Consider the following 72,089-nt stretch of genomic DNA (forward strand, 5'->3'; position numbering starts at 1 on the left):
AAGGATCCTGCATATACCTCTGTATGCTCTCCTCGTATTTCCGTAGCTGCTGTTGAAGTTTGGATGACTCCTCCGGTGACATCCCAGAAGGAACTGTTGCGTCAACATTACGTTGTGTCCCTTGACCGGTAGAACCTTGGTTTCCTCGTGAAGGTGGTTTTTTATATTTTTATTCTAGATTACTGAAACAGCTACCATGTTATCTTTAATCTAGTAAGGAACTGTAGATGTTGTTAAACGCCAACGCCTTACACGATAAGGATGAATATGTTCTAATCGAAAATACAAATTTTAAATATTTTTAGGTAAACAAAATTTATTTTTTTTTTAAAGTTGTTTTTTTAATTTTTTGGAAAAAAAAATATTTTCGAATTGTTATTTAAATTTTTTTTTAATTATTGTTTTTAAAAAAATTTTTTGTTTTTGAAAATTTTATAGGTGAAAAAAAAATTCCAGTTAAAAAATATTTTTTCCGATTTTGACCCATTGTAGGTCAAACGTACTATGGTCTTATATACGTCGTTGCAAAGGGCTTTGAAATATTTATCATTAAATATCCATTTTGTCTATATTAATAACTTAGTAATCCAGATATACATATGTAGGTCAAAAATCGAGGTTGTCCTGGTTTTTTCCTCATATCTGAGCCATTTGTTGATTTTAAATTGGAAACTTCTCGAAATCATGTCTGACAGAATTATTGAAGATTTGTATCCCGAAGATATCTGGGGTCTTCAGAAAATTGACTTCAACAGACAGACAGACGGAGATGGCTTAATCGACTCCGCTATTTATAAGGATCCAGAATATATATACTTTATAGGGAAATACTTTTGTGGAAATTACAAACGGAATGACAAACTTATATACATATACCCTTCTCAGGAAGGTGAATGTATAAAAACTAACAAATTGTATAAAAATAAAAAGTTTTCGGTTACAAGGTCGATTCCAACTGATTACAACATAAAGTATTGTTACGTTTTTACCCTTTAAAAACTGTGGTTTATTTCCTTTAAAATTTGTAACAACTCTTTATTTAAATGTATACAACAACAGTTTACCTATGAAGCACAATGTAAGACAGTTAATTTATCTTTACTTAACAATGCTTCAACTTATACTGACTGGTTGATGTTCTCACGACCACCTTATATACACTGCCATCCATGTAGAGTGCCGGAGTACGCAATTTGCATTTTATTGAAGGCAAAATGGACAGATTTGTTTTTCTCACAATTTAGAACCATTTTGAAACAAAATGTAAAGCAATGTGCGAAAAAGTTGGTATCGCAAACATCTTTTCCTTTTTTCAAGACAACAATCCCGAGCCCACATCATATAGAAACGTCTGCACAAATTCCAGACTTTAATGTAATTGAGCATCTTGGGAGGACTTAGCTAGGAGAGTGCATCAAATAAAAAGTCACACGTTAGTTCAGCTAGAAGAGTCCTTACTAGAAGCATGGAACTCAAAAGAGACGGAAGTGTGCCAAAACTTGGTAAAATCGATTACAGGCCATTCTAGACAACAAAGGATATGCAATTTACATTAGACAAAACCTTGTCCGATTATGCGTTGGAGCCACTATATGTACAATAGGGTGACCGGATCTCATATGGGGGAAAAATGTCGGAATCTTGTTCGTCTGGAACCCACAAAACGATTCCCCTTTCCAGATATTGAGATTTGAACTCGATTAAACGACGTTAACCCGTGCCGCTCGGGGCCCAAAGTTCGAAAAAATCCAATTTTTTTTCCGGTAATTCCCAAATAATAAAAGATTAAATTTGAACAAAACGCTTTTTATGTTTGAAAATTGAGTTCCAAAATACTTTTTAACAAAAAAATTATAATTCCGAGACACATTATGTAAAAACCCTTAAAATTCATAGAATACTCCCAAACTGGCTCCTACTAGTACCAGGTCACGTTTTTGGGGCTAAAGGCTGTTGTAACTCGGTTTGACTTAAAATAACAACAATTATGTATATAACATAAATTTTGAAAAACAATATTAGCTTTCTGTTGATATATTAAACGTGTTTCTATTCTTTACCGTCCTGGAGTTATGTCTCTGTATGTCAGCTTTTTGGCAAAAAATTTTGATTTTTTTGAACTTTGAGCGACGAGCACGGGTTAACGTCGTTTAATCGAGCTCGAATTTCGGCTATCTCAATATCTGGAAAGGGGAATCGTTTCTTGGGGTCCAGACGAATATCGATTTTTTACGGTCACTCTAATGTACATAACTTAAAAAACATAGCTTTGAATATATGTGATTTTGTTATTATATGAAACTTTGATTCAGGTTTTAAAATTGTTTGTAGAAAACCTGATATACATATAAAATTTTAAATTGATATTAAACAAAATTTGTTGTTGTTATTTTAGCAGCAGTGATTGCTGAGTTGACAGCCCTTGGGCGAGTGAACTCGGGTCATTCTGGTGCGTAGAACCGGCTGTCGTGGGAATGTAAAACAAAATTCGTGTTAAGTTTTAGTTTTGCTAATTATGGCAAAAAATCTCTCTCACTTCCAAAATAATGGAGATTTTATAATGTGGGATATTGCAGTACTTATACAAATTTTGAGTTATGGTCATCTTGTCGGAAATGAGCGATACATAATATATATTATGAAAGATACCCTGTGTGAAAAATTGTAAAAATCATCGAAACGGAACTCATTTGCCAAAAACTGAAGTCGTGAGTAGATAAATGCATGTTTTTTTGTTTGTATTGTGATCATCGTATTTGTTGTGAAGTTGTCATTGAAACTTATTACCAATTATGGAGACTGCCTAATAAAACTGCTTAAATAAATAAAAAAAAAACAAGAAATCCTAATATCACATATCCTTCATTTCCTCTCCCTTATTAATTTTACTTAATGTCTTATTTAGATAATCAGCTGCAATATTATAGTGCCTATTTTTCGAAGCAATAAATATTTTGTTTAATTTAAGTTAAAAGTATGATGGATTTGTGTAATTAAACAAATTAATTTTATAAACGTGATATGATTTTATTTCATTAGAGCATAAGCATTAAAAAATATGTAATTTCAATGTATTTTTAATTTTTCAGTTACTTATACAAATAAAAGACATCTTAAAACAAAATTTATTAAACTAGTTGTTGTTTTATTTAGCCCCCTTAAGCACATACAGTATTTTGAGCAGCCGTTGCTGTATTTTGTTTCCAAACGCGGAAATTAAACTTGTTTGTGTCCAAAGTAGAATAAATAAAAATAGGCATAGAATTAGTCATCATCCATAAGCTGCCATCTTCATCAATCTGAAAAGAGAAAAATAAAATAAATAACTGCGAACTTGATTAAGTTTGTATTTAGTTTTTAGTACCGTCAAATCGCTTGGATATATCATGGTTTGTTCATTTTGTGCCACCTGACCGTGATTAGCAGCTGTAAACGGCTTGCGTGTATTCCAGCAACCAACTCCATTGCGTTGAATTTCCGCGTAAAACACTACACCAGTACGAGGATCGTATTCGTGCATTGTCGACTGCTTTTGATCACCACGACTGCCAAGTAGACGAAAATCTTGACCATGACTTCCACGTTGGGCATTTCTTTCGTCTTGCAGAACTTCATTTTTAACAACGAACTCATTATTACTAGCCATAGCATGGAATAAAATGTTGCGTGTACCATCCCGTTCTTTTGGGCCTAAACTGACCGAAAAAATTCCATCGTTCCAGCTGAAAGACTGACCACCAATGTTTAAATCCCCAGCAATTGGATCAAAATTGAAATAATTATGCTTAAAGGACCACATTTTATTCAATTCGAAACTGCAAAAGAAAAATTGTAAAATGATTAGCCAATGCAACGTATGAACTGTTTCGGACACATTTTCGTTCAATTTTGTTCACATATAAACCTTGAGTATGCAAAACCGAAAACCTGTTAAACCAGTTTTTTCATTGTTGTAAACTCGATCGGTTTCGGTTTTCTTTAACTTATCAGTCCTGTCACAGAATCCCATTCCGATCGAAAGTGGAATTAATTCCGTTTTTTGCTTCTTCAGAAAAAGTAAAACTAAAATTACTTTCGGAATGAAAGAAATTTTAGTTTTCAAAGTGGAATTAATAGTTCTTTGTAATTACACTGTCCAACAGCATTTTTGGAACAGAATAGCGACCCTATAATTCTGAAAGGGCATTTTTTTATTTTTATTTATTTTATTGATTTCAATACATAAAAGCCTTCGTGGCCAATTATACTTGTATTGTTAGATTAATAATTTTTATAATAATAATCATTTTTGTAGAATAAACTTATAGTCCACCTGGTCTGTATTTTTTTTTTACAGTGGGTCAAAGTTTTAATTTTTTGATCGAAGGGAGCAGTATACTAACTGAAAAAAATGTTGTAAGTTAATGTCTAAGAGAATTCTTATTGTCAGAGTTATATTGGAATTTTAAGGGGATAATTTTTGTGGAAGATCTTAACCCTCTAGCTCCTCTCCTTAGGGGTCAATTTGACCCTTTTTTCGAGAAATCAAAAAAGGCCTTTCAAAAATGATATTTCAGGATTAAAATATTCGACGAAAGTTTTTGCCAAAAAAATTTCAGTGTGGGTCACCAAAGATACCAAAGCCCTTTACGCTTAATTATCAAAATATAAATTATTTTTTTAAAAAATCGCCAAAAATCTACTTATAATCCATATAAGCTGATATTTAAAATATAAATAGTTCTGGAGAAGATCTACAAAAAACGTTCATACATATGTATGTAGGTTATCACTTTTAGATCAAGAGTTATTTAGGTTTATTTATTTTTTTTAATTTTGTTCGATATTTTTTTAGTTTTTTAGATATGTCGGGCCTACGGTGGTTCGTAATTGTTTTTTAAATATCATCTTCACTTTTGCTTTATTTTTTTTTTATTTTATTCATTCAAGTAATACAAAGCCTTCAAGGCCAAAATTACATATTACTTAGCAATAATACCTAAGCATAGGAAAAAAAATTAACAAGGTGTTAAATATAAATAATACAAATAACTTATTAATCTGAATTTTCTTATATATAACGGTTCCCCAACCGTAATGTAAAAATTAAAAAGAATTTGAAAAAAGTAACAATAATTAAAGAAAAAAAACAAACAAAAGGCCCAAATCAATAGCAGCACTGAAAATTGTACTCAATGTAAGAAAAATAACTTAAATTAAAAATTAAGCTTTAATAAAAAAAACGCAGTCAAATTAAATTCAGAAATACAGAATTATTAAATATTTTTGGAATTAATAAATTACACGGAATCTGAAGAACCTAAAACGAAATCGATCGGAATTGTAACTACGGAATTGAAACCATTCCGAACAAAATGCGTGACTGGCCAGTATATACAAACCGGGGTTTTTAAGACGGTTAACCGGTTTTAATGAAATACATAAGTACATATATTTTCTTAAGTTATTTGAACATATTTTTGAAAATATGTTCTTGTAATACAAAAAATGGTTTTTTTGATGACCGACCAATGATGACAATCTATGAACTTTTTATTTTCTATGTATCGGATATGTATTTAAAAACACAAATAAACAAAACAAAAACATGTAAAGAAAATGTTTTTTTTAACTTGCCGGTTTTTTTGGATACTCTATATACCTTAATATTGTGCACAATTTATTTCGCGGGAATTTCTTCAGTTAAATATAAATGGTTATATTTTACCTGTACACATAAAGTTGATTGCTAACCAAGTCTGGTATATAGGCAAACGTTTTATCGCATCCTTTATCAGTATCGGGGGTTATACTAGCTAAACCTCGGCCTTCAGCTGCCACAGATGCTGGTATTTCGAAACGTCTAATCACTTTATCTGTACGCAAATCAATCACCCAAATTGTTGGTCTTTGAATTTGCATGAAATTATCTGGAGATTAACAAAAACAAAAATTATTAATAAGAACAAATATTTTACAACGAAACTTACTAGGATACTCCAACATGCCGGTATCAATAAACCACAAGCGACCACAGGTGTCTACACTGGTGCGATAGACCGAAACTAAATGGTCATTGTTGGACTGAAAATATATATCAAATGCTGAAATTGTAATTAACTACACTACTATACAAAATTTAATTTTTGAGAAGGGCTCCTTTTGAAAAACATCTTTTTTATGTAATTTTGGTACGCTGAACACAAATCTGTCCAACATTTTCAAATCGTGTGTGCAGTTTTCGAGATAATTTCACAGATTTCCCCTAAAAACGTATAATTTAACTGATTGTTTTATAAGCTGTTTATGGATTAGAAATCTATGGAAGATAATTTCCTAGTTGAGTACCATTTGTTATTTTAATATTTAAGGATGTTTGCAGGATTCTTTAAGGTATTGCAAAATTTAAATTTTTCTGTTTTTATCGCAACTAATATAACAAATTTATTTTCAAAACTACATAAACTAGACCATTTTTTTTATTATAAATATATAACAAATTGTGTATGTTTTATAAACCTTTTATAAATTTAAAAATTGTTTATGAATATCAGACCTGTCACACATTTTGTTCGGAATGGTTTTAATTCCGTAGTTACAATTCCGATCGATTTAGTTTTAGGTTCTTTAGATTCCGTGTAACTTATTAATTCAAAAAATATTAAATAATTCTGTATTTCTGATTTTATTTTTAACAGCGTTTTTTATATTAAAGCAAAATTTAGAAAAACAAATAATTCAAAGAAATATCAATTCCACATTGAAACTTGAAAGTGGTTTCATTCCGAAAGAAATTTTCGTTTTACAATTTCTGAAGAAGCAAAAAACGGAATTAATTAATTCCACTTTCGATCGGAATGGAATTCTGTGACAGGCCTGTATGGCGGTAAACATATATATCGATGGCTTAATATAAAAAAACGTAACTCGATTTTTTGTTACTTTACAGGAGAAGGAAAAAACTTAATAAAATCCATAAAATTTTAGACACAAAATAAGTTTTAATGCAATTTTTAATAAGAAGAGACATCATATTTTATTTCTCATTTAAAATTTATTTTTTATATTAATGAAGTTATTTATATTATTTTATATTAAGCCATCGATATGTATATGTCCAAACATTTTAAATGTGAATAAAATGTATAATGTTTAGAACCAAAGTTAACAAGTGCTATGATTTCATTTTTGGTAGAATTTAAATTATGTATACAATAGAGTTTAAATTGTTGTTATTGAAAATCAAATCCAAACAAATTAATATTTAAAACCAAAGTATAACTTTAAAACAATTTAATAAAACTCTGAGGTCTGGGTATCATTAAAAAGGCACCAACACATACATTTTTGTCAAAGAGGCTGACTACTTGTATATACTTTGGTTCTATTAGTGCGACTCATTGACAACAGTATCTAACTCTAAACATGTGTTAGTGAAAAAAGTACCTAATTCTAAATATGGTTAGTAGCAGACATACGATTTGTTGTATTTTTGTTTGACAAATCGGCGCCTCGTCTCTATGTATAATTTTCTATGGTATTAAGCATTAATAAATCGAAAATTTAATGTTAAAATCTTGTGTCTTTTGATTTCTTTATATCTCTCGCAAAACCGTAATTTCTGCAGTATTAAAAAAATATATATTAGCTGTGAATGCAATTAATTACATAATCCTGTAAACATCCTTAAATATTTAACTAAAAAATGGTACTTACTAGGGCATTCAATCGATTAACCGTTAATCGGTTAACCGATTAATTATGGTCGGTTAACCGATTAATTATGGTCGGTTAACTGTTCGAATAATTCAAAACTGACGATTTTCAAATAACAAATAAACCGATTAATTTGTGTCGATTAACCGATTAACTTTGCACTTTATATAGAAATATAGTTTTAAACACACAAATTTTATTTCTTAACTCCCTTTCTAGCAATAGTTTTTAAAAATATAGTACGAAAACTGACACTAAGGAATTTGGAAATGACCTTTTTTCTAGAATATTCTATGATGAACTTTGTCCTAATGAGTCGGAGGACGATGTGGTAATAGACGAAACTGAAGATATTACAGAAACGAGTCTTTTATCACAACTTAAAGAAACTATTAATGTATTCAAAATCTAAAAAATCCAAAAAGGACTCTCATGGTATGATGGGGGATTGTATATGCTTAGAAAAAAACTAAAAAAGAACTGAGAAATTGAATATACTATAATGTGTGAGACTAAAAAAAATCGTTAAAAAAGAAATAATTTAAATTATATTGTTTTTTAAAATATTTCAGACGATCTCCTAAAATCCATGAAAAACTCACATGTTTATTTATGGTTCTGTTGAAATGTTCGCTCATGTTCAGGAAAACGCAGCGTTTCCAAACCGTAAAAAGGCAAAACGCATTTCACCATGTTCTGAAACCCACGCGATTTGCTATTGGTTTCAGTATACACTAGCGGTTTTAAAACGCTTTTAAAATTTTTAGCGTTTTCGTTTGTCAGAACACCTGTTTGTCGTTTTCAAATCGAAAACGCAAATTTTCAGCGATATGCGCTTTTCAGAACATGGGCGGTTATTTTTTGTTTGTTCTTTTTATTAACAAAATGCTTATGTAAGTACACAAAATTCTTGTTTTTCTTTTCAATTTAAAATTAAAATGGAAATTATTCGGTTAATCGAATAATTTAAAATTAACCGATTATTAACCGATAACCATAAACAGTTTTTAACATTTTCATTTAAATTCCACGTTCTAGAGATAAAACTTCTAAAACAAACAGTTTTTAGTGAAAATATCTCGAAAACTTCACGTACAATTCATATAAAAAAACTAGCTTGACCCGGTGCGCTTGACCCGGTACCCGGTGTCGTACTAAAATAAAAAATGTGAAAGGATTTTATAAAAAAAACAAGTAAGAGTGCTATATTCGGCTGTGCCGAATCTTAAATACCCTTCACCAAATTATACTTCAAAATTTTAAATATTTTTAGGTAAACAAAATTTAATTTTTTTTCCAGTTGTTTTTTGCATTTTTTGGAAAAAAAATTTTTCGATTGTTATTTTAATTTTTTTTTTTAAATTTAAAATTTTTTTTTTTTAAATTTAAAATTTTTTTTTTTTAAATTTTAAAAAAAAAAATTATTTTTTTAATTTTAAATTTTTTTTTTTTTAAATTTAAAAATTTTTTTTTTTTTTTTTTTAAAAAAAAATTTTTTTTTTTTTAAATTTAAAAATTTTTTTTTTTTAAATTTTAAAATTTTTTTTTTTTTTTTTTTTTTAAAAAAAATCTTGTTCAAAATTGTTTTTCCCGATTTTGACCCATTGTAGGTCCAACATTCTATGGTCTTATATACGTCGTTGCAAATGTCTTTGAAATATCTATCATTAGATATCCATATTGTCTATATTAATGTTTTAGTAATCCAGATATAGGTAAAACAAGTAAGAGTGCTATATTCGGCTGTGCCGAATCTTATATACCCTTCACCAAATTATACTTCAAAATTTTAAATATTTTTAGGTAAACAAAATTTAATTTGTTTTCCAGTTGTTTTTTTAATTTTTTGAAAAAAATTTTTTTCGATTGTTATTTTAAATTTTTTTTTTTTAAATTTAAAAATTTTTTTTTTTAAATTTAAAAAAAATTTTTTTTTTAAATTTTAAATTTTTTTTTTTGTTTTTTAATTTTTTTTTTTTGGAAAAAAAAATTCGGACATGGCTTAATCGACTCCGCTATCTATAAGGATCCAGAATATATATACTTTATAGGGTCGGAAATGAAAAATGTAGAAATTACAAACGGAATGACAAACTTATATATACCCTTCTCACGAAGGTGAAGGGTATAAAAATAGGTCAAAAATCGAGGTTGTCTTGGTTTTTTCCTCATATCTCAGCCATTTGTGGACCGATTTTGCTGATTTTAAATAGCAAAATTCTCGAAAGCATGTCTGACAGAATTATTGAAGATTTGGATCCCGAAGATATCTGGGGTCTTCAGAAAACTGATTTCAACAGACAGACGGACAGACAGACAGACGGACATGGCTTAATCGACTCCGCTATCTATAAGGATCCAGAATATATATACTTTATAGGGTCGGAAATGAAAAATGTAGAAATTACAAACGGAATGACAAACTTATATATACCCTTCTCACGAAGGTGAAGGGTATAATAAATTAATATAATTAATGCCGGAAGTTCTTGAGTAGTGAAAAGGAGGCAGTGTTGTTAGTTCATCAAGTTTCTCCAAAAAATTTCTCTTATCTCTTTTACAAGGACTTTTTCTTTACAAAAAGTCTCCTGAAATCTCCATACATGGACCATTTAATTTTTATATAAAAATTTCACTCTAATATACATATGTATTTAAATTTATTCAAAATACCGTTAACTGATTAGTTTCAAAATCGGGATACGCTATTAGTTTTGGACTTTCTTGTGCCCCATCTTTGTTCAAGTCAATATAATTCAAGGTCGATGGTATGCCAACTCTTCGTCTTGGCATAGTTACAAATAAACGTCCTTTATAATGTGTAGCTCCCATGGGTACATTGTTATATGGTATATAGGACGCGTTATTATTAGCTTGACGTCTACTTCTCGCTCCATGATACTGACCCGGGAAATATATAATTCCTAAAAATAGTAAATTAAGTAAAAAATTATAGAATAACTAGAATGACAAATATTCTGCCAAAATTTTACAATAATCGATGTGTTTTACTGAACATTTTACCATCAAAAGATAGAGGGTTTTGAATACAGTCCCTCGATATGTTTTAATAACTTTAGAGTTTATTTTGTATGTAGGCCATGTAGAAATACACATAACTTTAGAATAATATAAATGATCTGAAAGCCTTATTGATCATTTATATTATTCTAAAGTACCACAATTCTGTAAATTTTATTGATAAATATTTATCGTTAATTAGTTGAGAATAAAGAGTTAGCCAGAAAAAACTTATACTTGTATTAAGTTAAATAAAACATAAACCGTTCAATATAAAATACCTACATTTATTCTAATATTGTGCAAATTCATTAAACATTACAAATATTGGCAAATTTTTTGTCCGGTTTTGTCCTCGTCCATCAGCCACATAAAATTCTTGACCCGGAAGTTGGGAAAAGTCTGCCAGCACATAAGTTTCATCATCCATCACACAACAGGTGTATTTTTTTTATAAAATTTACCTCAATTTTTTCGCTCGTTTTTTTGCTTCTAAATTCTTTATCGCATTGCGATCTGGAATTTTCTGAACTTTATACGACTTCAACTCAGCATTAGCTCTGCGCACAAAATAATGAGAGCATTTAACTTTACTAGCTGCTTTTCTGATAGAAGTGTTACGTGCTCTTCGAAAGAGTTGTTCGAATTCTTTTGCCTATCCAATATCTGTTAGACATTTTTCTTCCTGATCCAGGTTTTCTTTCAATTAATCACCCTTATCGTGGTTGGCGGATGTGTTTTACGCCTACGACTGTTTCGTACTAGATTAAAGAAACACGTTACATTTTATCTTTAATCTAGTACAAAACTGTCGTAGGCGTAAAACTCATACGCCAACCACTTTGACAGTTTAAAATTAATGATTTAGAAAAGATTATTGGTCTGTTCAATAACAAAAAAAAACTATTACGAATTATTACAAATTTTCACATAAAAGTTTTAAATTTGTATTGAAAAACTGGAAAATTTATAAACAATTTGTGATAATTCGTAATAGTTTTTTGTTATTGAACAGACCATATATCTCACAAATTTTAAAAGCTAACGTATCGGTAGCACTACGACAAATTAAAAGTTATGGTTAAGCCATAACGATAATTGTTTTATAACAAAATTATTAGAAGTAAGCTATTCATGAAAAGTACGCTCATTTGAGTAGTACCGATTTATTTGAGTTTAAATTCAATAAATTAATATGCTGTTTTTCTAGCGAACGAGTACTTTGAGTGGAAATTTAACATGTGTTTTGTTATTGTAACAAAAACAAAATACATGTAAAACGTCCACTCAAAGCACTCGTTCGCTATAGAAAAACAGCATATAACATTTTAGAAAATGTTTGACGCAAAATCTATTATTTTTTGGAAATATTTACTTTTTTGAGGAAGTATTATAAATTAAAGGAGGAAGTATTATAAAAATCTGTATAACCTAACTATAGGATCTATGTCAATTGGATTTATTATTTAGCCAATAAAATGCATTCAAATTCTTTTGAAATTCCGAAATGTTTGATGGTAGATAGATGCATGAATGAATTTTTAGTTAATCCTCAGCAAGGATGGCTTCCGATTTGAAACGGTTAAAAAGGTAACGGTAACGCCAATTTGGATTAATTCGGTATACATATTTTAGCAAGATACAAAATTGCGGTACAGGTGGTCGAATACATAAAAGAAATTGTATATTTATATGACTTTATGATGGCTAAAATAGGTTTTTAAACGTTTTTAATGATATTCGTACACATTTAAACAAACAATGCATTCGTGTTACAAAAAAAACTAATAAACTAACATACAATTAAAAATGTTTGTTAAATACACATGAATAAATTTGTATCAATTATGCCTTGTCGACAAGTTGTAGGTATATCTATTATGAATTGTCGGTCTGTACTTAAAGCTTAGTGAAGCGAAATGACCGCAAACAAGTTGAATGCACTTCAATTACAAAGTCCTTAATCAAATATGCAGTATGCATATTAAATGTGGAGACTGATCACGTTGCAACGCGTTGCAGAATAAAAAAACTTAACATAGTATAAACTGCAGCAGACGGAAGAACTCGTTTCGTACATGTTGATCCTAAAATAATTTGGCTAAGAACTAGGATAGTGTCAACTATATTTTCTAGCGCTAAAAATTTCACTTCAACTTTCATCTGTACAGGTCCATATTTTTATTAAATTCTCAACCTATACGTGGCCTGTACAAGAGTTGGCATTCAAAATGCTTTGTTTATTCATGCTTCAGATGGAAAAACGAAAATTTTTGTTACATTAAGAATTAATATAAGATCTCAAAAATAAAACCAATTCTTGAAATTTCCATATAAAAAAATTCTAGGACTTTTCATTCTTTTTAGTGTAGTGAAGCACTATATACCCAGCTTATGTTTATAGTGCAAAATTATGTTTTATAGGTGACAAAATAAAAAAGTTAAAGGCACAACGATTCCTTTCAACCACCTTTAAGGCAAAACAACGTTTGCCGGGTCAGCTAGTTGTTTATATTTAACATAGCCGTTTTTGATATAGATGGGTAATTTTTATTAAGGACGAATGCTGAGAAAACGGATAAGCTTTTCATCGCTTTCTAATCAACAACACAATAGTGTCAGAATATTTTCAAGAAGCAACATTTTTATAATTTACTAGTTGATCGCCCCGGCTTCGACCGGTAGCATTTACTAATGTTAGTTCTTGAAGTTTCTCCAACCCACATAAACCTGCCTGTTCTTATTTATTTGCAAATAAAATATCTAAATTTGTACTGCATACTTTAAGGAGCTTTCCGAGTTTTACCCGGAATTTTTAATTTTTTTTCTTTACAAACCATCTACTGAAAATTTCGAATCAGCCAAATCGCTCCAGCCGTTATCATATGATTCCATTACATACATGGACCATTTCATTTTTATATATATAGATAGAAGATGTATTTCACATTTATTTGCACAAATTAGTTACTGAAATACTCTTAGATATACTACAAACATTACGAATTAAAAGTGCAAATATTTGAGTTACCCAAAATGAAGTAAATATGTATGTACGTGTGAAGCATTTACATCTTGCAACTTTTTTTATTCTCATTTAATTATCTTTAACTAACTGCGAGAAAATATAGCTTTTCAAATTTATTAACTGTTTTTTAAAAGTAGGTATTAATTAAAAAGTTTAATCTCAGGAATATACGTTTTTCAGTGAAATGTGTATACTGAATAGGGTTCCTATGCGGGAAAAATTTCCCGGGAATATTTTTTTGTAAATTTTCGGGAATTTCTTTATATGTTTTCTTCTGAAAGTTACAATATTCAGATTCTTTGCGATGACCAAATTTGTTGCTAATTGAATTATTCTATTATATCCATATATTTTTTAAGTTCTACACCATTTTCAATTGTATTTCAGAATTTTCTAATTGTATTTCAGAAATTTCTAACTGTATTTCAGAATTTTCCAATTGTATTTCAGAAATTTCAATTTAGTATTAAAAAAGACAATTTATTCGAAAAAAAATTTACTGGTTTTTGGTTTAATTTAGTAGTAAAAAATTCCCGGGAATTCGCGGGATTGAAAAGATTTTTTAATTTCCTCCCGGAAAAGGAAAAACTCCGGGAAATTAGGAACCCTAATACTGAACCTTATAGAGTGTGAAATTATTAGCTTACAGCGGAAATTACGGGAAATTTCAAAATGAAAAGTTTTCTTATAAAATTGTAGTGTGAGAATAGATACGTTTTAAGTAGAATTAAGTAGATTAGAAAAATAATATGAATTTTTGAATTTATTATGTTTTAAGTCTTTGTTATTCATCTTTGAAAATTTCACAGATAAAGAAAATATACAATTGGGATGAACCAATTATTTACATATACTATATACACATACACTTGACCTAACTGTCCAGAAACAATTGCGATATGACAATTTAACAAAACAAAAATCTATTATCACTTAATTTGATCGCATACGAATGTATAAGTACCTGATTTTGGTGTCTTACCCGATGGTGGGTTACTAATAATTGGTCCTGCTGTCATCGGATTATTGCCACGATTATAATAATCCATTTGTTTCCATTTGAAGACCTCAATCATTCCATCAGCATTTGTATGCAACAGTGAACAAATAATGACCAACGAAATGATAAAGATTACTCGTAAAATCATTTTAAAACCGTTTCAATTTAATATAATAGGCACAATTTCGTTGAACAAACTAATGAACCGCTCTTAGCAAAGTAATAATAGCTACTAAATTCTTAATAAAGTTTAAACTTTGAGCAAGTATTTAAAAATACATACATAAATACATACATATACTATACAACCATATGTATGTTTGAGTATATATTTATTTATTGATAGATACTTAGATTTTAAGTTTAGGATGAGCTGAGTTGAGTTGATTTGTAAATAAAAGTTTAAATGTTTGATAAGCTACCTAGTACTAAAATATTGATTCAGTAATATGCGAATTATCTTTATAGTTTATTTTTTTTTTTTTTTGAAATATGATCTTAAAACCGGTTTGATTTTTCTTAATTGAATTGTTGGATGTTCCACAAGTATTGATACATAAATTATACCCTATAATACAGGTGTAATGATGTAATAAAATGGGCCAATAATTAAGTAATGGCATATTTTATGAGAACGCAAGTGAATTTTTAATGCCATTTTTTATATTATTATTGTTTACTTTTAATTTATGACCTACATACAAAATTAAACAATAAAATAAAAAGAAGTAAGGGGTTTAGAAGCAAATGCTGAAATGTCCACTTTTTTAGTTTCTGTAATAAATCTGAAAAACCTGTATCTTTAAAGATTCTAATATTTATTATAGTTTTATTTTTATTATATACAGTATTGGCCATAACTAAAACACCCCCTCAATAGATTTTTTCAAAACATAATGTTTTTGATAAAAAAATGTTTTTTGAATTGTGTTTTGTATATATTTTATTAACTTATATTGTTAATGTTCATATAATACTATGTTCACATTTGCAGAGTTAATCATCTCAAACGTGATTAAGCTCTAATCACATCAAAATCGAGATGATTATCCATACTTCTAAATGATTTGTTAAACACTTCAAATTGACATGATTAAATCTTAATCATTTCATTAATCAAGTAGAATCACCTGAACATACCTCAAACTAATGATGATGTAGCATCGGCCACAATGAACATACCTTTCAGATGTACTACCGATAAATACTGTTACGTTTTAACCTTTTCAAAACGTTGGTTTATTTCCTTTAAATAAACCGGATACTTTTGATTGCAAATAAAAGTCGTTTAGTAGTTTAAAAATTGTAACGACTCTTTATTTATTTAAAATGTACAACAACCACAGAATGAAATAGTCACTCAGTGTTTTTTATACACGTTTATAAATTCGCAGAAATACAGACACACTTTATAATGTACACGAAGTCACTTGAAAATACAGCACACTTTAAGGCACTCAGTTGATGTTTATTCGAATAGCGTCACTGATAAACTGAACTCACAACTGCAACCATTGCCACTATTTATACACACGCCATCTCTGGTGAACTTTCAACAATGTTCTTTAACTGTCAAAACTCGTATATTTCGAATTCGAATATACGAGTCGAAGCAAACATTCAGCGTTGCCATACTTACGATCAATGATCAACTCAAAGCTTTTATTCAATGTTAATAATGCCCACAGATATGTTACAGTTTGAGAGGCACTGCTATTTAAATCAGCCGTTAAAATCGTTATATTTGAATTCAAGTACAATTTCGTAACAATACATTTTTGTTAAACAACAATAAATAATCCATCAATGTTCACAATTCCATCATTATTAAGTTTAAATAATCAGCTGAGAACTTTATTAAAGTATTTCTTTCCATTTTTAATGCCTTAAAAAATATAAATTTGTTTGTTTGTTTTTTTCTTTGTCAACTTAATCACTTTACTGTCAACTTAATCATCTCAAATGTAATATGAACGGCTTTGATTAACTTAATCATTTCGCTTAAACGCGTTTAAAACCCCAAGTGTGAACATAGCATAAAGGAAGGCGTAGTTTGTATAATTTATGTTGTATATAGTTTATTTTGAAAAAAACAATGGCATGGAAAAAGTACTCCAGTGAATTTAAAATTAAGGTTATTGAAGACATGAATTGAGTAAAAAATATTCAATTAACAGATCAGTTTTGTCAGGCTCATTTCAAAGTTTTAGCAGACTGGTCGTATATCAACTGCAGGACGTCCACGAAAAAAAAAACACGATATTATGATTCCTTGATCAAAAGAGCAATTCAAAAAGATCCTACAGCATCAGCTAGTCAAGTATGAACAAGTTTAAGATTATGGGTTAGCGAAAGAACAATCCGTATAAGAGCAGTAGAAGTCGGATTATTCAGTTGACGACCAGCAAAAAACCCTTTATATCAGCTAAGAACAAGAAAGCTAGACTGGAGTTTGCCAAAGCGCACATCGACTGGAGTGTCCAAAAATGGAAGACAGTACTGTTCTCTGACGAATCCAAATACAACTTCAAAAGTTCCGATGGAATAAGGCGTGTACGCAGGCCAAAAGTAGAAAGACTGAATCCTAAGTATTGCAAAGGAACAATTAAACATGGAGGAGGCAATGTAATGGGGTTCTTTTCTGGTTAAGGAATTGCGCCAATTCATAAAATTGATGGGATTATGGATCGGTTCATGTACCGTGATATATTGAAAGATGTAATGTTGCCTTATGCCAGTGAAAAGATGCCACTTATAGGAAGCTTCCAACAGGATAACGATCCTAAGCACACCTCAAAAGTTTGTAAGACTTGGCTACAGATCAATAAAATTATGTATTGGACTCCTCAATCTCCCAATATCAATCCTATTGAGAACTTGAGGGATATTGTTAATATGAAAATAAGACGTGAAAATTGCCGAAATATGGATCGGAAATTTTCACGATTTATTTCAAGCCTTTAAAATAGCTGGGAAGGAATATTGCAAGACAAGATAAAGAACTTATTATCTTCTATGTCTAAGTGATATGCTTGTGTCATCCAATGCAAAGGACTTGCAACAAAATATTAATTATAATTTGTTTTATATTTTATCCATTTTCTATCTTAAAATATTTTTGGATTTTAAGTTACCTCTTATAGAAAGATTAACATTAAAAGTATTTGTTTATCAATAATAAATAAAAGAGTAACGTTACTGACTGATTCATCATCGCACAGCCCAAACGGCTGAAGCTAGAATCATGAAATTTTAACTGTGGGTTCCTCCCTCCCCAAAACGATCCACTAACAAAGGATTTTTGGAAATTCGAACGTTTAGGGGGTAAAAACGGGTAATTACGGTAACCTTATATCTTCAAAACTAATAAAGATACAAAAAAACTTAAAATTGCATGTTACTCCATTTAAAAAATAAGATGACAGGTGTTTCGTACTTTTTCGAAATTCGAACCTTTCTGTATTTTAGTACTTTTTTGGCACCCTATGTATCTTTTAAACCAATAAGCATAGACACAAATTTTAAATCGTATTCTTTACCTATCAAAAAATAAAAAATATAAGTTTGGTACTTTTTGGAAATTCGAACCCTTAAGGGATAAAAATTTTGTTTATTTTTGGTACCTTTTCATAAAATATGTTTTTCTATAATTTGACATAGACATACAAATATTTTATTATGAGCTTCCACAAGGATACAGTAATTTATTTGAATAAAATTTTACCACCGCAATGGGGATAAAAAAGTACCAAAAAGGGGATTAAATCGGAAAAATACATTTTATTTGAAATTATTAAGCCAATTTTGATAAATTTTTTATCATTGGTTCCTGAATTCATACAAACATTAACTAACAGGGTGTTATTTGGAACTCGAAAGCCAAGGTGTATATTGGACCAAATCCGGGTAAACAGTTTGGTACTTTTTTTAAAATATATTTTTTCTTGGGCACATTAACAATAATATTAATCTTTTGAGACATGTCTGTAGCATAAACAATTTTGGCAAAATGGATTATTTATAAATTTGAAACTTGAGAGGTGTTCAAGGAGGAAAAGGGAAATTGGTATTTTTCTCCTAATGGTGCTTTTTTAATATTTTAAATTATTTCACTTATCGACATTAAAGTTAGCTGATATGTATCATCAGTGAAGTTAGTGTTATGAATAGGGGATAATATTTAGGTACCAAAATGTGAGAACTGAACTATAGGTAATTTTTATTCTTCTAATGGTACTTTTTTAATTTTCTATAACAATGGACTTAGAAACATGAAATTAACCTAAGTGAGTGAGAGTTCTAGGGGGAGATTTTTTTGGTATTTTTTCTTTATTCGAATGGTACTTTTTGTAATTCCTTCACCAATGAACCTAGAAACATGAAATAAAGCATGTATGTAACCTAGTGAGTTGGAAACCACTAGTATGAGCTTTTGGTACTTTTTCTATATTTTAATGGTACTTTTTAGAATTTTCTATAAAAATGGACTTAGGAACATGAAATTAAGGAACAGTGAGTGCGAATTCTAGGGGGAGACTTTTTGGTACCTTTTCTTTAATGAACCTAGAATGAACCTAGAAACGTGATATAAAGGTTATATGGACCCGTGTGAGTGGGAAACCACAAGTGGGGTTTTTTGGTACACATAATAGTACTATTTCCTTCTTTTAATTGAGGTGGCGAAGCGCACCGGGTCAGCTAGTCAATAATAAATATGTATATTAACAAATGAAAATACATAATCGAAATTTGAAACTTTGTTTTTATAAGAGAAAATATAATATAAAAAAAGTTCACTGAGGGGTGCTTTAGTAATGGCCGATACTGTATGTACAGTGTTGGAAAAAATAATAGGTACTCAGATCTTAATTTTATATTTTTTAAATAAAAATACCTGACCTTGAAATTTAAATTTGTGCTCTAAACGAAAAGAAATTATAAAATATAACAGTAAAAAATTAATTCTTGTAATTCGATTTTACTGTCGAAATCAAATTATTTGAATTATAAAATCAAGTTTTCAAAGCACTTCACTCTAAGAAAAAGACATGAAACTCGAGGAAGACAGAAAAAACCTCAGAAGTAGTATGAACCAAAAATATCATTTGAAGTCATGGAATGAAATTAAAAACGATTATGTGCATCAGTTACAAGTCGTACAATAAGGAATACACTTATAGAAGCTGAATTATAGGGACGAAGTCCAAGAAAAGTACCATTATTAAGTAAGGAAAATATAAAAAGACGATTATTATTCGGCAATCAACACCTGCGTCGGGAAAATTGGAAAAATTTACTGTGATCAGATGAAAACAAAATTAATTTGTTTGGGTCTGATGGTAAAATGTTTGTACGACCGTCAAACATCATGGAGGTTCGATACTGATAACGACCGGAAGCACTCCTCTAGGCTTGCTAAGTTATGGTCTCAAGAGAACAACGTGCGTGTCCTAGATTGACCCTCCCAGTCTCTGGACTTAAACCCCATTAAGCATTTGGATGTGTGCAAAAAGTCCAGGAAATGTGGTATTCTATATCCCCGGAAACCTGTGCTAAGCTTGTTGGATCTATGCAACGAAGTAATTAAAATAAAGGGATCATCTATCAAATATTAATTAAAATTTAAAATTCTAAAAAAACTAAAGCTTTCCTATTATTTTACACAGTCTGTTTTTTTGGAATTTAAATATTTTGTTGTAAATTCATTGAATAGAATAAAGGCCCTAATTTTGTAAATCACGTCACCAAAGTGATATTTATATGGAAAACAAAATTTCAAAAATTTTAAAAATTTGTTTTTGTTTTATATACAAAATTTTCAAATTATGAAAGGCAAATCAACGCTTGAATTTTGGTGCGTTTATTCTGTTAAGAATTTGTATATAAAACAAAAACAAATTTTTAAAATTTTTGAAATTTTGTTTTTGCTTTCCATATAAATATCACTTTGTGATGTGATTTACAAAATTAGGGCCAAATTTTCTTTTTGTTATTTAGGCTGGGTAAAATCAATGTTTAAATATATTTTGTTCATACAAACTAAATAAATTTTATCTTTGATTAAGCTTAAACTATGTTTAACATTTAATAAATTACCAGGGGCCTATTTCACTAAGCTACAAGTTCACAATTACTATTATTAACATTAATTAGGATTTGGTTACCTTAATAGAAAGTCCCTAACTCGTGTTTTTTTATGTCGAGATTTTTTTGCTAAATATGATATATGAGTGGACCATTTACCGAAATAATCGAAAATCTGGGCTTATAAAAAACACGTTTCTATATTAACCCTCCGTTAGTCGCAATCAGTTTCAATTGCGACTATAGTCGCAATGTATCATATTGATATCAATAGAGTAGAGTAGCGGCACCAAGCTTAAGAGTTTTATGATCTCAAAAAATTAACATTGGGTGAGTGTACTTCATTTTTGCAGGTCATGGAAATAGTCAGTTGTAAAAAATCAGTGTGATCTTGTGGTAGACTTTTTTTTGTGATCTGTTAAAAATTATTTTTTTTCTAAAATCACGTGTTTTAAACTTCATTAATTTAATTTTAACATCAAATGGGAATATTTTGCTATTGATGAACACATGCAACAATATTGCATTTTAGTGTATATGTTTAATTTTATAATAATTTCAATAAATCACGTGGTCGGCTAATGTGGTATAGCTAAAGAATTTCAAACCATTAATATGCCAAAGAAAGGTGAAGTAATAAAATGGGCAGCGGAAGATTTGAAGAAAGCTATCTGAGCTATTAGAAACAACGAGATATACATTATTTTCGCATCAGTCATTCAATGTCTCTTAGCGAAGAATGTTTTGAGGAGCTTCTGGTAAGCTTGGTCAGCCGCCAACTATAACCGCACCCATTGAAGATGCTTTAAATAAACCGCAACTCATTTACAAATTAAAATACTATGCATCGGTTATGTGGTTTAGCATACAATATCAACAGAACATAGTATACCACATTACCCGCCAATTTTTTCAATGGCTTGTTTATGGCCTTTTTCACTTTTTCCCAAATTTCTCTAAAACTTGAACTTAAAAAAATAGGTATACCACATTACCCGAACTTAATCTAAAGAAAAAGCCGCCTATGATAATAATCTCTTTACTTTTTCTTTCGTAAACATAAAAACTATATTAAACTAGCTGACCCGACAGACGTTGTCCTGTCCAAGTTAAAAAAAAGCTTGTGTTTGATTTGTGAGAAGCGGTTTGAAATGGGTAAAAATAGTTAAAAAGAAAAAAAAACACGTATTGTTGAATGATAATTTTTATTCATATAGGCCATAGAATAAAATATATGTACATAGAAGTGCTACAGAGAGACAAAGAACCTAAGTTTTTGTCAAAAACCTAAGTCTTACAACATCACAATACATGTAAATCAATGTACATATTTTGAGTTTTTATATCAGTAATCAAATTTTGGTCTGAAAAATGAGTGATCACAGATCGATCTCCTTTTCTTGATAAAACACTTATTGGCCAAGTTATTAGCAAATTTAGATATTTTGAGTTTTTATATAAAAAATCGATTTTTGTTCAGAAATATTAGTGATCACATGCTTTTCTTGATTAAACGCTTATTGCCAAGTTATTAGCGAATTTACATATTATTGGCCAAGTTATTAGCGAATTTAGATATTTTGTGTTTTTATATAAAAAATCGATTTTTGGCCAGAAATATGAGTGACCACAGATCGAGCTGCTTTTCTTGATTAAACGCTTATTGGCCAAGTTATTAGCGAATTTAGCAATTTTGAGTTTTTAAATAGAAATTCGATTTTTTTAGTGATCACAGATAGAGCTGCTTTTCTTGATTAAACGCTTATTGGCCAAGTTATTAGCAAGTTCAGATATTTTGAGTTTTCATATAAAATCGATTTTTGTTCCGAAATATGAATGATCACAGATCGAGCTGCTTTTCTTGATTAAAAGCTTAATGGCCAAGTTATTAGCGAATTTAGATATTTTGAGTTTTCATATAAAATCGATTTTTTTTAGATATTTTGAGTTTTTATATAAAATATATATTTTGAGTTTTTATATAAAAAACCGATTTTTTGTAGATTTTTCTTGATTAAACGCTTATTGGCCAAGTTATTAGCGAATTTAGATATTTTGAGGTTTTATATAAAAAATCCATTTTTTAGATATTTGGAGTTTTTGTAAAAAATCGATTTTTGGTAGAAATATGAGTGATCACAGATCGAGCTCCTTTTCTTGATTAAAAGCTTATTGGCCAATTTATTAGCGAATTTAGATATTTTGAGGTTTTATATAAAAAATCGATTTTTGTTCAGAAATATGAGTGATCACAGATCGAGCTGATTTTCTTGATTAAACGCTTATTGGCCAAGTTATTAGCGAATTTAGATATTTTGAGTTTTTATATAAAAATCGATTTTTGTTCCGAAATATGAGTGATCACAGATCGCGCTTCTTTTCTTTATTAAACGCTTATTGGCCAAGTTATTAGCGATTTTAGATATTGTGAGTTTTTATATAAAAAATCTATTTTTTGTCAGAAATACATATGAGTCGAGATCGAGGTCCTTTTCTTAATTAAACGCTTATTGGCCAAGTTATCATGAGTTTTTATATAAGTAATCGAATTTTGGTCTGAAAAATTAATCGATGTATTTTGCAGATGTATTTAATGAGTGGTCGAGAATCTAAATATTTTTTAAATAAATTTGGCATTTCTAAACAGCTGGTCCGATCAGAATAAAATGTGGGCGTAGCCAAGGAGTATTTAAAATGGGAGTTATTAAAATCGGCCCTACAATTCTCCAGGGGCGGCGCTATGGGGGCTCAAAGTAGGGTACCTTTGACATGTAAAATTTTTAAACACGTGAGTTTTAAAAGTGTCGTATTTTTGAACCTCATTGAGATATTGACTTGAATTTTTTTTGTAAGACCATTTTACATTTCATCTTACGGCTAGTAAATTCTCAAATTTGTTTAACAAAAATTTTTAAAAATTTAACGGTATCCTACGAAGATAAAATGTCATACACAAGTAAATACGGATATATTTTAAATAAAAATTAGCTTTTATTTTAATTTTTCTCGAAATATATTAATTTTTTTCCCTAAATTTTTTGTTCAAGTGACCTGAAACACGTTAATGGTTTGGCGAATTTGTAATAACTTTAACATTTTTTAACCAAATTTTGTCATTTATGTCTAATACAACGATAATTACGTACACATTTCAATTATTTTGCATTCAATTGCAAAAGTATTTATTTAGTAGCAACTTTTTTACAAAAATTGAATTTTTTTTCCGAATTTTGGCGATAATACAGTTTTTGGGTCATTTTGACTGTCACTCTAATATACATACATCAGGGCACACTTTGAAAGGTGACTGCATCACTACAACAAATACAAAAATTGCAGGTACCAAAGTAAATTAATAAAGTAGCGACAGTACTACAACATTTACAAAAACCACAAGCAATTTTGTTTTTGGTTTAAGGTCTGAGCTGTCAAAGTTGCCTGTTGTTGTTTTTTGCTTTTGGGCTTGTTGTATTTTTCGCCACAACAACCACAAGTGAATTGACAGTTCAGACTGAATAAAAAAATAGTCAGCTGTTCTACTGAGTCTACTTTATTATTTTACTTTGGCAGGTACTTTGTTTTTGTTAAAAAGCAGGTGAACTGTCAAAGTTGCCTGTTGTTGTTTTTGCTTTTGGGTTTGTTGTATTTTTCGCCACAACAACCACAAGTTCAAGGCGTATTAACAAGGTGAGTGCGTCCCGGCAACAAATACAACAATGCAAAAACAACAGGCAATTTGTTTTTGTTAAAATGTACGGTAAATGTCAAAATCAGGGCGAATTAAAATATTACTATGTTATTTACAATAACAAATGTAAACATAAACAAAGTTTGACATATAGTGTACATAAAACCACAGCGAATTAAGAAACAGCTGATTTTATGCACTCACCTTGTTAATACGCCTTGCACAAGTTAATTGATAATTCAAACTGAATAAAAAAATAATCAGCTGTTTTATCGCAGTCACCTTTCTATGTGTGCCCTGACATACATATTATTGCTACGAATTTGCATTTGAATTTAACGGTCTGTAACGACTGCCTGCCACTTTCATCAGGTTTATAAACATGTCCATCAGTAGCTTCTACATTTCAATAATGTTTATTAGGGTGCCCCTTAACATACAAGAGTTTGATTTTTCCCAGTCTCAACCCCTACTCCCCCTATTTTGGTTAATTTAGGTAAAAAAATCATCCTGAAAAAATGTTTGGTGAATCGGTTGGGGTTAATACTGCATTTACACCGAAGCGAAATCTAGTACATATGAGATTTCGATCCAAATCTAGTTATTTTGATGAGATTTCCCATACAAAATAAAATCTACTTCGTGACTAGATTTGGGGGAAACCTCCTCAAATCTACTCAATACCAAGTGATGCAACCTTGAATTTATTAATAATGGACTAAAAAATACAGCACTGTACAAGTAAAATTTGACAGTTACAAATAAAAAAAAAATAATATAAAAAGTTCGGAAAAATTTGAGCGTTGATAAATATTTTCAATGGATGCAAATATGAATAAAAGTTAAGTGATGCACAGATTATGAAACATATGAAAATACAAATTATAATACTAAAAATTTACTTATTTACTGCGGGTTTTGTTAATTTTAAAATGACAAGAAAAACCTTTGACTTTATATTATAGCACTATAAATAACCATATACAAGTTACTTATAACCAAAATAACAATGATACTGTATATTTTGAAGTGTTAGTAAAAATTTACCATTAAAATGTTATATATATTAAAAAAACATTTTTGGCCGGAATTTACCACCGTGCAGTGAGTGGTTTAAAATTAGAGTATTTCTTTTCCCGCACTTTTTTCATTTCTCGGGAAATCAGCATTAATTTTGAAATTTCCCGGGATCCCGGGAATTCCCGCCTAGAACAAATTATTCAATTCTAAGAAAGCAGACTTCGTTAAAAATCTAAAAAATGTCTTTGGTTATAAAATGTAATTGGATACAAATATAAAAATCCAATAAAAATTTAATATAAACAGATAATCTGACTCGATTTCTAATTTTGGTTATATACAAACCTGTCACCATTTTTCATTTGTTTCGGAATGGATTCAATTTCCGTTAGATTCCAATTAATTCTGTTATTTCGCAAAAAATAAATATTTTATTTTTTTAATTTTGAATTGGCAATATTTTGCTTATTAAATCAAAAATTAAGGAAAGATATTAATTAAAACTTGAAGAAAACCCAATAATATTAAACAAAGTTCAATTCCACGAAAGGTGGTTTTATTCCAAAAATATTCGTTTTACTCTTTGTGAAAAAGCAAAATACTAAAAAAATCCACTTTTGAATAATGAACTCGTTATTGGTCTATTTGGATTAAATCTTTTTTGTTGTATGAATCTGCAATTGTTTTGGAGCTTTAATCATCTTTTAGAGAAAGTCAAGTTCATAAAACATCACATAAAACTAAGGAAAATCATTCCTGTTATTTCGGGATTGAAAATTTTGCGGAAAAAATCGATTTAAAACCCTTTACACGATTGCGATTTAAGCGTTTTTTATCCCCTAATCGTTTTAGTCAATTAGATATTGGGAACAAATAAATAATAAGCGTATGGCAGCACCATCTTTATACAACGAATGTGGAAACGAAGCGATAAACGAAGAAAATTCATACACACGAGAAAAATTCAACAAATCAAGTGCACACAGAATTATTTATTATCGAAAATTTAGTGAAAATAAATATAATTAAATAACAGAAATCATTTCAATTGATACATTGTTCCATTTAGAATATGAAATAATAAATCGATATAAATTTAATGCATTGAAAAGTAAGTGAAAGTTGCTGGAAGAAGTCGTAATTGCAATTATTTGTGTCTTAAAAATAGCGAGTCTCACTGAAATCCAGAAGACGGAAGAAGTTAAGTGGTACAAAAAGAAGAAGAGGAAGACAATTTTTGTGTAATTTGCAACGAATTTCAAAAACAAAGCAAAATACGTGAAAATGCGAATATAGATATACAAACTATATAGAAAAAAACGTAAATTGTTATAAAAAAGTGCAGTACACAGAATAGTGGATTTATATTCGAATGAAAAGGGGTTTATTGGAAGAAAAGAAATACTTAATGCATATATATTTATTAATAATACTATATTTTAAGAGGAACGCTTAAAGTTTACCATTTCTATAAACATATTCTAGGTTAAAGTGAAGATTGAAAAATACAAATGTTTTCTTTTAAGCCTGCATAAAAAAGTTACAATTGTTCAAAGTGAAGAAAAATTTGATTTCGTTTTGAAAACACTCCAAAATGGATGCAAAGAAGAATAAAATGTGCAAAGTGCGTCTGAGACGTCTCAGACCTGATATGGTGGACAAGTTAAAGACCAAAAGAGGAATGACAAAAGCCGATGTTCAATTTAGTTCATCCTCATCAGAATCGGATGACGATAAAATGAACGTTGATGATGATTGTGAGAAAATCAGTGTGCAGCTGAGGAGTCCCCTTGCTTTAGGTAGTAATAAAGACTTTGATCCATATGTCCTATTAACTGAAGCCCAGGCTGCCTTAAAATTGAGTACTGAAAATGAATGTAATCATGATTCCAAAGTTTCTGAAGAAAAAATGGAAACAGAATATTCAACAGCATCAGCAAACAATGCAAGCAATACAAATGCCGCAATAGCGACAGTTGTAAAGCCGAATAAGAAAGCAAAACATTGTAGAAAACAAAAATCAAATTATTATCCACCACTCGGCGAGACCAGTGCTAATGCCAGCAGCAGCTGTGCGAAATTAAAGTCATCAATTGAAAATGATATTTACGATTTGATATATTATCATAGTGATGATGAGGGACCTTGCAGCTATAATTGCAATCATGCTAGAGCGTCTTCAACTGCCTCCGTTCTTGCTCTTGCACCCACCGATCGTCGCAGCAGTACTGGCAGCAGTTCGTCTCTACTCTCCGATAAATGCTCTGTGCGTTTTTCCAAACTCTTCGAAAACAATTGTATATCTGTTATGGATGATGAGAATCCACCAACAGCTCTATCAAAAATCCTTTCGATTAAGGAATTTGATCCATTGGCTCCTCAACAAATTCTTGCAATAATTATTAAATCGATCGTTTCTCTTGCGGAATTAAGTCAGCGTGATGACAACATTGTTTGCATAGACATCGATAAACGGCGTATATTGGAATTTTCCGCAATGAGCCCAGAGGAAAAGAAAAATTGTCCTCTAAATCCGTATATGGTAAGTGGAAATAATAGTTTGGGTCTATAGTTTTGAAACAAATAAAATCTACAAATTTGAATTGGACAAAAAAGTTAGACTTTAAAAAAATACACTATTTTGTTAAAATGACAATATAACAAAATATACCTTATTGTGAGCTTTTATTTTTTTCTATCAATTTTTAATTTTTTTCACATTATTTTTTCTTTACTTTTGACTATTAGAAGTGCACATAGTGCACACCAAACTAAACAAAAGACAATGTATTTAATAAAGAGTGTATTAAGTTAAATTAAACTTAAACTGTTCAATATAAAAATTCTCAAAAATACGTAAATTTATTCAAATATTGTACAAATTCATTAAACATTAAAATATTGAAAATATATTCCTTCCATTGCATCTTTACCTTTTTGAATGAGGTGGTCCACTTACGCTTAAAATTGAACATGTCCTCGGATACCTTTCCTGTGTTCTTCAATTCTTTTTTTTACTAGAGCCCATTACCTTTACACAGGTCAGGTATTGCTCTTGAACATTACCTCTTCCATCAGCCAATCTTGACCCGGAAGTTTTGAAAGTCTACCAGTACATAAGTTTCATCATTCAATAACACAACAAGTGTATATTTTTTATAAAATTTTACCTAAATGTTTCGCTCGTTGTGTTATGGGGTCGCAAATTAAAAATTTGGAAATTACAAAAAATATACCTTTGCCAATCTGAAGTGTGGACGTGGCTTTAAAATTGGAAGGTTTATGATTCCGCTATATTCTAACTAAATTCTTTTTAATAAAGATTCTGAATTAGAATGCACTTCGAAATTCAATCATAATGTTGTAGTGATAAGCATGTGTTGCGCGCTATTATTCAAGAAATACAATATTTACTGTCTGTAAGTTTTCCACATATTGAAAAATTGATACCTATCTCTAAAAATGGCAATTTTGATTACGATAATTTAAGACCTCGATTAAATAATATCGATTCCAATACATTTCCTTAAATGAATCTTGCTCTAGTACTGGTCTAGTTACTTCGGGTGTACCCCAAGGGTCAGTTCCTGGACCTATATTGTTTCTTATCTATTTGAATGATGACATTGCAATTATTAATAATATTATTTGTCAGCCCTATGTTTTTGGTGATGACTTATTTTTGTTGTATGTTTCTGATTTTAGACAAATCAATTTTGAAAATTCTTTAAATGATCACCTCAACTTTATATCTATTTGGATGTATATGAACTCGCTTGAGATTAATCCTACCAAATCAAAAGCTATGCAATTTAATTCATCTAATAGAAATTTGTCATCCCCCAGATTATTCATCAGTGGTCGTTGCTCTACTGATTCTCTAAAATATCTTGGTGTTATTTTAGACGCGAAACTCAAATTTTTGGATCATGTTAATTCCATAGCTAACTCATGCTGTCTGGTCTTGAGAAATCTGTACCGTTTAAAAGCTTATACACCAAAACACATCAGGAGTCGACTGGCCTTTTCGCTAATAATGTCACGTGTTAACTACTGCCTTGAGGTTTTTTCTCGGACTTGGGTCTATAATTTGAATATTATTGAGGAAGTTGTCAGAAAAATTGTATGCTATGTTTTTAATTTAAATATACAAGAACATGATCGAGTTTCGACACTTGTTCCTATATTTTTGAAATGTAAATTTAATGATTATCTTAACCTACGTATTTTGCTTCACTTTTACAAAATCATGAGATATAGGCAACCTCAATTACTTTTAAATATGTTTTCTTTTATTAATTCAACACGCAACATTCAGATTGATGTTCCACTATAACATCTTTCTATTTTTGACCATTCCTTTTTGATAAGAATTCACCGAACTTGGAGTATACTTCCTAATGATCTCAAACTTTTTTCGTAGACTTCTTTAATAGAGGTCAAAATTAAACTATACTTAATTTGTATGTCATTGGACTACTTTAATAGAGGTCAAAATTAAACTATACTTAATTTTTATGTCATACTTAATTTGTATGTCATTATCCATTTATATTTGTTAAAACTTTGGCTATAGAAATCTTTAATTTTAAATTTTATGCAATATTTATATGGCTGGGGAGCCTTTTATATAGTTAATTTTCTATTTTAAATATTTACTTATGTTACTTACATTTATAGATATATTCTTAACAATATATATACATTTTGGCCACGAAGGCTTCTTTGTATTGAAATTAAATAAATAAATCGAGGATGTTGGCTTCAATTTTTAAATTAGCCTATTTTGAAACAACATCTTTCAGACTTAAACGCTAGGAAAACGACTTCATGCTTTAACATTTATTTATTAAGGTAAGGGTATGTATAAGTTTGTCATTCCATTTTTAATCTTCAAATGTTTTATTTGCGACCAATATTCTCGATATAGATAGTGGACTTAATATAGCAATGTCCGTCTGTCTGTTGAAAGCAATTTTCCGAAGCCCCGCAATATCGGTCATAGTCCTAGTTCGGTTGCTTTTCAAAGTTGAGAAATTTTTTTTTTCAAAAGTTAAGATTCGGCACATCCCGATATAGGACTCTTACTTGTTTTTTATTAAAAATTATGTGTGTGCATTATGACTACTGTTATCATATTAAATAGTCCTGTGAAATATTTATTTCTGCTGATTTTAGCATTTAAAATACATTAATGCTATGCCGACATATCAGCTTCATAAAATAATTTCCAAAAATGCGAAAAAAGTTTGAATGTACCTTAACACGATTTTCATGTTTATTTTTCAAAATTATACTAATGATAAATTTAAGTAATATGTAAATAAAAAAGGGGAATAACTCTATATTGAAATGTTTTGTTTAGCTGTTTACATTCTAAATATCTGAAGAAGTAATATGTATTGAAACTAATTATAATATATTCTATCTGCTATCTAGGATGTTTCCAACATAGTAGTTACTCACTCTGATGATGAGTTTTTGACATTTTGCTTATGCGAAAATTGTGAAAAATATCGTGAATTTGTCATACATATAATGGTGGAACAGTTCAAGGCCACTCATATGGTAGTTATGCTATTAGATGTTTTAATTAAATCATATGGACCTATGCTAAAGTAAGTACAGACCCGTTATACAATATTGAATATATTTCATACTCAAACTAAATTATTTTCTAAACACATTCCAATATAGAAACATTACCGCTTATAATAAGTTTGAAAAGCTACTCGATAGTAATAAGGAGATATATTGGATAACATGTGGTGTTATATACCATAAAAAGGCTGAGCATTTGGATTTCATTTATGATGAATATCTATCAGATAATATGATATTTGTACTCTTCAGTTCCATGTAATTTTTTATAAATACTTAATATTAATATGGAATTTTTCAATATAATATGTATTATTGTTTCTATTTAAATAAAACAAACACTTTTCAGTTTAATGCTAAACAATCCTTTGCTGCTATTGCAAATATTAGCATTTCATGTGGAATGTATTGTGGAAGCGTATGCAGAAGGATTTTTGGAGATTGTTGAACCCGATAAGAGTAAAATACCAGCTGATGAAATGATCAATTGTAAATAATAATTCTTAACTAGTTAAAATACCATATTTTGTATAATGTTTACAATTTCCTTTTAGATATTCTCAATGGCTATGACGATTTGATGCGTATTTCTGAACAGGTGGCTTCTTATTTGTTTGCTTTTGAGAATGACTTTTTGCGTAAATTCTCATTAACTTGGAAGCTATTGTGTCAACGTTTATATCAACAACATGTTCATTTGCATTTGGCAGACACAATGTTGGCTTGCATTATAACCGTAATTATCTTACAAATTTATAATCATATAAACATAATATAATTATCTTAAATATATTTGTAGTTGAAAGAAGAGGAATTAACTTCACATCATACTGATCTTATCAAGCGTTACATACAATTTGATGACATTATGAATTATGTTGAAAAACGTTGGACCGATGTGTGGATCGAACTGAATAAATTCAATTTGTCAGAGGTGGAACGTAAGCGACGTAAATCGCTTTTAGATGTGTATCGTATTTTTGATACGGTGGTACAGGATGCCATTGGATTTTCGCTGCAGGACAGCGTGGACGACAATGATTTTTATGATTTTCGATTTTTAAAGAACCGTCGCTTAGCCTGGAAGAATATAATGTCATATACGAAAATGAAATGGCCAGATGGTTTCTTTCAGCCGCCCAATACTTTAGTAGTCGATGATAAATGTCAGACCTGTAATGTTTCCCTAGAATATCATGCAGAGTATGTATTTTCTTTTTTATTATCTTCTATATGTAGTTTATAAAAAAATTTCCAATTCCAGCTATTGCAAATGTATCACCTGTTCTATAGCTGGTGGTCCTTTACCACCTAGACGCAACGCTGACGGTAAATGTTCCAAATGTTTGGCTCATGAAATTGTCGAGAAAGATGTTAATTTCTATGATTCGAAAATATTGAACGTTTGTGCCAGTGATGATTTTCAAAATTTGGTTTCAAAGACCAGCAGCAATTGTACAAAACGTAAAAACACTGCCCTTCAAGAGGTAGGCCAAGAGCTTTACTCGACCTTAGCATCAGTCGGCGAAATGTTAAATGTTAATGATTACGATCCAAGTGTTGAAAAAACGACTACATCCATCAATAATATCTATCATATTTCATGGGCTGTCTTTAATCATTTAAACAGTAAGTCTTAGTTTTTAATGTTTCAAAAGTTATGGCGAGACTACTACTTATAAGAACATATGTCTTTAAAAAATGTCGCCAAAATCGGGGAACCTGATACACAATTGTATTTTTTCTCTCGCTCTGCAAACCACAACCATTGAAAAGTAGTTGTAGAACGTCAAAATAACCATACGGTTCGATATTACTTTTTTAAGAACTGCCATTTGTTTCTTATCTGTAATAATATGTGATGCATACACTTGATTCGAAAAGGCAAATTGCTATAAAAAGAAGAAAATAAGTTATTTTAAATAAATCTTCTAATTTTAAATGCTTTTAACAGATGCAAATATAATTTAAATCAAAACATTTTTTACAATTTATAGGATATAAAAGCTTATCGCGACAAGATTTAACTTAAAGTTTATTTAAATTAAAGCTTTATATACAATTTGTTTACTATTAATTTATTTTCAAACTAATTACGAAGTGACTCCGAAAACATTGGAAATCAATAGGGGCTTCAAATAACTACACATTAATTGTTACTATATAAGTCTCAATTGATTACACTGAACATGTTTTCTTTCTGCAATTTTTATTTTTCAGATCGTAAACGTTATACACATGCAACAATTGAAGAAGAATATTTTTGTCGTGATTGCAAACTGCCTTCATGTCTTTTGGCACATAAGATTTTAACCAATAAAATATCTCCGTCACTCTCGCAGGATCTGGTGCACTATTATCAGCCCATGTCGATGAGTCGCGAAGAGCTACGTTCAATTTTACCCAACATAATGTTGTATAATCGTAAATTAGTTGCCTCTAATAATGGACTAGATTTGATAGATGTACACGATTTAGTGGTTAAAATTTATTGGATTTTTATAATCTCCATATATGCCATATATTTTATTAATTATGATGATGATGATGATGAAAATTATGCTGATAATCATGATGGCAATACAGGAGACTTGGATAAAAAATGTACATTCTCTTATTTAGACGTTTTAGAATTGGCAAATAATGATATAAAAGTAAATATGGACAAAGTAACTGGCAATAAGGATGATACAAAGTTTTTGGAATTTCTCGATAAAGTCAAGAGGTAAGCAAAATAAGTCATGATGAATAGATAGTGAGAATAATTGCTTATAGAATTCTTAAAAACTTTTATAATTCCAGTTTATCACCATACAATAACGATGTTGAATCCAAGTATGTTTTAATACAAAACTATTAACATGTTTCTCTTATTTCTGTATATTTAAATTATTTCCTATTTTTATTTATAGTTTTGAAGTTGGTGTTAATGTTAATAGTGCTGAAATGCAAATGAAATTGAATGATATTTTAAAAATAAACGATAATCAAGAGTAAGTATTCAGGAATTTTTAAATGTGTATCTATCTATTTCATATCTAAATTTTTTTTAGTATTCCTTCTCAATGTGATAATATACCACCGCCAATCATGACTCCAACTGAAGATGAAGAACAACCCCAGACCTCAGATTTAACTCCTTCCGAAACGGTTGAGGCACAACCAAAAAAGTCGTGTAAGGAAAAATCTAAGAAATGTATGTTAAAATGTTTTCTATTCGCCTTGATGGAGGCCATTAATAGATAAATTTCTATTTCTATATCAATTTCAGGTTGTTTTGATCATTCTGATATTGGAGGAGATCATTGTAAAGAAAATCATTCGAGTAAAAAACGTTTGAAAAAGGTATGGCTATATTATACGAAACAATTTGATACTGAAAGTTATTAACAAAATTCATGTCTTTTTTATAAAGGATTGTAATCATGCTCGCATGAATGAAACTAGAGATAGACTGCGAAAGAAGTTGTCTCAAATTGTGAATGCTAGAAAAAATACAAAGCCTTTGCAATTACCAGAAACTTCACAAACATCATCCACAACAACATCGACAACAACTGCTGCAACAACTGCTTGTGCAGAAGCACAAAATCAAATGGAAAATGTTTTAAATCCTGAAGAGTTAAAACTGTTTCAACAGTATTTGCCACAGCCAGATTTTTGGGATATTCATGATTTTGTTGCAACATTTGATCATATCTATACAGAAGCTAGGCGTAATGATAACTTACATAATCTATGTGAATGCTTGCAACATTTAAAAACAAATCCAAAAGGAGAATCGAAAAATAACAATAATAACAATACTAGTAGTAGTAGTAGTAGCAAAAAGATTCAACACAATCATCAACACGTGCAACAACAGCCGCAACAACAGTTGCAACTAACACCACCACAACAACAACAACAGCAGCAGCTGCAACAACATGACAACAACCAATCGCCGCTTCAGCAATCATCCTCACTAGAACCACCAAATAAGAAATCAAATTTAAGCAACAACTCCACACGTGATGCTTCAACCTCAAGCCAGGGCACAAAAAGTAAAGATAATAATTCAACGAATAATACAACTACGCCCATTTCGTCATCAAAAACCGCCAACAATTTGGATTTCGTCAGTGAAATATGTGAAATCATCGATAACTATTCCAAAGAGCAGGCAAAACGAAAGTGGATTAAAGAGACTCTCAGTTTTATTGAAGGTCCGACTGCTGGTGCCGGCAAAAAGAAGACGCAACCACAAACTTTGAATCCGAAAAAAGCTGCCAAGAAAGCCAAACAGAAACAACGCAAAGAGGAAGAAAAACGTATAACCGAACTACAGGATCTAAGAGCACAGTTTCACAATATTTACTTCAAAGAATTTAGTGAAAAACTAAATCTAAAATCGTCAAAGGCCAACAAGAAGAGGGACAAGAAGAAAATCAGTGAATTGGAAAATAATATAAAAAATTTACAACGTGCCAAAGCTAAAGTTGAAACTGCCATATTAGAACTAATAGCAACGGTCAAACAAACTAACACTGAATTCAAATTTCCATACTTGCCCACTAAAGAACAACAAATGGAAAAAGTGCGGGAGTTGGAAGGTCGCGATAGCTACAAGGAAAGCGATAAAACCATTAAGGTACGCAATTTACTACATCACACTGCTAAAGATGCAGCTGATGCCATGACTTCTGCTTCCTCTCCGTTTACAATGACACCTACTAACAACCTAAATATGGTACCAGAATCATATAGCATGCCATATGCCCATGCCAACCACTTTCCATACAATCTTGGCTTTCCCACTCCCGCTGCGCCAGCCCCGTTTGGTCTAATGCGCGCTACACCTATGTGTTATGCCCCACCGCCGACAGCAGCAGTATCTTCAGTTCAACAACAACAGCAACAGCTCGCACCTGATGTTGTAGCGGCCATGGCGGCAAATGTTGCCAGTAACAGTACTACAGATCCCTCCAAACGTATAGTAACAATCAGGCGAGTTAATTTACCGAATGTTCCAGAACCTCAAGTAACGGTTACGGCAAAAGGTCCATCTCCAGATAAAGACAAATTATTATATACCTTTATAAACGGCCAATTGATACAAACTGGCACGGCTCCTCCCATAACCATGCCACAAATACCAGCTGCAGCTCCCTTGCATCAGCAACAACCCCCACCACCGATGACACATCAAACTACCCATGTCACAAAATTGACTGCGGAACATTTGTTGTCTATACCACCACCTCCTCCACCAAAGCTTTCGAAGACTCAAATAAAAAAAGAAAGAAAACGTTTGGCTAAACTTCAGGCCGAAAGGGAAGCTGCCGAGGAAGCTGAGCGTAAGCGTATAGAGGAGGACCAACAAAGATTGAGAGAATTAAATGAGCGAAAGCAATTAGAAATGCAACAGTTGCAGCAACAACAGCAACAGCAAAAACAGCAGCAACCAAAGAAGAAAAAGAAGAATTCACAAACTCAACAACAATCAAAACTATCGTGTTGTCCATCATCATCTAACACTAACAAAGATCCATCAACTAATAGCAAGAACAAAAATAAACTCTCCAACTCGAATTCGACAACATCAGTTTCCACAAACGAAAACAATGAATCGCCAAAACTTCCTCAAATGATGGCTATAAAAAACTCGGCAAAACAAAAACGTTCCGATTCGACGACAACCTCTTGCTCAGCTGCTACTTCAACATCATCCAACAATTCAACAAGTTCGCAAATGAACACCAGAGACAACTCTGTAAGTAGCCTAAAGCCATCAGATTTAAAGAAGTCTTCTAACAACAAAAAGAACACAGCAAAAGAACAAAAGGTCGGCACCACTCAAAAACCTGACACTGTTAACAAGAATAAAACAAAAACTAGCCAATCGAAGCAGCAAAAACAAAACAAAAAACCAACAAGAATACCACCAACTCCATCAACCACATCCTCAGATGCTGAAGACGGAGAGGGTCAAGAGGTAGAAGAAATTAAATCAACACCATCGCCACCATCAACACCTGCTCCTTCCAAAATAAAAAAGCAGCAAACGCAAGCACCGAAACCAATAAAGCCTTCACAGAATAAGCAAAAAAACTTGACGCAAAAATTAAAACCGCCGCAAAAGCCAATAACACCCCCCAGTTCTGATAGCGAAACTGAAGATGATGAAGAAGTTGTAAATACCGAACCTCTAATCAAGGAACCTAAAAAACGACGCCCCAAATTAGTGGACAATGGTCAATTTGATAACAACCCCTTTAAGTCGTTACACATGCAAGATTCTGAAACTGAATGGTCCTCTGCCGAAGAAGATGACGGAAATGAAGATACTGAAAACGAAGTTGAAGTAAAAACGATCACAACATCTGTTTTGGAACAGAAAACTTTGATTCAAAAGCAAGAACAGAAATCAAAAAATGAAGAACAGAGAAACAATGTTAAATCTACTGCACAAACTCAAAGAAAGAAACCAGAAACAGAAATTAAAGAACCCAAAATACAACAGTCAATGTCGTGTTTGCCAACAGCAAATAAAAATTTAACAAATAAATCTTCCAAAAGCAACAAGAACATAAAATACCAACAGCAAGATGAAAAGCTAGATCAGTGTACGGCTACAAAACTAAATAATCCACCAAGAGGACAACAAAGACCACAGGAAAATGAAAACAAAATTAGCAACCAATCGCGCCTGCTTAAACAAAATACACAGCAAAATATAACTAGTAGTAGCACTAATAGCCGCAAAGGGAAAAATGATAACCGCCAAACAAATGTCACCAACACTTTTGTTGGCACTCAAACTAAACCCAATAATAAACAAGCTATCACTTCATCCAATGTACGCAGCCAACAAACTACTTGCTCCACCAGCACACGGAACAACAGCAACAACAATCGCAATAACAGCAATAGAAATGCAAATTGTCATCAAAATAATATGGAGCAAAACCAACATAACTATCAACATTATCATCAGCAGCATCAAAATATCCAACAGTCGTCAGCAACATGTGGTGGTGGTGGTAATATTGAAAATAAGAATCCCTCTAACAAAAGATCGCAACGTAATAAAAAATATCAACAAAAATCACAAAAACACCCTTCAAATATGCATCATAACCACCATCAGAATTGTTGTTCATCGGGAATTCCGAATCATATGGGTTACTTTAACGCCAATGAAGTCAATATAACATCATCTAATACACAGCAACAACAAGCTAACAATAATAACGCATCTCAAAATCGTTCGTATCAAACGTTGGCCGAACAAATGCAGGCTTTACGTTTAAGTGGCCACCAAGTTCAATCAACAACTGCCGCAGCGACAGCTCAACAACGTCAGCAACATATCAATTCGGCAAATGTCAGTATTATGGATCAGCTAAATCGTGGTGTTCAAGTCGAAAATCTATCTCTACCGCCTGGCATCACACTAACAAAAGTTGATCCCATTAAGAGTGAACAATTGCGACAAAAATCTGAATCGATTAAAAAGTTGGCAAAACCTCTGCAACAGCAGCAACACCTTCATCAACAGCAAAATCTACAAACATTCCATCATACTTCGGCTGGTGCTACTATTATAGCGCCACCTGTTGGCAATCCCATGGCCAGTTATTATGGTTCGCCTTATATTAATGCCGCCAACGTCACTGCCGGCATTGATCCTCAAAGTGGAATAATAATGGTTGAAGCTAATCCTCCTAAAAGTCAAACTAATATCAGCAGTAACACTATGCCGCAGACAAATGTATCCAGTAATTGCAATAATAAGCAGTCGAAAAATAAGAAAAGACGCAACAAATCCAAGGCTAACAATGCTGGTTCATGCCCTATGGCAAGTTCTGGAAATACGAATCAATCAGAAAGTAATGCTAGTGTTGGAGGTGGTCAGCCGAAAATGATAACATTAAGAAATCCTATGTTCCACAGTGGTTCTACCGCTGCTGCTACACCAATGCTTCAACAACCCGTTTTATTACCAGGTATGTATAATCTAACTAACAGCGAGGAAACACAAATTTTCGACAAAACATTGAACCTACCTGTTCCAAATTTGTTAAAATTTGGTGAACAGATTCTTTATAGTCATATAAACATTAAAGTTTTTTATCGGAGTTCAAAGTTCAAATTTTATATACGAATGGTGTAAAATCGTTCAATTACAATTGTATGCAACATTTTATCAACTTATCCAATTTTAAAATATTGATCTAATTGTAATGCTAGTGTACACCTAGTTTAAATATATTTTCCTAAAACTCATTTTCTTTTGAACACTGGATATGAAAGCAAAAAATTGAACTTGAACAAAGGGTAAGGTTATTCATTTCAAAAAAAGGAAAATTACTCTCAGATTTTTTTTACACTTTTACACAACAAAAACCTGAACAAAATTCCACAAAAAAAACTTTTTGGATTATTTTTCTTGTTTTTGTTGTGTAAAAAAATCAGAGTGTAATTTTCCATTTTTTTTTGAAATGAATACCCTCGGTGTCTTTTTTTGAAAACCATTTTTTAAAGTACATTTTTTCATTTCCTAAAGATTATCCTCAATGATAAGCCGTTGTACGGTTAACAACACATACAAAATTCAAAGGTTGACCATGACTGAATCTCTAGATACTAAAAATTAAGAAAACATTTCCTAATATTTCGAAGAATAATCAAAAACTTCAAATATATTTTTGGGCATATTCGTCTTTACTTAGATACAAAAATAACTTAATTTAAAATATTAAATTAATCCGAATTGTCAAGAAATCATTTTGATACATACATATGTACATATATTTCATGTTTACACGTTAAGCGCCCATAATCAACATTGTTGATAAGTAGAAACTTCTACTGATGGACATGTTTATAAACATGATGAATGAATGAATAAAAATATCCTTCATACATAAACATTTATTAGAAAATGTAGTTTAGAAAAGTAACTTTAAAATCCTATTTCCAATTTTTTAAATGTTTTTCCCAAAGTATAAACTAATTTTACTGAAAACAAAATACAAAAATTAAGGACATGAATTTGGATATATCCTCCTCCCAATGACCCTAATTATATTTGTAATAATTATACTCTTACTGATACTATTTTTTTTGGAGTAATTAATATATTGGAATAAAAAACGTTCAAGAATTGATATAAGATAATCCTTATTTTGTACGCATTTATTAATAAATATGAACTTTAACCAATATAAAAAATAAATTGAAGCGAATTTCGAAATTCTGGAGAACTTTAAATTTTATATAGCCATAGAAAGAAAACATATATACCAAATATTACCGAATTCAGAAGAGTAATGGTTTAAAACATAATTTTTTTTGTCGAAATTTTTCGTTTCGTCCATGCAATCATTCTATTTAGACAAATACAATATTAATTTTCCATTCGATTCCCAGAAGGTCGTCCAGTAGACGGTTTTCCAATGCCTGCCCCCTTGCCAGTGGATCAACCAGCAGCTATTATTAAAAATGAAAATGGTATGTACACCATACGTAATCCAGCATTACACCAGGCTGTCACTAGTGGCTTAGCTATGGGAGGATATCGACAATTCGGTGGAAATGTTAATTATTACACTCCTCAAGAAGCGGCTGCCGAAGCAGCAAGAGCAACTCGTCAACAACAACAACAGCAGCAACATAATGATAATAACAATAGCAAGGCTTCCACAACTGGTGGTAGCAATCCATCATCATCATCGTTTTCTTATTTCTCAAATGACACGGTACAAACAAATACACCACACAATAACATCAGTATTAGTTATACCAGTATTGGTGGAGCGGAATTGAATGCACACAACAACAACCCTACGCGTGGTGGCAGTAGTGTGGGAGGTTTAATCGGTGATGCGGCCGTAATACAACGTCCTACCCCACAGCAACGTCCCATTTCCGCCATTGGAAGTGAAATAAAAAACGCTCAACAACAAAAACAAAAAACCAAAGTCGAACAACAGCAATGGTCGAATTTTGGTTCGGATACACTGCCCTCAAATAAAAACGATAATTGTATGTTGCATCTTTCAAAGTATTCTCGAAAAAATTGAAATGTTAATTTTGTTTCTATTCGATTCTACCTACAGTAGGTTGCAATACATCCTTTTTGGGCACCGTTACTGAAGCTGGTGCTAATGCAGTTGGAAGTGCCGGAGGTAGTGGTGCTGTCGCACCGGTGAATGATTTGTCGTTACAGGAGAAATATCAGCAATCTAAGTATTACAATGGATTTGACGTTTTCACAGGCAGCAGTGGTGGCAGCAGCAGTTCGGCTGCTACTTGTGCCCATATGCATCATAGTTGTGGTGACGATTCACCACCACCCTCTATAACTGGTTATAATTCATACCTAGACGGTATACCAAACACAGGTGTTATACGCTATGATGATGCTTCCTTTTTAAAGAATTTAATACCGGGACAGAATCTCAATAATGAGGTGAGTGTTTTTATTAACAATGAAATTGATGAATTTCAAAACGAAAAATTCGCCCAAGGTGTATTAATAAGGTGAAGTTATGAAACTCTGTTCTATAAATTAAATTCTACCACACATAAAATTATGTGTCAAAAATTAATAAAAAATTATTTTTTTCATTTGAACAAAATTAAAATGTCCTGCAAAATATTAAAAAAATTTGCCAAATATTGTGTAGAAGTGTAATAAAGTGGTTCGTTCGGTCTATATTTAGTCGGAAAATCACAAGGGTGTTGAATTCACACCTTACCTTATGGAATTCATGATATACTTATACAACGAAGTGTTATTTTCTAACTAGAACAACTCACTTCACAAGTTCCTTTATGCTTTTTTTTGCAGGTGTCTATACATAATGTTAATGACTCAAATTTTGCGCGCAATGCACAATCGCCACAGGCTCATCGCGTTGAAATTACCCCAGTCTATGGTAACAGGCCACCATCGACAAATTTATACGAATCTACGGCTGGACAAGCAAATCAAACTAATTTTAGAGGCACTTATCGTGATCCATTAAATGACTACAACAATGGTAAGTAAAAATTGTGATTACTATTTAAAAATACTTACAGCTATCGATTTAATGATGTCCGTCTGTCTGTATGAATGATACATCTATATATTGCCTCCGTTTCTGAGCATTTTAGTTTTTGTTTGTTAAAAATAAGGTCACAGAACAGAAAAAATAAGGTCACAGTATGTGGAGAATTTATCAATGTTACACAAAATGTGTCTGTTGTAAATAGATAATATAATTGATTTTTTTTTTCAAAACTATATTCCGTAATTTTAATTTTCAAAATATGACCTTTTACCAAATATAAATTACTAAGATAAATGAAAATTTACTAGGTTTTCTATTAGACTAAAGTTAATTTGAGAGTTTTTAAGCATTCAAGTTTAACAAAAATACATTTATAAAATGCGGTTAGTATTGGCAAAACTTTTAAACTTCTGTAATCAAGAAGACCAAAACAAAAACAATATGTAAGAATACATGTAAAAGTTATTGTTTTACGGTTATTTAAACGTTTATTTTATTTTGATAATTTGTTTTGCACAGTAGATTTTTTCAATTGTTAGTAAAAATGGCAAGAGTCAAGATTTACCAAATTTTAAAACCAAAATAACCCAGCCAAAAATATGTGATCTGAAGTACATAGTTAAAATGTTGGTGAAAACACAATGAATTTTACATTACAGTGTCATTCGAGGGATGTTGTTAATTTTTGACAACTTTCTGATACTATATAATTTCTGCTATTCAAGATGTGCGTCAGGACAAAAGCCGCCCATACCGGCAAGAAGTTATTAAAAATAAAAAAATATTAAAATTCAAGGTGTACTAAGGATTTAAATAATTGCGGTATTCACATGGTCTGCTATTAGTCATAATGTCCTAATATATTATAATAGTTGTTGTATATTATAATTTACAAAGTAAAATTTTATATTTCGGAGATGTTATTAATAATGTCATTTCACAAAAGCAAAAAATGGGTATCAGCTTTTTTGTATTCAATTATTTTTTTGCTGGGAATAAACGATTTTAGTGCTGGATTGAATCAGAATCAATAAATCAGCAGTTTAAAAAATTATAATAAAAGTATTTAATAAGTCAGGTGCTGTCAAAATCCAACATTTAGGAGAAATACCTTGTAAAACTAATCCAAGACAATATAATTCAATATTAAGATAAAGAGTTTAAGAAATAATCATAAACCCCGGTAGTGGGGATTGATTTTTAATACTTTTTTATATTTATTTTACAGATGCTACTACCATTTTCCCTAGTAATAATATGCACTTGAATTTAAACGAATTGGAAACTTCGATGAAATACGATTTCGAACAAACGCCGCCATCAACAAATGTAGCAACTGTTGCGGGCGATAACACTCACAATACAATATTGGATTTTAAGGATTTATTAATAAAGAATGGACCAACTGGCCCAGCCAGTCACCGAACTTCACCATACTTGGATGAAAATACCCTTGAGGGATTTGTGCAAAATATGAATTCCCTACAAATTTCAAACACATCAACAGAAGAGCAAAGCTCTCAACTGAACGGCAGTGGTCATTGTGTGGGACATGGAGCTACCGCTACAACAAGTGCTAATAATCCTTCGAATGGTTGGTGGTAATCAACACCATCTTTCAATCACATTTTCTTAATTGATCAAGAGCCAGAACAAGAAGAAAAAACGAAAACGCACTCGAACATTCATTCATTTTGAATGTAAAAATTACTATTTAAAATGTAAAAACTATTCGAAGAATAGATTATATATCTCTCTCTATCTAAACGTAACTCTATAATTGTGAACACACTCAATGCTGATGAACAATTGTTATTTGCAATAAACAGAAATAAGAAACAATTCAATAAAACATTAATAGAAATATATGAAGAAAATAAAACTAAAAACAACAAATGGGCGATTATCTATCTGTCTATCTATCTTATTATTAACAAAATATACTAATAATTAATGAAAAGTGTGAAATTTTTTCAAAATTTCAACTTTACTCCAAATATTAAAATATGCTTCTGCTTAGTTTTTCTCTTTAGCTGATTTAATTTAATTTGAAAAACAAATTATAAACATTTACACGCCCTCAACACACATACACACTCATTTTCGTAAATACATACATAAAAACTTACATATACATATAAACAACATATTTTACTACGTTCAGTATTTTGCAATTTATTACAAACCAACAAACAACAACTAAAGAAAAAGTGTCTATTTAATAACATAAATATTTTATTTTCATTCTACACTTAAAACAAATAATTCAAGTTTAATATAAAAATAATCTATGTATGTATATTGCGTATAGTTTAGCGCAAAAATAAAAACCAATTTGAAATCAACAAACAAATTTAAAAAAATATATAGATATAAACAAATAACCTATCATAATCTCTAATTAATTGGCCTTATTTTGTTTTTCATTTCATCTTTCCTTTTGAGTAAATTGCACTCGTATACTATGAATTAATGTTCATTGTTTCAGGCCATATACTATATCAGAAGTTTTTAGGGTTTCGCCATGAATATGAAATAAAATTATACTAGTTTACAAGGTTTTTATTTATGTTGTGAAACATATCGATGACTTAATATAAAAAAGGCGTAACTAATTTTTTATTTTCAAAAATTTCAATGAAAAAATAATTATATTAAATAACTTCATTAAAATAAATAAATTTTAAATAAGAAATAAAATGTGATATCTCTTCTTATTAAAAATTGCATTTAAACTTTTTTTGTGTCTAAAATTTGATGGATTTTATTAATTTTTTTCCTTCTCCTGTAAAGTAAAAAAATATCGAGTTACGCCTTTTTTATATTAAGCCATCGATATATGGGTTTGTTATTTTAGGCCGTGCAACTTCGAGAATAATATTGAAAAAATCCAGGACTTCAAACTTTTGAGATATATATTAAGATTGAAAATAACATACAATATGGAACGTACGACACTCCATGTATAGTCTCCTAGCATATGATACCCCCAAAAACCAAGTTTTTTTTATATGTGGAATCTACTAGAATAGATCTACAAAAATGTCGTATATATATATGGGGCATTTCATGTCAAGTGAACCAACTTTGGAAATCGATGTTTTCTATTGGATAGTACAATTTTTGATTTTTTTTGCAAAATCAAAATGGACCTTTTTTTAATTTTTTTTTGCTCAAAAGAAAGCTTAAGACATATTTGGTCGCTTAGTGGGATGCGAGTTGGTGGGATATCTATAAAAATAAATATTTTGTAACTCAAGACATACAATTTTTTACTTTTTTTTTGCAAAATCTATCTTTTTTTCCAAAATGGGACTTTTTTTGCTCAAAAGAAAGCTTAGGCCTATTACTTTAAGACCTCTTTGGTCGCTTAGTGGGATATACACATCTGCTCAAAATAATAGATACACCAAAATTTATTTTTTAAAAACGAAAAAAAATAATGGTATATTGTAAAATTATAAAAAAATTCAGTCGATTTTTATTTATAGTTAAAAGGAGAGTAAAAAACAAAAACAAAATATTTCATAATTAATAATAAATATTATAAAGTAAATTAAATTTCTTAAATTTCGAAAAATTTGGTGCTCATAATAATAGATACATTTTTAAAAATTCTTATTAAACAAAAGCTAATAAATTTTATCTTAAAAAAATTAGTTTATTATTAAAGTAAAGCTAGTATCCAGTATATCCACCTTTGTTTTGTAAAACTTTCTCCACTCTTCTGGGCATACTGGATATCAAGTTCTGACACTTCTCCAATGGAATCTCGTACCATATTTTTTGCGTTTTCTCCCATAAATCGTCTTTATTTTTGAAAACTTCCTTCGAAAGCCTTATCTTTAATTCACTCCACAAGTTTTCTATTGGGTTTAAATCAGGGGATTGGCTGGGCCAGCTTAAAACAGGTACGTTATTCTCCAAGAACCAGTTTTTAACTAATCTTGAACTATGTTTTGGATCGTTGTCCTGCTGGAATGTCCATATTAATGGCATATTTTCCGATGCATATGGAAGCATTACGTTTTCCAATATGTCTCTATACCCACTAGCATTCATGGTATCTTCTATTCGGAATATCGGACCAACACCATTCCATGAAAAGCAACCCCAAACCATTATGTTTCCCCCGCCATGTTTTACCGTCTTTTTTGTAAATTTAACGTGGAATTCTTTTCCTTTTGGTCGGCGTACATTTCTTTGGCAGTCGTTTCCAAACAAATTTATTTTTGTTTCGTCGCTCCATAAAATATTTCTCCATTTTTTTTCGCCTTCACACCCGGACCATTGTAAGTGCTCTTTAGCAAATTCTAATCTTGTCTTGATATTTTTTTGGCGCATTAGTGGCACTTTTCTGGCTATTCTTCCCGGCAATTTAGCTTGTAAAAGACGACGACGAACTGTTTGTGGACTGATTTCGTTACATAGCTCCGCAGAAATAGCTTTCGATGATATGAAAGGGTCTTTTTTAACCATAAGGACGATCCGCCTATCTGTTTCTGGACTGGTTTTCTTTGGTCTACCGCGAGTTTCTCTTTTTTGTTTTTTAGATAAAGCATTTTGGACAAAATGTAAAGATCTTCCTATGCTCTTTGCTATTTCCCGTAATGATTTTCCTTGATTTCTCATCGTTTGAACAATTTTTTTCTCATCTTCGGTACAATGATGATTTCGTCCCATTTTCTTCAAAAGAGTTCTATTTTTTATAAAATTGTTGCTAAAATTTAAATTATACTTACTGTTTCACGTAAATAGGAACAAAAAATTGCACAAAAAAAAAATTGTATATAAACAAATTACAAATTACTGATGTGTATCTATTTTTATGAGCAAATAATTTTTTGTAATTCAAATAAATTCGTTTTTAAAAATCAACATGAAAGCAAATAGTTGCCAGATTTTTGACTGACATGACATTGCCAGATAGAAATTTTAATAATATGATGTATTCTTAACGCTTGCGAGGAAATTTTCAATGTTACCGCCATTTAAATTTTTTCCAATTAGGTGTATCTATTATTTTGAGCAGATGTGTATATCAAAATAAATGCTTTGTAACTCAAGATATACAATTTTGTATTTTGTTTTTTTTTGTCTTTTTGCTAATAGCGGATCCAAATCTTTCCCGAATTTTTTGGCAGATTTATATGGAAATGCATGTTTTTTCTCGAACGTCTAAATACAATGTAGACTAATTATCTATCCGAACCACACATTTTTCTGAAAATGGGTATATTTTTGCATTTTTTGATATATTTATCTTATCTGGACAAAAATAATTTATTATAGAAATGGCATTAAGTCTTCTTCATTACTCAATCAGCAATTGAAAATTATCATTTCAAAACATTTTGCTTCAAAAAATCATTAAATGTATCGAAAACATTTGTTTTCATTTCAATTTATAAGAGATTTCGTTGTCGAAAGATTTTTTAACTTCACATACACAGTTACCGTTATTACACTTATTTCCCAACAGTTCTAGGAGACTGTTCTGAACTAGTGATTTTACCTATCATTTAGGGTGACAATTAATTTCATAACTAGCTACGTGACTCGATATTTTAACACGTGATGTTCTTTTGGATTTCTTCGAGAGAAATGCACTACACAATTAACGTTTAAAGTGACTACACTATAGATTACTTAGAGATAATTAAGTGACAATTGTCTTTGTAATTGACTTCTTTCTGCATTACAAATACCAGATACGTGTCAAATGGAGTCCGCCAACTGATCAGACATTAGTGACATTTACTACTTGCTTAACTGATGGGTTTTTAGGAGATGAAAATTAAGGTTGGATGCTACTTTACAGCACGATCAAAATATTGATGATTTTAAAAGTAAAGTCGCAAGATAAATGCTCTAAAGATTATGGCTTTAAACAAGTATTCATACCAAGATATTCAGCCCAATTATGAATAAAAATTCCCCGGGGAACAAACTCCCGCGGAAGTAAAAATTGTTCTCAAAAGAGAACAAGAGAACTTTGGCTAAGCATGCATGTGTGCTTATATGCCAGTGCTGTTTGTGTCAATACTTGACATCCCTGTAGGATGTGACATAGTCACCAGTACTAGTGACTTATTTTACCCCAGACAATAGTATTTACTACCCTGCAGGAAGTGTCAATAGTGAAACTATACTGACTTACTATTGACACAGTCACCAGTACTAGTGACTTATTTTACCCCAGACAATAGTATTTACTATAGACATTTAACATGTGCGTGTCATTGGAAGTCTACTACTGACGATATTACTATTGACTAGGTACTTATTCACTAGTACATTTTAGTAATTCTAATGTACACTTTTGGTACTTTTCTGAAGTAGATGTAAATAATGAAACTGCATATTTTGTTAACATTTGACGTTATAATAAACAAATTAAAAAACGAAATTGTGTGAATTCATAACAGATGGAAGAGTCGTCTTCGTTGACAATGTCGCTAAAAAGTCACCAAAATAGTCGACAAAACTGGTGACTTGTAGACACTTGTCCCCAGGTTTCCTTCATGGATTATACATACTTAATGACAGAAAAAAGAAATCAGCCCAATTATGAATAAAAATTCCCCAGGAGTTTTTTCCCTTTTTCCATTTTTCCTATTCAAATTCAATGGGAAAAATCTCCCGGGGAACAAACTCCCGCGGAATTTTTTATTCATAATTGGGCTGAATATGTAGTTGTATTCATTTGAGTCTGAAGGTTTATAAAAGTATATAGCAGCAAACTTTAGATTTATAACAATTGCGTGGAAAACCAAAATTAGATTCGACTGAGGATAACTCCAAAAGAGTGGAATACAGCTGAACAGAAGTGGAAGCTACACTTCCACCGAATCAGGATCCAGGAAAAGATTTAAATATACAGTCGAAAAACGAATTTAGTTCATAATAGGCACCTATATAATGTGATTACAATTCAATATCACATATGTTTATAAAGCTTAAAAGCTTTTTGCATAGAGTGAGTTTCTTGGTTTTCAGCAAATCCATCAGACTGTTGTAGTCACTGAAGAAGGCAAACCCTTGCCTTTGATAATTGAATTTGTTGCAATGAAAAATTGCATGATTATAATCGTCAATTACATTACAAATTTCGCATAGATCTGAGGCTATTGATCCAATCATTTTGAAGTATGGCTTGTTGAATGTATGACCAGTTAAAAGTCTGTTGATAATTTTAATTTGAGATGGCAATAATTCCTGGGGGGTTACTCTCTATTGCGATGCGAAATAAAAATGGTGCAATTGGTACCTGTTGTGTATTTTTGGGATATTGTGCGATCCATAGAAAATTACGCTATTCGACAAATGGTAGGTAGGTAGGCAGAACAATGAACAGCCGAGACTACTTACAAATTTTAAAAAACAATTTGAAAGTAAGTGCTGAAAATTTAGGTCTTGTAACTCCATGGGTCTTTCAGCAAAGTACACCGCTATTGTATAACGTGCCTATAGAGGTAGAGGGTATTTGTGAAAAATATCTACTACTATTTATTTTTAAACTATTTGAGTTAATTTTGTATTTGATATTTCATGACATTTTATTGTTAGTGAAAAATTAGGAGTCCCAGGGAGTTATTCTAAAAAAAGTGAAAAAAAAAATTTCCTTCCTATATTTTTTCAAAACGAAAAAGCTATTTTCCCTATATGAAGTTAAGCGGTAGCACCAAGTCCTTCCTATATTTTTTCAAAACGAAACGCTAAGTTAAGCGGTAGCACCAAGTCTGTATGAGCTGTTGGAAAAAACAGATGACACCATTTTTTTGAGGGACCACTGATTTTCAAATCTTTGGGGGCCCATAAAAAAAAATGTTCACCAAAATGGACAAACTGAGTATAGGGTTTTACACTAGCCTTTGGTAGTAGAGACGAACGTATACTGTCATGAACATGTGTTTTTCCAAGTCTTCATTTGTTGCACAGTGTAATCCTTGGTGAGAAATAAATACATTATTTTTAATATTTTTTTTTATTTAAAAACAAATTATTTATTATTAATATTACATTTTTTTAAATTATTGAGGGATATTTATGGGTAATAATTAATACCTAATTTTATTATTAAATTTTGATTGAAAAACATTTTTGCAATGAAAATGGGAATTATAAAATTTATTTAAAAAAAAACTACAAATTCAATTTATTTTGTAGTAGAAATCGATCGTTTTTCGACTGTCCGAAAAAAATTTAAAAATCAAATTGAAAAAGTATAGATGAGAGCAAAATATTTAATATTTTCAACATTCAAATATTAAAGAGCCAGATGCATAACTAACACTTGAATCATCCATATTCTTACACTGACTACTTTGAGCGTATTTTAAAAATTTAAAGCTCATATTGTAACCTTGTTCTTGGAGAACTTTAATTGCACTAAGCATGACGCCAATAGGATGACGGCCACATATGGTATTATTGAACTCACGCAAATAAGCGGTAAATGTTTCAGGTTTCAATGTTTCTACAATATCCATGCCCTTAAATTAAAAAAAAGAAATATAATTAAATAATAGTGCATTATGATATAATGAAATTTCAGAGCTAACTAACGAGCTGCTAACATTTTTTAAGTTATCAGCTGCGTTAATTAGCCCTTCAATTTTCATTATGAATAAGACTGTAGAAATCTTCATATTAAGTTAAGTGTACTCACTTGTTTATCTAACTTTTCAATGGATTTATAGATTGGACCACAAGATCTATCGTAATAGGTATAATTGAAACGATGACCCCAGTGACAGAAATCTGATGATATCACAAATAAGTTTTGTGGATCCGTAAAGTAATTGGCTAATAAACGTCCATACAAAGCCTCTTGATCGGGATTTAAAGATCCCACCAGAATGGGAACAATTGTGAAATGATCTTTGAAACTAAATAATGAATCGAGAGAAAATTAGTACATTGTTAAACTTTTTTACATTTTTTTTTTTATTTTTTAAACATACTCTTCCATAACTTTGGCTATATAGGGCAAATGCATTTCAATGCTATGCTCATTTTCGTCCGTTTTCATATCCATCCATGAAAAGTGTCCAGTCTTCTCAAGTTCAGCATTAACTGGGTAAGTTAGAAATTGAGTATATTAAATCTTATTTTAACATTTTAAAGTATAAAACATTACCATCAGTGTCAATTTTGAGATCATAAAGTGGAGTTTTATACTTTTTAGCAATAGATAAAGCACAGCCTCGCAGACGTACATGATGTGAAGGACCCAAAATAAAAATTCGTTTTCTGTAATGAACACAATTCTATTAAATACAACTGGTCTTACATTATTATTCAGTTCTACTTACACTACAGCGGGACTAACTTGACGATAGGCAAAAGCACCACATGCTCCACAATATGTATAACCTGCATGACTAAGAACATACACAATTTTAATAGAAAATTTACATTTATATAAATAGAATTTAACTTACGGAGCAATAATTGCCCTAGCTGGACCATGTGAGAGTGTGGCAGCACCCAACCAGTTGTCTAACTGGCGTGAAAGCTCCGAAGCTAAAAATTACAAAATAAAAACATATTTTATTAAAAAGTTTATTCAAAAGTATACTGAACTCAAAGGTTCAGTTTTATATTTTGTGAATAAAATCAAAAGTTGTGGACAGATTTTAGTTATTTAGGGCTTGTTTTGTTTGTAACTTTGTTTTCCATGCGCTTAAAACAATTTTGGACAAAAGCGACCATTAATACATGTAACATTTTATGTATTTTATATGTTCTAAAATGTCACAAAACAAAAAAAAGAACTATTTGCTATTTAATAGCATTTGTACTTCACAAATAAATTAGTTTAAATAAGAAATAATAACTTTTGGCTACATATTAAATACTTCATCAAAAGTGTATTCTGTTATAATATTATATGTATATATTTCTATCACATTTTTGGATTAATTCTTTAGTTATTTGAAAACTTTGGCAGCATTTATTCAATCTTTTCAATCCACTTCTTATATAGAGGAGTGAATTTTTTAAACGATTCATTCTGCTAAATACACGTTCAACTTCTGCATAATTAAATGGCAAAACTAAAAATTTCATAACAAAATCGGACAATTCCTTGAAGGGATTTTCATTCACTGCATTCCTGTATTCATAAACTTGTATCCAAAACTCAATAATTGTCTTCTGATTTTTCCACTCGTATGAAGTTAATTTTTGCCATTGTAATTCTATAGTTGTAATTTCATCATTTGAAAAATGTATCATTTCTTCTTTGAAATTTTCATATAATTTACTTTGATTTATTTTTAAACTAAATCTTCTGGTTTAGATGGCATTTCTAATTTTATTATAAGAAAATTCCCTCCTATAGCTTTTGATTATTTGACAATACTCTTTAATAATTGTATATGTAATGGATATTTTCCAAATAGTTGGAAAATAGCAAACATTTGTCCAATACAGAAGAAACCAAATAATTATGAAATAAATAATGTTAGTTAGACCTATATCACTACTATCAAATTTTTTGAAAATAGAAAATTCTGCATTCAACTGGAAAACGAATATTCTGCTTTTGGTGATGTTCGTTGTGGTGTTCCTCAGGATTCGATTTTAGCTCCACATTTATATAACATATTTATTCATGATTTCCCACATGAATTTAATAATTCAATTGGTATTATATTATATGCTAAATCGAAAATTTTGCAGCTAAATCAAAATAAAAAATTCTAAATCTAACTGCAAAAATGCCAAAATGGTCACACTGGTTGTTAGACAGAAAATGAGCTGAATATTTCTATAGCAACAAGTTTTATAAATCAAACAAGTTTGTTTTTTAATTTTAAAAAACAATTCTTTTCATGTTTTTGTTTGATAAATAAGCATTTTTTGATAATATACAATATGGAATGTGAAGAAGATACAACAAACTTACTATTGGAAACGATAAGAATAGAATTGGTTTCAATTATTGAAGAAGGGTAAATACAGATGAATAATAAATATGTAAATAAATAAATGTCTTATGAATAATACATTGATAACATTTTTTTTTTAATTTTGCAAGTTTGGAAGATAATTGTGAAAAAACTGTAATTGACCTTAATACGGAGAAAATTACGGAAATAAAATCTTCCTCCCGTAACACGAGTGAACTTTGTACGCCCAGTACTAGCTGTCGCAAGGACATAACACCAAAACTAGATAGTTCTTTGAGAAGTTCAGTTTTGGATACTTCAAATATTAATACCATTGATGATGATATACATAAAATGCAATACCAACTGGATGAAAGCTGCAAACTATTTCAAACTATAGGAGAGCGTTTTGAAAATATTAATTTTGGTTGTTTAAAAAATCGCATTAAGGATTTGCATTTGAATGAACGTAGCTCTGATTCGCTAAAGACAATTGTCAATGATTTAAAACATTCATTTGACGAAAAATACATGGAAAATCGTCTCAATGACTTGACCATAGAAGTTACATCAAAATTTCGTGATCATCCTGGAGAATTTGGCGATATTCCGGAAATAAGCGAGTTTTTTCGTACATGTACTAAGTTGGAACAAGGCGTGGAGAAATTGCGAAAGCAACGAGATGATTGTATGTTTTTACAAAAACGTATGACACGAGTAGCAGAAGCTTCATACGAACGTGTGAATGATATACAAAAAAAAATTATCCGAGAAGAAGGCAATATAATAGAAGAAAATATTTAAAATAAAAATATGAGTCCTAGAAATCTTGTCAATCCAAGTCTTTTTTTGTCCTTTAGACATATTACTATTGAATGATCGAAAATAACTCGTCAATATACCAAAAAACCCAAATTGTGATTTATATTTTTGCGATAAAAATAAATCACTGAAAATAACAGTTATAAAATGATTTTTATTTAAATGGTTTGGTATGACCTTTATTAGTTTTTGTTGTTTTTTAATGGTTTGGTGTGAGATAGACAATTCATTTTTTCTTGTGCTTAATAACTGTTACTTTCTATTTTATTTACATACAATAACATATTATTAGTAATTTTTAACAAATTATGGAAATAATATGATAAATATGAAGTCTGAGTAACAAAAATTATATTTTTGTTTTGTTATATTTGCATTTGACAAATTAATGCATTTGTCAAATGCATTTTTGCGATTTATTTTTCATGTTCGGAAATAAAAGTCACAAGCTGACCTTTAGGAAAAAATAAATTATAAATCAATCATCCAGATTATTTGTGTTTGATTCTTTTCTGTTTCTCTCAACGCCAAACCTAAAATGTTCTCGAATAAATCACTCTCTCAGTGATATATCAGAAAAAATTATTTTTAAATGGCTGCGAATGAGAATTTACCATTGAAATGAAAATGAACCCGGTCTCTGATTATAACGGTAAACGGTATACATATATATGGGCAAATCCTACGTGACGAACGTTTCATTCGTACACGTTTTCATATTTAAATATGAAATTTTTTTGGTTTTTCAAATAAGATAACTCCAACGTATACTACACGCTATAGTGAGATTTAAGTGCAATTCCAAATGGCATAAGATATTAGCTATCAATTGCTAATATCTTATGCCATAATTGATCGCAAAGTTTTGTGATGCACATTACAAAAAATGGAAGTAACATTTTAGGAATCTTATTCCTAAAAGAAAGATGAATGAAAGATAATTCTAATATAACTTATTTGCATGAACAAACATTTGCAGTTTTAATAAAAAGCCGAGAACATTTTGTGACGCACGTTACGTGACGCTCGTTACAAATTATCCAGATGCTTGGAAATTATCTCCTTTTCCGTGAAAAGTTGTGAAAAATTCCATTCAAAGTGAAATTATTCAAAATTAATTTGTATTTAAATTGAATGGTCAAAAATATAGCTGCCAATCGAACCATCTTGTTAACACTTAAGTAATGATAAAAACACATTTTAAAATTAATTTTTTTTTTGTATAAAATAAAGATATCTGAGCTAGTGTTGGATTTGGTAATCATTTTTGTATGAATGACCATCGAAATACATTTTGTTTATATATAAAATATAATACTCATATCTAGTCTAATATTACAATTAAAAATTTCAAGTTTAATTCATTTAAAAATTTTTTTGTTGGTAGACTGTTTCTGGGACTTGCCCATATGTATAAGGTTAATCCAACTTTAAGGGGATGATAACATAGTGGAGTTTTCATTTCTGTCATAAATAATGCCTTTATTCTTCCATTAACCTTTGTTGCCCTAATAACACGAAAATGTGCTACATTTTTCATTCTCAATTTTATTAAAGGATTAGAAAGCAGCACCGTTTGAACTACTGTTTTTGTTATTTTCTTTGAAAAAACAATAAGTCGGAGTAAGTCAAATAACTTGTTTGTTAATGTATGCTTATTAACTTAATATGGACATTTTTATTTTTTATATAAATATATTTTATTTTTATTTATTTATATTTATAATCAAAGCCCTTACACAGTACAACATTTTTCAGTTCATTGCTTTGGGACTCAATTCTGACAATTGCACGTGAAAGTAGCCCCAAAATTAAGAACTTCTGCATCATTAGTTTTGTCAAGTTGGCTGCCGTAATAATTTAATGGCCATACGAATTTTTTTCCCTCAATGTGGATTTCTATCACTTTTTCTATATTTTAGCACGGTTATATCTCGTATACCGTACGGAATATCTGTTTTGTGGCTGAAGCAAAGTTGTAGATATTGAATAGTAGAAAAAAAGTACGGAACATACCTACCCGAAAAAGGTGCATCCAGTGCGTTAAAAATCGCAAAAAATGTCAATTTATTAAATTTTTTAACAATTTTTCACCTTTTTTGTTCAATAACTGGATTACAAATCCAATTATGGACCGATCACCATGAAATTAGGTCGTGTGATTTTTGTCTATATGAAAGTTTATCATGAATTTTGTATGTATACCATCATTTTTAACAGATTTATTCACATTAAAGTGATTTTCGGAAGCGGGTATTATATGGGAGCTATGAATAATTATGGACCGATCATAATAAAATTTTTTGACATGAATTTTGTATATATAAAAGTTATTTGGAGCGAAATTTGTGTAGATACATATATAAATTAAACATTTATGAGCGATAAAGTCCAATCTCGGGAGGTCATTTGCATGGGGTGAAATAATGAACCGATTTCAGCCAATTTCAACAGGCTCTTGGCCGAACAAATTATATGTACCAAATTTGTTTATGATGGGTCCAGAATTAGTCATAGCTCCCATATAAGACACGCTTCCGAAAATCACTTTAAAGTGCATAAATCTGTTAAAAATGATGGTATACATACAAAATTCATGATAAATAACTTTCATATAGACACAAATCACACGACCTAATTTCATGGTAATCGGTCCATAATTGGATTTGTAATCCTGTTATTGAGCAAAAAATGTGAAAAATAGGTAAAAATTTAAAAAAAACGGGCATTTTTGCGATTTTTAAGGCACCTTTTTCGGATAGGTATGTTCCGTACTTTTTTTCTACTATTCAATATCTACAAGTTTGCTTCAGCCACAAAAGAGATATTCCGTACGGTATACGAGATATAACCGTGCTAAAAAATAGAAATAGTGGTAAAAATCCACCTTGAGGAAAAAAATTCGTATGGCCATTAAATTATTACGGCAGCCAACTTGACAAAACTAATGATGCAGAAGTTCTTATTTTTGGGGCTACTTTCACGTGCAATTGTCAGAATTGAGTCCCAAAATCATGTGTTGTACTGTGTTATGGGCCAAATGATTAAAGAAATCTCTTATACGGAAGAATTATTGAATTCTTAAATTCGTATCAATAAAATTACAAATTGATTTAATACAAGTAACATTTTTGTTGTAAATCATTTAACAATATTAATACTATTCTGTATAACATCAATGTTGTTAGTAACAGTAATTATTTATAATTTATCGAGAATAATCTTTCGGAACATATATAAACTATGAGAAAAAGGTCTTTCATTGTAAGGTATAATACTATTCCATAGATTAATAACAGGAACTTGAAATGACCTCTGCATATTCAGTATGGTAAAATGCGCTTGCACCAAACTGTGCAATTATCAAAATCACAACCTAAAAACATGCGCACATATGAAGAAACTGGTCCAGTTCTATCCAAATTATATACAAATCTCACAATACGATTAATACAAATTTTAAGTTTTGTCAAATTACCACAAGATGTACCGCTAAATATCTCTAACCCAAATAAAATGTTTGACATAAGAAGTGAATGCGCTACTATATTGTCGCGATATTTTCCTGATGCTGGACTTGTCCCTTGACTATCATATAAGGTTGTTATTAAATTCTGTGATGTTACCATCACTATAACTTTTAGATGCCACGATGTTTACACATTTAATTACTACATGCAGGTTAACAGTAAATGATAAAAATGACAGTTCACTGCCGGAGGAACATCGAACAAATTCATATGTATATTATTATAGTGGAAGTTATTCCCCAGCGGACTTGAAATTATGTTTAGCAATTGCAATAGTATCGTCTATTATTGCAAATTTATAAATATTTATCTTAAAAATTCCCATTTTTTAAGATAAAATGTAAAAAGAATACATACTTTAAAATAGGTTTAAAATAGGGTCAAAGCAATATTAAAATTCGTTTAAAGCTAAAATACGATGAATATAATTTTAAAGAATTTTACTTAAAAATGCTGTTTAAAATTTTTATGAATTTATTGTATATTTGGTGTTAAATTAAGCTACTTTTTTTTGATAATTCTTCAAATGAGATCCATTTAAATCTACCAGACAATAACAGTATTAAATTTTGAGGTTTGCAATATGATTATAAATATAAAACATCTAGATGCCTGTCATCTGTATTGCCTGCCTTCGGTCAGTCGAAGGGACTTAAAACTCTGCGGTGCACAGTGTCAGATTTTGCCATTTTATTGGGACTAAAATCTGTATTTTGAAAACTATTAAAGGTAAAGCTACGAATTTTTGCACAAGTCGGACAACTGGAACAACTACCGTCAGTTCCAGTAGATTCCTCCAAAAAAAATAAAATTGCGAATTATTACCGTCCCCCCTCTAGAATTGTTTTATGTATTGTAGAAACACGTTGTGTAAAATATTAGGATGATAGAATAACGTTAAATGGTGGCGCAACGACGCTGAAGTTTTGAGGTGCATTTACAAATGGAAAAAATTAATTTTTTCAGTTTTTGTAAAAATGTAGCCATTAAGTAATTACTTTTGTAATTTAATTTAAAGGAATCGAAATGTGTACGTAATTGTTGTTCTAATGAGATATAAAAGACAAAAATTGGTTAAAAAATGTTATTAAAAAATCCCCAGGCCATTAACTTGTCTCAAGCAACTAGAACAAGAAATGTAGGAACAAAATTAACATATTTTGATAAATATTAAAATAAAAGCTCATTTTTACTTAAAATATATCCATATTTACTTGTATATGAGTTTTTGTCTTCGTAGGATACCGTTAACCTATTCGCAGGTATGACCAAAAAAAATAAATATTTTTAACGGCAGTTTCAAAACTCCATTTTAAATTGGGATTTATTGAGAATATAATAGGGAATAAAAATATGAAAAAAGTATTAAAAAATCTCGTATAGTTTTTCCGTAACTGTGATTTAAATTTTGCGATTTTCGAGAAAAACTAATTATTTGGCCATATTCTTGCGAATGATACCAATTTCCTTACTGTTATGAATTTTAATTAAAACCTATTCAGAATATTATAGAGCATATAATTTTTAATAAAGTCTGAAAGCTTTACTAAAATCGGTTAACGTTAACCCTTTAACATAACCTTGAAAAACAACTTTAAACCTGAAAACTATCTTGCTGAACTTTTGAAAAAATGTGTATGCAGTAGTGAATGGTAAATCAATTACGATTATGGTCGAAAATCGATTTTCGTGGTCCAAAAACTACTATTTCGTGATCGATTATATACTCCGATTTTTATGCTGAAATCGTTTTTTGATCGAAATAGAAATAAAATTCCGGAATTTTTAGTATTATCTACGTTTTTTGATTTCATTAAAATTTTGCAATATATAATATTCACGGAGGACCTCATTTTTTAATGCGAAATTTTTTCAACCTTAAGAATATTTTATAAAAAGAGCTACGAAATGTTTTCCTTAAAATTGTTGTCAAATGTTTGCCGTTAAGGTTTATAAAATGAGCACCTCAACATAAAGGAGTTATAATACTCTTCCAAAATATGATTTTAATCCGTAATTATAGCGTATATGGGTCACTTGCTATAGTTCCCAAAAATGCAGGGGCCAAATTACCTCATTAGATATCGAGTAATATTGAACGTAATTTTCTTATTTGAGATTATGGCATTCGATATCGAGCAAGAAATGTAGTACATTTTATCATAATTTCGATATCGAAATAATTTTTCGATATGATAGCTCATTCGATCACGAATGCGGTAATTTGGCCCCAGGTCGTTTATTAAAAAATCGATTATTGTGTTCGATTAATCGACTGTAAAAATCTAAATGAAAATGGTTGATCGAAAATCGATTATTAGCTTTTCATACCATTCAATAGTATGCAGTATACAAAAGGTTACAAAACATATTTTGTAATCGCAATAGGTTATATATCAATTTATCTTGTGATGACAACAGAACGCTGGAATCAAATGGTATTCTATATTTTTGAGTCCATGAAAGATTTCTTACTTTCAGATATACTTACAATAAAACGATTTATGTAAAACGCCATGAAAAATTTATCGTAAATTATTTATTAAAAAGCTTTATTACTATTATTAAAAAGAATAAAAACTTAAGAAAACAAAAAAGAAATTGGCAAAAAATATATTAATCATTCTATGAGATATATTATTTTGTAAGAATTGCACGTTACTGGAATAATCTACCAAATGAATAATGATTTTAAGCTTAAATTACTTAATTTTTTACAGTTAAATAGTTCATAACTTTGTAATATGCATATTTGTTTTAGTTTACTATTATGCTTTTATTAAGCAATTTGCTGTTTTTGGTTATTATTGTTTCAATTCTTACCATGAACCACTAATTTGGACTGTTTATTTATTAATTGCTTTTGTATCGATGATTATATTAGTTTGGTTATGGCTGGGGAGCCGTTTAGGGAACATTGTATTATTTACTTATTTTTAATGTATAATAAGTGCATTTTTTGCTCAGGTTATTTTCTATGTAATATGAATTTTTGTATGGCCTTTTTGGCTCGATATTACATGAATGAATAAATAAATAAAAAAAAAGACAAACAAAATTTTGACTTTAGTCCCCCTAAATTGGCAAAATCTGACACTGTGCGGTGTTTCGAACACCGGCTTCGCTAAAATCAATTTTTCTGTATATCAAAATTTAATTTTAATTTAAATTCCTATAACTCATAAACTAAGAGAGAGCAGGCAAAAATTTTAACGTGTTTGTGCTTATAATTATGAGAGCATATTATTAAAATGCAAGCTATTTCGAAGATCCCTATTTATGGCAAGATTTTTTATGAAAATTTGAGAATATAACAAATCAAATAAAACTAAAATTATGTTTAAGAATCCTAATGGCTTAGCTGTTATTCTAATTGCATTCAAATATTTTCGTTCAGAATATTTTCGGGGTATATTTTCAGATTAGGTATGGCATTACTTAACATGTATGTATATATTCGTCTCTAATGAGATTAATTCGTATGCATGGTGACCTATATGCGGTCATCTTACTCCACAGCCCATTTTTTGTCGTCCGCCAGACAATACCCGTTCCAAAAAATAATCCTTGAACCTCAGGACTTCGGGTGTCCTATAAAATTAGCTTGTAACCTAAATTCTTTAAATTAACTCAACAAATATTATTTTATTTTCTTATTTATTATGATTATAGACACATAATTGTTATTAGTTAGAATACAGAATCAGCCCACCCTCTTAATTCACCTTTACAGATCAACATAATTTCTAATCAAATGTTGATTTCTTCACTTCTATAAAAAAAAATATCTATTTTGTTTCCAAAAGTTTACTGACCTGAGTCCGAATACCAACTTCCAGAGTGGGATGCTTTTCTACTAGACATTGCTTTATATATTTTTGATTTATTTGAAGTATTTTTAAGATTTTGCTTAAACTTTGTATTGGCTTGCTGCACTTTCTGCTTATTTCGTAAAACAATGACAAATATTTTTTTATTCTGCAATTGACTGGTACAAAAACTAATAGAAGAAAAACACAACGAAATCCAAATGAAAACAAAGAAAACGATTAGATTAAATAGGTGTTGCCATATTTTCGTTGAAAAAAGCCGCTAGAAACTAACACATATAAACGCAATGTTATCATCACAGATATATATATCTTCCGATATTGTAGCTACGCTTAATCTTGATAACGCTTGATAATCTTTTACATACTTGAAAACAATTTTAGTACAAATTGTGCAAACAAATGTAATCAGCTGTTTACTTGATTGAAAATTGAAACACCAACTTGAATGAGAAATTGAATGCAAGTTCGTTTCAATTCAATTAATTATCTTCTTGTTGCTGAGAGTTTTCCTCAATTTGTAGCAAATTTTCATGACCTCCTTGGTGTCTTAAAAATAAGTGATGTTATTGCAATAACATATTGTTACGTTTTAACCTTTTTAAAACATTTGTTTATTTCCTTTAAATAAACCGGATACTTTTGATTGCAAATAAAAGCCGTTTAGTAGTTTAAAAATTGTAATAACTCTTTATTTATTTAAAATGTACAACAACCACAGAATTAAATAGTCACTCAATGTTTTTTATACACGTTTATAAATTCGCAGAAATACAGACACACTTTATAATGTACACGAATTCACTTGAAAAATACAACACACTTTAGGCACTCAGTTGATGTTTATTCGAAAAGCGTCTCTGATAAACTCATTTTAAAAATGTGTGTTTTGAAAGTGAGTTTTTTTTTCTTTTTTCTTTGTATGAATTGGTTTTAACAACAAAAAATATTGAAAAAAGTAGTTTTTCTTTAAATGTATTAGTGTTTACTCTTCCATAAGGAACTTGTGGTCACCCCTGGTCTTTCTAATACATACGCCATCTGTGGTGTACTTTCTACAATGTTCTTTAACTGAATATTCGAATTCGAATATACGGTCGCAGCAAACAGCGTTGCCATACTTACGATCAATGGTCAACTGAAAGCTTTTATTCAATGTTAATAATGCCCACAGATATGTTACAGTTTGCTATTACAGCACTGCTACTTGAAAGCATTATGCTACTTTTAAATCAGCCGTGTTAAAATCGTTATATTTGAATTCAAGTACAATTTCGTAACAATATGTATACCATATCGTCATCTATGGAATTAATGTTCAGTGTCGTCCAAGAACTTTAATTGCCCAAAATACCACAATTTTGGTTTATAAATTACTTTTATCTTTAGACGACCCTGACCTCATACTGGTTTTCACTTTCCGAACTTATCTCTTGTATGATGATCTACATACATATATTGATTTTTTTTCAACACCATTACCCTGTTTGTCTCTGGATTCACCTATTTCATTTTCTTAATATGCATTCAGATGCCTTTTCCTTTGAGTCGGAACAATAATCCTTCTTAAAGTGCCACAAAGCTGGATGCATTGTTTGCCATTTTTTCAAATTGGTCTCTAACATCAAATGTTCTTTTATTATTAATTTATAATAATTTAAAATAATAAATAGAAATAAAAAAAATTGTTTGTGAATCACTAACTAAGCATATTCTAATTTTTTAAAAAAGGGTTTGAATAATGTATGTTGATTTCAAATTTGGTAGGTAGAACCTGCAAGTAGCATCTTACAAAATGGAGTTTTTAAAGAACTACTCAATTTTTTTTTTAAATTAAGTATTTGTTACAAAAAACTAGAGATATTAAAATGCTGCCAGATTGTTCAACTTTATACTCCCACTCATCTAAAGCCTAGTACTCTGTTCATATTTGCGAAAAATTATGGTTTTTTCATGCGAAAAATTTTATATGCTGTTTGACAGTTTTAATTTCGTGCGAAAGAAGTGCTGCTTATGTTATTTCGTGTGGAAAAATAAGGTTGCCAGATGTATTTCACATGTTTTCCACAATAAAAACAGAGTACTGCTTTTGCGAAATTATTTCGCATATATTTCATTCCAAATATTTTATATGTAGTTTGACAGCATTTCGCACGGAATTTTGAACAGAGTACCTAGCTTAACTTACATCACAGTCCACACACGTGCATTTCTTATGGGAATGATTGGTTTGAAGACCCCCCATTTCTCATTACGAAAAACTCAATATAAAAAAATGGTTCGGCTCAAGGCGAATTTGTACAAGGTGGAGTCAGTCAAACAGCTGATAATTTTTTTTTTCGCTTTTTGTTCTAACAACTGTCAAAGCTTGTTTTTATATTTAAATATCTACATATTCTAAGCTTATTAACAAAATATTTATTGTTTACATAAATAAGTAAAACCATCACTATTCAATTATCTACACTATATTAAGTTTAAATACTTATTTGTTTAATTATTCATTTTGGTTTTTTGACATTTGTTAAGACCAATCGTTGTTTTTGTAAAACTGACATCACCTTTAATGAATTCGCCTTGGTTCTGCTCATTTCAGCGTTCACGACATGGGCAGCGCTGTGGCATCGGCTCAAGGCTCCATTAGTCTTTGCGTTCTTTAACGTTCTGTTCTGTACCGTTCTGTAAGCTGTTATTTTGTAGTTAGTTTTTTCATAAGAACGTATCAGATGTTTTTGAAATAAGAACAAAAATACCAACATGGTGATTTTGTTATTTTTTGTGTTTAGACCGTCAACATATTATTGCGAACATTTTTATAAATACATATATTGGTTGCTAATGAATTCATTTGAAAGATTTAATTTAAATAATTTAATTTACATACATCAGTACAAATTTATGTATATCTTATAAAATTTTCAATATTTTTTTTAAATTTTATTTATTTTATTCTTTTGTAAATAATAAATATTTCCATTTCAAAAAATGTTGGCACCACTGCCTTCATATTAGCATTTTTGTCTATATATGATATCAGCAGTTTTAGCTGTGACTTAACGTTGCGGACAAAATTCAGTTTTCAGCAGATTCATCCGTGACAGAATGGCAACGTTACAGAAAAACTAACGACACACACAACTTCCCATAAGATTTTTTTTTTAATTCAAAATTGATGGCAGGGGTACGTAACCAAAATGCCAGGGTATCCCACACGATTTAAGTAAGTCCCTAGTTGACCTATATCTTTATATAGGAAGCTGGAACGCTTAAAAGACTTCACGATATGAGTTTTAATTGGTACTCCACCAGTAACAAAGAGTTTTAATGGTCTCCACCAGGGTTTATCAAATTAAAAGACATGCGGTTGGTGCAAACGACGTAAAACAGGAACCGTTATACAAAGCCTTACATCACACACGTTTCAGAGTAAGACGCAAAATAATTAAATGATGCGCGAGTTGTTAATCAACCCAGGCGACGTTCCCATAAGATATAAACAAAACAGCTGATTCCTTACGGAACGGAACGTACAAACTAATTAGGCCTTCAGTAGATCAAAAAGGTGTTGCCATATTTTCGTTGAAAAAAGTTATCATAATGTAGGGTAACCAGGCAAAAAAATTACACCAAAGAAAAAAACTGTACAATTAATAAAAAAGTACATTTGTGTTTTTATTGAAAGTGACATTAAATAGCATAACATATTTATAACAAATTAATAACTTAAAATTAGTAAGGTTATTAATTGTGTTTGAAAACAAAGTTAATTTGAACATATTAATATTATTAATACCGAATATCACTTGTATCAATACTTGTCAAACATAAAATTTTTTGCCACTCCAATTTTATTTCTTGTTTGCTAAATTCGTTTTAAATAAGAGTTTAGAGGTTATCATAGCTGAAGCAATCTATAGTACTATATAGTACTACTACTAAATTTGAAAAAAGTCCACAAGTATTATTAGAGGAATAATAAAATCAAAGAATATAACTATTATAGTATTATATAGTATTATAATAAAACCAAAGAATATAACTATTATAGTTGAAATCTCTTGGTAAATTACATTTTTGAAGAAATTTTAAATTTTGTGGAAAATTCGTAAAAACAAATACAAAATACAACTCTGTTTTTAGACATAGTGTTGCCAGTTGGCAGGATGTGTCCTAAATACAACTCTGCAAGTTCTAAAAACTATTCGTTACTTTTTGTACTAAATAACAATTCGTCGTTAGTCACATTTTACTTGTTAGTTGCTTCTTGTACATTGCAGTAATCGGACATTTTTGTTTCATATTGACGCCGCACTTTTTAATATTTTACGGGTATATCAAACGCAAGAAATTTATTGAAAATCTTACAAAATTTATGGTAAATTTTATATTGATCATATACGTTTTTGCACAATTTAAAAAGAATTAAAAAAATAATTGTTTTGAATGTGGTATAAAAGTGAAGAAATTGTGGGTGAAAAAACAAAAAAAAAATGAAAGAAAAAATCATTCGTTAATGGTGGAAAACGAATGAAAAAAATGAGATGATAAACACGACGAGTATCAAATATTGAAAGTGGCGAATTGGTTGCAATCGGCGTCATTAATGTACTAAAACAGAAAAAAGTGGCCGTGTGTTCGTTGATTTCTTTTAACATTTTCCGCCATTTTGAAAAGTACGAGTGTTAAATTGGAATTTTTATGGACGCGTTGCTTGAATAAAAAAAGTAAAAACTCGTGAAAATATATAAAATAAATTTAATTCATGTAATAAAAGTTATTAAAATTGTTATAAATGTGTAGAATTAACAAAGTATAGTGAATTGCATGTGTTTTTTATTAAAAAAACATAAAATTTATCAAGTAAAGACAAACAGCATTGTTAAATTTCTTCCTTTTTAATGTTTATTGGTCAAAAAGTAGCCGCCGCGCGACAAAGAAAAAACTCGTAAGAAAAGAGACCAACCACATTTCTAGTGAAAAGTGAAGAAATTAATAAAAAGAAAATAAATTAACAATAAAAAATATTTGAATATAGTTTTGAAAGATATTTAATGCAATATTTTGTTGTATTTTCAATATTGTGAAAGTTTTTTTATGAAGAGAGTGTGTGTGTGGTGAGTGTTATGATGACGAAAATATATGAAAAAAAGTACAGCATTTCACAAAGAAAATAGATAAGAATTGTAAAAAATATTTAAAAATGTTAACTATTGTTACTAATAATAATTTCATTTCATTAGCTGTCAATGAATTAAGACATAATATTTCTTTATACATAATTTTCTGTGCATTCACATTTCTTTTTTACAATTTATTTTTTTGCGTTTGTCAGCCAATTCGCCGTGTAGCTATTACTCGTTACAAAATTTTGCACACACACAAAAACAATATAACAACACACATTGCTTTTATTGATAACAACGAGTATAAGGCGAATATATTAATCGGGAAAACAGCTGATTATAGAAATTCTACTGTGAAATGTCAAACTCCATATATAAAAAATGAATGAATTTGCTTGAATTCGCCCCTGCTGTCACCTTGTTAAATTCGCCTTGAATGTTGCTGAGCCATTTTGCTCGTTGAGCATAAACTGACACACACACACACCCGTATATTCTTATGATACTGATGGTGTTTAAAGACCCCCAAAATCAGTTTAAAAAACAATACAAAAAATAGCTTCGCTGCCGTAAGCAGTTTGATGAGCCAACAACAACAACTGACATCTTTCTTCCACAACAAATATGGCTGTCATTGTACATATTATGTTGCAACACATAATTTTTACTTTTCCACTGTACGAATTTAGCGATTTTCTTATAAAATCTAGTGATTTTGAAAGCAATTAATATTATACTGAAGTATTTATATTCCGGTGATATTTAAGTGGTGTATGAAAACTGGCCTTTCTTAAAAATATATATTGTATGCATTTCCAAGTGAAGAAGAAATTTGGGGATTTATATTTATTCGATTCGTCAAGAAAATCATTCGAATTTGTATGATTTATACACGAATCAAATAACACAATAACCTCCTGACTTCGTTAGGCTTTAAAGCGCCAATATAATTATAAGAAAAATTCGATTTTAATATGTAACTTTTGTAAATACCTAAATCATACAACCGAATTTTATAAGGATCTATCCATAATTAATGATACCTCCCATTTAAAGTGAATAAATATTGAGTATGTATGTGGTTTCTGTATTATCATTGTTTGACACATTGCATTGCGCGGTATTTTCTTTCCTGTTTGTAATTGTACTTGTCTGTTTTCTTTTTGTTTTATTTTTCGCTTGAGAAAAATTTACCCAAATGTATATTTATTTGTTGTGTTGTTTATGTGGTGCAGGTTTTTGTTGTTGTTGTTGATTTTTTACATTGTACATTAAAGCACATGTTTTTAATGCATTCATTATTTGACTTTTCTTTTTAAATCAATTATTTGTATGTTGTTGCAATTTGTTCGCGTACTATGGTGCTACCTTGACTTGGTTTCCATTGCGAATATAAAAAATTATTTCTTTCATCGTATAAATATAAAACAAAATTCTTTTGTTTATTTTAATTTCTGTGGCGGTTTGTGCTTCAATACTATTTGAGTTTTTTTGTTCGATTGTATTTATTTTTAATAGCTTTTTATTTATAGTCTCAGTCGGTTGTTCCTTCGTTTGATTTTTGTTTTCTATTGTTGTTAAATGAAATGGTTTCAAAAATCTATTTATAGAAAATCAGATTGAAATATTCATTCTTGTACAAAGAAAAATGTTTCATGTTTGTTAAATGAAAATGATTTGTTTTTAAAATTATGAAATAGTTACCTATTTGTTTAATAAATTTAGATTTTTATTAAACAAATTAGAAAAAAATAAATTAAAAACCGAAAAATAAATAAATATTTGTTTCAAGTTTGTATTTTTGAAGGCGTATTCAATAAGATGATAGTGTGAAGTGTGAAACAAATACAGGATATTGGTTATTTTAAAATGGGAAAATCTAATGTCTTAAATAGAAATATAAAAAAAATAATTAAGGAAAATATTAAAACATGTTTGCTTCACAGGATTTCTACAATGCCTATTTTTTTTTTTCAATTTGTAGGCTTCAAAACCGATTCCAATAATTGCGACATTGTCGTATTTTATCGAACAATTTTATAAAGAATATTTAATAATATTTTATCTTTACAAATACATTTGGCACATTTTCCTGATTTAGAGTAGATCAAAAGCTCTTTTGGGAATCAATTTAATTGTCAATTAAATAATTATTTAGATTAATATGATTTTTTTGGCCTTTAAATGGTTCTTTGTATGTAAAACTATATGTGCAATTAAATTTATCTAGTAAATTGTACAAAGAAAAACTTAATAATGCATATAAAATAAAATCATTTTCTTTTAGATGAAAACGTAGTAGGTATTCGAAATAGGTTTGTTAGAAAATACAATGAGATTTTTAAATACTATACCAAATTTCAACATTTTGAGAAATGCGTGTTCAATATAAGTGTAAAAAGAAATAAAGAAATCTGAACAATTTTATTTTTTATTTACATTTTTCGATAGTATACCTACTTGTAGCACAATCTTTGGTGCAAAAGATAAGTTTGATCAATTAGTTGTTTCGAATATATTAGCAATAAACATGGTATGCCGAATGAGACATAAAATAGAACTAGTATTCGACTGCATCTAGAAAAATGCAAAAATACCTAAATACCTATTTAGCGTAAATTATAATTAATAATGTAGCCATCATTTGAGGGTAGTCCTGTTGTTTGTATTAGTTTTGTTTTACAGCCTTTAGCATGATTTGTCACGCTACATATTTTTCCGTCATGTTTAGTTGAATTTACCAATTCAACTCAAAATTTCATTAATTAACTTTGTAAGTATTTATTATATTATTTTATATATAAGATAATGCATAGAATTAATTAATTATAGGAGATATTTACTATTATAATGTTTATAATGACTTTAAAGTCCTGTAACTCCTAAACTAAAAGAGAACAGACAAAAATATTAAAATTTGTATGCTTATCAAATGAAAAATCGAGCATTGTTCGGCTCCTTTTATTTATTTTTTAATTTGGTTGATAGAAAGATTTTATAAAATTAGTGGAGTCATGAAATTAATATATAAACATATAAAATACTAAACAGAAAATGTCATTAAAAGTAGCTAAGTGCAAGAAAAATTATATTTTTAGTTTTCAGTCCAATAACAACTCAGATTAGCTGAAAAAAAACTTTTTACTTAATAGGTATAAAATTTTAATACCTAGGTATAATGTTAGAAAAAGTTGTTTATGAACATTTTTATTTTAAGTCACGGTAGACCTTTCTCTGGAAATTCCCATATGTATGTACCTATTTTTATTTCATCTATTAATATTACTTGAATTTAAATAATATGAAATTATTTTAAAAAAGAAATATTCAGTAAATTTCAATAAATTGTCATTTCATTTTTAATATTAGGTTAACTCTTTATAACTTTTCAATAGGTAAATAAATACCTACCTACATTTTTATAATCCCAGCATTAGATTTATTAAACCTAAACATTGTTATACACTTATTCATATCTACATTAAATATACGTTATAAACGTATATTTGTTTAGTATGACGTCTACCTTTATATTTATATATACACATGTAGTATGTACCACTTTAAGAAAAAAGTAAGTAAAAAGAAAATCAGTTTAAAGAAAACAAAAATGCTGAAAAAAAACAAAACAAAATTACGACATAAAACTTTTTTTGAACAAGTTTTACTCATATTAAATTCTACCTCTCTTGTTCTCTTTTTATCGCCTCATTCCTTTTTCCTTCAACTGTATGAGACATACATACTTATAAAGCAAAATTACATTACAAACCATATATACATACATACAACTTACAAACTATGTATGTACTAAATGTATATATGTATGAATGTTTGAACGGCTTGTTTTTTTATATGTATGCAGCTGTTTTGTCATTTTACAAACAAACATACATTTTTCTGTACTATAAAAAGTTAAAGTAACAAACTAATGAAAGAAAAAAGCAGTTTTACTTTCTTTTTTGTTTGTTTTTCCGTGTTAAAAAAGTTAAAACAGAATTTTTTCATTTAAACTTTTTGGTTTATGAAGAAAAAAGTTTGTGTGTATAAATATACTTTTATATATATGTATGTATATGTATTTGTGTTTTTTTTTTGTGTACTCATAAGGCAAAAGAAAAAACATATTTTTTGCTGACATTTTTTTTGTACGAATTTAAAAATTGTAATTGTGTAAGCTGTTTTTTTCTTCGCAAAAGAAAAAAATACAGTTTATCCAACTTCACAATTACTCACACTTTTGATATTGTAGGTAGGTGGGTAAATTGTGTAGCATTAAGTTTATTTAAATTTGTTTTTTTTTGAAATATAAGACTTTTGCAATCGAAAAACTAAATTTCCCGGAATAGGTATAAAGTAAAATTTGCCAAATCTGATTAAGGATATTAATAAAGAAATCACGTTTCTATAGAGCATACTTTGGTTTCGTAAAATAACAATTTATTATTTATTAAAGTATGTACGACCAAATATTCGGTTTCGGAGTAGGAAAAATATCGGCCTAATATGTACCAGCATTCCGTCGAAATTTGTCTGAATACCAAAACCTTTGTAAACGGACAAACATAGATCCTGATATTCTGTTGCTAAAATCCATGGATATGATATAATCGAATCATTTAATTGCAACAAATTACAAAATATCAGTCTTATCTGTGCAGATAGGTATTTCAGAGGATAAATAAATCCTGAAACCTTCTTAATTCGTTAATATATTCAAGTAAAAATTCCGATATTTAAAAAACACTGTAAAAATTTCAAAAGCAAACTTTTTTCAAAACATTTTTTTTTAATTGTTATTTTGGCCTCTATGGCTTTATATTATATGTTTTGAAATAAATAAATAAAATAAATAATTAGAACTAGGTAGTTAATCCCATTTTCAATTAATTTTTCTTTCCTGAATTCCAAATTAAAAATCTCAAAACGCGACATGCGTGACATATTATACCGTCATCTTTGTAATGCCGATTGGTATCAAGTATATTGGACTAAAAATTTCATAAACTACAAACATCTTTGTATTTGTAATCACAATACATACTATGGACGTCAAAAGTGAGTTAATGCCAGTGAAATATATTATTCCTAATTTTCGGCATAATCTCTTAAATTTTAATTGAATTTCATTATCTTAAACAAATAATTCACTGGTTTTTAGTCACTTTTGAGGCTGTGTGTACATGTAAAGTGAGTAGAAAATTATTAGATGCAGTAACTGTTTTTTTAGTTAAAGCCACTAAATTTTAACGGTTAATGTTTGCTCATTATTTACTTTCATTCTAATTATTTTTGTCTTACAGTTTCCTGGACTATTGACAACTTAGATTACATGTCTGAAAAGGTGTGAGTAAGTAGACAAATGTCATCAGTGTAGTCAAGGTCCTTCAGTCTGCCTTGGAGTGATTCCCCTTCTATCAGATGTTGCATTATTCATTACTACGTCAAGTACGCAGTTAAAAAGTATGGGGGATTATCCCGTTGTTTTTCGAGAATAATACGAAGATTCTGATTTACGGTGATAAAAGCCTTCTCAAAGTCTATACACAATAGGTACAAAGGTGATCTTCATTCTACAGACTGTTGTATGATCACTCTTAGGCGGTTAATATGATCGACTCAGGATTTGTGATCACAAAACCGGCTTGTTCCTTCCTAAGCACAGGCAGAAGCGAAGTTCAAATTCTTTTATTCATTTTGTGTGCAA

At 29.9% G+C, this 72,089-nt stretch overlaps 5 protein-coding genes across 12 annotated transcripts in view; 3 read left to right on the top strand and 2 right to left on the bottom strand.

The window, feature by feature from the left end:
- Window positions 1–3,006: 3,006 nt before the first annotated feature.
- Window positions 3,007–14,963, bottom strand: LOC135963316 (L-dopachrome tautomerase yellow-f2-like). Of its 2 annotated transcripts, none has more exons than XM_065515115.1 (6): window positions 14,727–14,963; window positions 10,369–10,619; window positions 5,970–6,063; window positions 5,708–5,909; window positions 3,365–3,815; window positions 3,007–3,299 (listed from the first exon to the last, which is right to left on the bottom strand). In XM_065515115.1, exons 1-6 carry the CDS (start codon window positions 14,890–14,892, stop codon window positions 3,159–3,161), a joined length of 1,305 nt encoding a protein of 434 aa, XP_065371187.1. In that variant the 5' UTR covers window positions 14,893–14,963; the 3' UTR covers window positions 3,007–3,158. The 2 variants fall into 2 exon arrangements, with proteins under 2 accessions (XP_065371187.1, XP_065371186.1); XM_065515114.1 differs by having other exon boundaries at window positions 14,709–14,963.
- Window positions 14,964–26,491: 11,528 nt separating this feature from the next.
- On the top strand, window positions 26,492–44,584 carry LOC135963317 (uncharacterized). 2 transcript variants are annotated; one of them, XM_065515116.1, is made up of 17 exons: window positions 26,492–28,078; window positions 30,976–31,154; window positions 31,234–31,395; window positions 31,487–31,626; window positions 31,692–31,873; window positions 31,937–32,340; window positions 32,402–32,766; window positions 33,358–33,862; window positions 33,940–33,972; window positions 34,050–34,130; window positions 34,191–34,333; window positions 34,409–34,482; window positions 34,553–39,125; window positions 40,552–41,166; window positions 41,241–41,593; window positions 41,975–42,167; window positions 43,408–44,584. In XM_065515116.1, the coding sequence occupies exons 1-17, from the start codon at window positions 27,131–27,133 to the stop codon at window positions 43,782–43,784; spliced, it is 9,327 nt and encodes a 3,108-aa protein (XP_065371188.1). In that variant the 5' UTR covers window positions 26,492–27,130; the 3' UTR covers window positions 43,785–44,584. The 2 variants fall into 2 exon arrangements, with proteins under 2 accessions (XP_065371188.1, XP_065371189.1); XM_065515117.1 differs by having other exon boundaries at window positions 40,555–41,166.
- A 5,563-nt stretch (window positions 44,585–50,147) lies between these two features.
- On the bottom strand, window positions 50,148–61,401 carry LOC135949618 (protein MEMO1). Its single transcript, XM_065499228.1, has 7 exons — window positions 61,245–61,401; window positions 51,626–51,707; window positions 51,497–51,565; window positions 51,322–51,434; window positions 51,146–51,257; window positions 50,851–51,070; window positions 50,148–50,674 (listed from the first exon to the last, which is right to left on the bottom strand). The coding sequence occupies exons 1-7, from the start codon at window positions 61,291–61,293 to the stop codon at window positions 50,435–50,437; spliced, it is 885 nt and encodes a 294-aa protein (XP_065355300.1). The 5' UTR covers window positions 61,294–61,401; the 3' UTR covers window positions 50,148–50,434.
- LOC135948898 (uncharacterized) lies at window positions 53,029–53,881 on the top strand. Its single transcript, XM_065498349.1, has 2 exons — window positions 53,029–53,140; window positions 53,227–53,881. Exons 1-2 carry the CDS (start codon window positions 53,064–53,066, stop codon window positions 53,879–53,881), a joined length of 732 nt encoding a protein of 243 aa, XP_065354421.1. The 5' UTR covers window positions 53,029–53,063.
- Window positions 61,402–65,509: 4,108 nt separating the features above from the next.
- Window positions 65,510–72,089, top strand: part of CtBP (C-terminal binding protein) — a 44,408-nt gene continuing 37,828 nt past the window's right edge. For 3 of the 6 annotated variants that reach the window (XM_065515118.1, XM_065515124.1, XM_065515123.1), the window contains exon 1: window positions 65,510–65,634. The gene's annotated coding sequence lies outside the window, so the exon portion shown is untranslated. Of the gene's footprint in view, window positions 65,635–65,756; window positions 66,024–66,144; window positions 66,374–72,089 lie in introns of those variants that run through there. The other 3 variants (XM_065515119.1, XM_065515122.1, XM_065515120.1) reach the window with 3 other exon arrangements.

The sequence above is a fragment of the Calliphora vicina genome, chromosome 1 (assembly GCF_958450345.1).
Source record: "Calliphora vicina chromosome 1, idCalVici1.1, whole genome shotgun sequence".
NCBI classification, from domain to species: domain Eukaryota; kingdom Metazoa; phylum Arthropoda; class Insecta; order Diptera; family Calliphoridae; genus Calliphora; species Calliphora vicina.

Bases quoted from the DNA above. Each gene is read 5' to 3' on its own strand.
- LOC135963316 (XM_065515114.1), bottom strand. From the start codon at position 14,892: ATGATTTTACGAGTAATCTTTATCATTTCGTTGGTCATTATTTGTTCA. The intron at 6,064-10,368 runs GTATTTTGAATA...ATATATTTTCAG, and splicing joins TTGAAACTAATCAGTTAACG to TCCAACAATGACCATTTAGT. The intron at 3,816-5,707 runs GTAAAATATAAC...TTTCTTTTGCAG, and splicing joins AATCAACTTTATGTGTACAG to TTTCGAATTGAATAAAATGT.
- LOC135963317 (XM_065515116.1), top strand. From the start codon at position 27,131: ATGGATGCAAAGAAGAATAAAATGTGCAAAGTGCGTCTGAGACGTCTC. The intron at 28,079-30,975 runs GTAAGTGGAAAT...TCTGCTATCTAG, and splicing joins GTCCTCTAAATCCGTATATG to GATGTTTCCAACATAGTAGT. The intron at 31,874-31,936 runs GTAATTATCTTA...ATATATTTGTAG, and splicing joins TGTTGGCTTGCATTATAACC to TTGAAAGAAGAGGAATTAAC.
- LOC135948898 (XM_065498349.1), top strand. From the start codon at position 53,064: ATGGAATGTGAAGAAGATACAACAAACTTACTATTGGAAACGATAAGA. The intron at 53,141-53,226 runs GTAAATACAGAT...TAATTTTGCAAG, and splicing joins GTTTCAATTATTGAAGAAGG to TTTGGAAGATAATTGTGAAA.
- LOC135949618 (XM_065499228.1), bottom strand. From the start codon at position 61,293: ATGTCTAGTAGAAAAGCATCCCACTCTGGAAGTTGGTATTCGGACTCA. The intron at 51,566-51,625 runs GTAAGTTAAATT...GTATGTTCTTAG, and splicing joins GCTAGGGCAATTATTGCTCC to TCATGCAGGTTATACATATT. The intron at 50,675-50,850 runs GTGAGTACACTT...TTTTAATTTAAG, and splicing joins TTGAAAAGTTAGATAAACAA to GGCATGGATATTGTAGAAAC.